Source organism: Hetaerina americana, unplaced genomic scaffold (genome assembly GCF_022747635.1).
Source record: "Hetaerina americana unplaced genomic scaffold, ioHetAmer1.1.p SCAF_3, whole genome shotgun sequence".
Taxonomy (NCBI): domain Eukaryota; kingdom Metazoa; phylum Arthropoda; class Insecta; order Odonata; family Calopterygidae; genus Hetaerina; species Hetaerina americana.
Window position 1 is genome coordinate 106,306,774 of NW_027286874.1, and position 72,089 is coordinate 106,378,862.

Consider the following 72,089-nt stretch of genomic DNA (forward strand, 5'->3'; position numbering starts at 1 on the left):
CTAGCAGCTCGTCTTGATAAAAGAGAAGCATTTCAAAATTATATACCATGGCGCATGTAGCTGTTGATAGCATTAATTCCATCATTTGGAATACTTACTTATTTTTTTGGTTAAAAACAATTTAGCAGAACCTAAAATTTGATGTAGTTTGCCTTGTGTGAAATCCCCTTCGACTACATACCCAAGGGGTGACTTGCAGGTAGAAGGGGTTCGTCATGTAGAAGCAGACCCTCTTTCCTCCTTTCACTTCACTTATGGTTTAAATGCGTGAGTTCATCTTCTGTTTTTTTCTTTTTATTAATTACAGTGGTTTAAAAATTAGAAGGATACTAAGTGTAATAATACTTAGGTCAATTTGTAGCATATAGTCAAAAGAAGAGGGTTTAAATTTGTTTTCAGATTGAAAAATATTAAAATCTTCTGCTTCTACTGAATTATCTTAGTGCACTCTTACGTTCTACAAAACTTTCCAAAGCAGCGCTTAGGCTAATTATGTCTCAACTTTGAAGTTACTCTTACATCATATCATTTAAGACATTTCCGCTTGAATACCAACAAATGGCCCCACTCCGCCCCTGTGTTCCACCAAATCCATTTCTTCATCGTGGCCTTTCAACCCCATCCATTAGAAATCCGTCCAAGTCTGAATCTGAGGTATTTGGTGTCATATCATCCGTTAGTGATAACTATCACAAGGTACCAACTATGTATAAAGTTGGAGATCATTTGCTATTTGCAGTCATCTAAATGATTTTTGCCAAAAAATCTCATAACTCCTCTCAAGGGCTTGACTACTACACTGGTAATTTAAATTTATTTCACCCAACCTCCTCTACATTTGCACGCAAAAAAATTTTTGTTTGCATTTGACAGAATCAAAATTCATCTGAAATAAGAGTTTACAAATTCTTATAATTTGTATACAAAATACATTTTTCGTCATCGACAACTGCCGAAAGTACTTTTTATTTAAATAAAGAAATTATATAATTCCTGATGTTCATAGTTGAAAAAGTTCATGTCAATTTGCGAATTAATTCTAACGCAAACCGGTATGGAAAATGATTTCGCATTAAAACCCAAACCCTTCATAAATTTTTTAACCTGTATCACGTATTTTTAAATCTTGAAGATTAGAATAACACAGGACACTTGAGTTGGTTTTCGCAAAGACGCAGGATGTACAGATACACGCCCGATTAACAAACTCCCTTCTCAGCGTTTGATGGAGTGACTCTTGACAATGGAACTTCCAAGGAGCCCGCCTTGGCCTGATGATGCGTTAACTTCCCACGCCAACGACCCACGTTCGGTTCCCAGGAAGGGACTGGTTTAGATCCAAGCTTACTCAATGATGAGATAAAAAGGGCATTAAGGTAAATTCCAAGAAACTGCGGGAGATACCGCAACAGTAACTTTTAACGAAGTCATCCGCTAATATGCATTTAAATGCAACAATTTCAGAGTTTAAGAGGACACCTCGATAGCTTAACTGGCTAAAGAACTAGGCCGGACATCGAGGAATCCCGGTTCGAATCCCGGTCAAGGCGAATGATTTGTACACTCTGAAATTATTGCACAGTATTAAGGTAATTTGAATCAAATAAGGCCATGGGGGGTAAGGACAGCATTCCCGCGGAACTACTAAAAAGTATAGGAAAAAGTGGGAAGAGGAGTTTTTATGGACTAATTTGTAGCATTTATCAGCGGAGGAGTTTGTCCGGAAGACTTCCTCAGATCAGCGTTAATTCCTATTCCGAAAAAGGGAAACGTAGCCATATGTGTGGACTCCAGAACGATAAGAGTGATTTCGCAATCAGAAAAAGTGGTTCACAGGATCATGAATAAGGGGCTAGCAAAATGATGCCGATTAATGAATCATCCAAACAAATGTAATCACATAAAAAATAATTATTTCGAGTGCTTTAAAAGATTCGACTGAAAAAAAACCTGGACTGAATGAGGAAGCAATGCAAAAGTCCAAATTTACCGAATCCTCGAATCATGACAATGATAGCACATTCACAGAAATTGAATAACCAGAGAACTTAGGGATGATTAGGGTGTTTAAAACTGTTCAGGGATTTTTCTGATTGGGTGATTTATTTCAATGTATGCATAAAATTTAGTTTTCTACTCATGTGAGACGTATTTACATGTAGGATTTTCATGGAATAAATGGCGCGAAACGATGAATGTGTCGTGCTTTGGAGGAATGGAGGTACAAGTGAATACAGCAGCGACATATGTACATGGAAGAGCGGGGGAATAAGGAAGCCACGGAAGACGACGAGACGATAAAAGGGAAATATGCCTCAGAATGGAAGACACTCTGAGACGCGATATTGTTACTGAAGGCTGTGATTGAAGGAAAGAGAGAGAGAGAGAGCAGGAATTACCGAGGAAGGTCAAGGTTGAATTACGAAAACAGGTTGATGAAAGGTATCAGCGTAAGGAAATATGGTGGAATAAAAATACGTCTTCGTAATGGGCTAGCTAAAAGAGGAACAAATCCTCGAATCGATAAACCAAGATTATGATTTATCTGAAAACTATTTGAGCATCCATAAGAGTTTTGATCAAATGGTAATTAAGAAATATACTATATTTTGTGTTTTCTCACGCGCACATATTAATTTGAAGTAACATGCTAAAGTATTAAGGAAAATAGATATGCATTGTAGTGTCAAAAATTAATCAATACCATGAGTTATATTAGCAGGTTTGTGGATGGGCATCAACATTTCCAACGAACAATGTTTCGCACAATCAATAAATGTAGTACATCTTTTACATGGTTATCACTTTCATTTTTTTGTAATTTTCTATGATATTAATTAACCGAAATCATGTATCGTTAACACTGCAAATTTGCTCAAAAAATTATATAATTTAATGGGACGAGGTGTGTTTAAAATATCATTATGATATCAATGGAAAATGTTTCTACGTATACTTTAGGGTGACTTAAGTAGGATAATTTATTGCCAATAAGTATGTAGTCGGTGTTATTCATGAGCACACAGTTCTAGCGTCGATACCTTCTATGTGACCGATTTAGAATACGAACTTATAGTACCGAGGCAGAATATTAAATAAAATCCTGTTTGCCTTTAAAGTTAAGTAGTGATCCCATGGATTATTAGGACGACGACATGCTTTTCATTAAAAGACAAAGCACTATCGAGAAAAATCTCCATTTCCAACTTTCATAAGATTCCTAGCGACTTAAGGGGGAGTGTGTGCGATTGGGAGAACAGATGAGGGGAGGTCAGCGAGAGTCTACGATGAAGAGGGAAAATAAATCCAGGCCGAAGGAGGTAATCCTCCCAACTCAAATACGAGCGACCCAGTAGAGTATATTACCCCCCATGGCCTTACAGAACATGGGAAGGTTTTTTGCCCGACCTCGTATTGGGAACGAATGATGGCCACTTATATTTTCGGACGAGAGGTCATGAAATCGGTCGGGGAGAGGAGGGAGAAGGAGGAGAAGGAAAGGCACACCGCCCGCGCACACCGCCCCCCGCTCGCACTGCCGCCGAATGGGGGTGTGTTGTGTTCTCGGCGGTGGCGTAGGTGGAGAAGCAGCATCACGACGGAGGGAGGGTGGGGAGGGAGAGGTGTTTGCGAGGGTAGTAGGGAGGGAGGGATCCTTAGTCCTCCGTCGCCACCTTCATTATCGAACGGCTTCCATCGCAAGGGCACGCGAAGGATTACGTGGGTTTTTATCGCTCTCGCCGCACGGAATGAGGGAATTGGGTCAAATGATCAAATGAAGAAACGGGGCGTCGTATCTTCCTCCTTCTTCCCTCCCACCCTCCCACCCTCTCTCTCTCTCCTGCCAACTGAAAATCCAGGCCGAAATCATGCGAGAGCATCGCCGGCGACGACCACCCGTCCGTCCGTCCGTCCGTCCGTCCGTCCCTCTCCGACCGTAATGGGTGTCAAAGGGGGGGCGGGTGATTTATAGGCGACTGAGAAAGGGTTTCAACGCGCTCAGGTACCTACTTCCACTCTTTTTCCTCACCCTCTGCATTACAATGGACTCCCCAACCTCCCTGAATTTAAACATTTCCTATCTCACTGAACTCTTTGTGATCATTCCGAAGCGAGGAATCCCTATCGGGTCTATCCAAATGGATGAAGAATGTTCCTGTACAAGGTGTGGAGAAAATAAAATAATATTTTGTCAAAAAAATTACTCTCGAATCGAAAGTTTATCAAAACGCGGCTATAGTATCATTTAATGACCTTTACTCAGTGGTTAATGAAAAAAACTCTGTCGATATCTCGGTAATATCGAGGGAAGCAAGTTAATAATGAAATCATTAGTAATTGTGAACTTCGGTGCATTCGGCATTGTTATCGCCATTGGACGAAACGGAGGGAGGTCAAATTAGGAGTATTATTAAATGTCGTATGTTAGAAGATCGAATATGCATTAAAAAATGGTTGACTGCATATTTAATAGAGAAAGATTTAAGTGTTTTTGTCAGGCGAGGTGCGATGGGTAGGCATATTTATATCTGCGTTTATCAAAAGCCTATCTTTACCGATAGACTACTTTTATTGATAGGCAATGCTGAATACACATACCAGAACTAAATCATTTTGTCCAACAATTCTGCTGCAAAAAATATTGGGTTACTGAATAATATAACGTTTAAAGCGTACTATTTGAAAAAGGGTCGGAAAAGGAACACATTGTTTTTTAATGAATCCTCGCAACCCGGATAACAAACTAAATATTGTCGCTCAAATCATTCCTTGCAAAAGAAAAGTTAGACATGGGTGGAGGTACTTTTTTTTACGTAGACGAAGGATCCGTGCGAAATCTAGCATGTTTGATTTTTCCTTCGCCTGGATGTCGTCTTGTTCTCTTTTCCCAAGCCACGCCTCCACTTAGCAACTCCTCGCTTCGCCCTCCACCCAACAGGGCTGTAAAATGGGGGAGGAGATTGGCAAAGATGTAGCCACTCTTCCGGGAGAGGAGATGAATAGCAAAGGCATCCGTCTCTCCTTTCTCCGTGGTTACCGAAAGGAGTGGAACCTAAGATGATACAGTTTTGTATGCGTATATGGTGGTGGACCTCCTACGAGGAGGTTGCCAGGAGTCGTTGCTCAGAAACTGTTCCGGTGGGTGGAGTTAACCTCAAGCAGTCCTTCCAGAAAGAAGGGCGATCCCTCTGGTGTTTGTTTGTGTTTGTGTGTGTGTGTGTGTGGACATATCGCATGTCGTGATTCTACTGTTTGTGGGAATGAGAAAGGAAGCTGACTAGAAGTAAACTTCACGTAAAAAAAACCATCAATCTCTTTTTTATTTAACATTAACATTTCTTTTCCTTCGTAATTACATTGTTTCCGAATATGCATATATATATATATGTATATATATGTGTAATTTCGTCGACGTTTCACGAAAGTGTTGAATAATAAATTGGACAGTAACAAACAATATAAGAACACATAAAAAGATCACTCACACGTTGTTTCTTGATCATTTCGACGGAGCAGAATTCCGTTGAAATGATCAAGAAACAACGTGTGAGTGATCTATTTATGTGTTTCTATATTGTTTGTATATATATATATATATATATATATATATATATATATATATATATATATATATATATATATATACATACCTTCTTTCCCCAGAGGAAGGTGGTTTGGCCACCGAAAATTTGGACTACGTGTCAATTTCATTCTTATGTGTTTCTTTGTGTTCTGTTGTTAGCTAGCGCTATCTCGTTTCCACATTTTAATATATATATATATATATATATGTGTGTGTGTGTGTGTGTACATAATTTTTAATTTTAGGTGAAGTCTCAGCGTACGTATATTCTACATTTTTATAAATATAAATAAATAAATATATATATACATACGAGGGTCATCCGGAAAGTAGTACCCGTTCGTGCCGCATGAAGTGCTGACGACGCGAGTAGCCGCTGGACGAGGTCAGATAGCTTCAGTGGCTTGTCTGCCTTCTCTGAGCCAAGTTGCGTGACGCTAGCATTGCCTGTGTTGTTTCTGTGATTGTTTACAATGTTTAAAAAAATTGAGAACGCCGCCAGTTGTGAAGTGAGGGCAGTGATTAAATTCCTCAATGCAAGAAACGTTCGCCCATGTGATATTCATCGCCAATTAAAGGAGGTGTATGGAGACAATGTAATGGACGAGTCGTCTGTTCGGCGGTGGTGTCGCAACTTCAACATGGGGAGGGGGAACACACACGACGATGAGCGTTCGGAGAGACCGTCTGTCATTACAGACCAACTGGTGAGCTCAGTTGACGAATTCGTGAGGAACGATCGGCGCGTCACAATTGATGACATCTGTGAGCATTTTCCCAATGTTTCTCGAACAATTGTTCATGAAATTGTTAAACACCATCTGCATTATGCAAAAATTTGTGCAAGATGGGTCCCTCGCGTATCTCAATGAGCTGGCGGCGAAGGACTATGCAGCAGGAATACAGAAACTTGTCACACGTTATGACAAATACCTTAATTTGCTTGGAGATTATGTTGAGAAGTAGTTTAAAGTATCCTCTTTCAAATAAAATTTTTATGTTTGTTAATATTTACTTTTGTGTCTTTATTTCACGAACGGGTACTACTTTCCGGATGACCCTCGTATATATATAAAGTGGGTCGCGGTAGTCCAGTGGGTAGAGCGTTGGGCTGCTGACCAGAGGGTCCCGGGTTCGATTCCCGGGCAAGGCACTCTGGGCACCTGCAGCTCCACCCAAGCTGTAGTGATTTTTCGGGTACCAGGTCTTCCTGGGAAACCATAACTGGCACAGGGAAAGGAACTGACCTCCCTACCCTGATGTGTGAATTTTCATACCCCGTATAGGGCTTAGTACTGGGTGATCTCTACCATCACCTACTAAACCGACCTTCGGGTTGATTACTGTGTTTATGGTTTATTTATATATATATACATATATATATATTTATATATATATACATATACATATATATACATACATGTATATGTATATATATATATATATATATATATATATATATATATATATATATATATATATATATATATATATATATATATATATATATATATATATATTCATTATGTGCGCCTGTATATATATATATATATATATACAGGCGCACATGTACACACACACCAATAATACCTTATCAAGATCAATGTCAATCATGGAACATACTTCTTTCCATTGAAAAGAATGCAGTAAGAGTGCCGGTGAGGCTCAAAAATTTGTAAACCTCCGATTTACTCAAAGCAAAGCATTAATCACACGTCAAAGTAATATCTATCGCAAACATGGCCTAATTAGCTCAATCAACTAAGCCTCTCCATCACTTCTAGTGCCAATGGTAACGACAGGCTATAAATGTGTAACTTTTTAAAAGTCGAATCTTCAAATGAATGGGTACGAGAAAGGTTACCCAAAGGTTGCACAAAGATCCTATCGTCAATGCGATTCTTCCTCAGCCAAAGGATAAAATTAACTTGTCGTACCATCAACGAGTTTAATCTTTGAAAGGAAAGGAAGCTTGGAGAGTGTAAAAATATTATGTTTCATAAAAAGCCCCCTGTCATCGTTGGCTCCCATCGAGCGCGTCGAGGTGACGTCACGCGCCTTGGGTTAGGAAGGGGGGGGAGGGGGAAGGTTGGTTCGCCGGAACGTTCCTAGAGTAGGGAGGGAGGGATTTAGGAGAGGAGCTAGATGACGTCGCGGTAGGTGAGTGAGACAACTAGAAAAAAATCTCCGGCGCTTTCCTCCTGTCCTATTTAACTGGCCTTGACACACTGAAGACGCTAATAACAGGTGGACCAATCAGCTAGGGATTTAGGCAAATTGTTGCAATGCTCTGCGTAAAAACCTTCAGTTCATTTTGTCGTTTGGGAATTCCTCTTAGTTATTTTGCGTAACTTATTCACTGCAAAGGAAGTTTACGGAAATGTATACGAACACTATATATATATATGCATATTAATAGCTATCGCGTATTCTATCACTATTGTCACGAGTTAGAACACATAGCATTACGAATTCTCCTGTGACGGAAACTCTTCTAATTCCATGTCGCACTCGGAAATACCGAAATTTAAAACACTTCAATTCGGCAGCTATTCTCTCCAAACCTATATTCACGACATTTTGAACTGGAGTACAGCGAGTATTGTGATATATTCTTAAAGCCTTCAGAAATGAGACGTGTTTCCACTTGGAATTAGCTTTTACCTGTAATTGCTTTTTTCGGACTCTGATTTCCTTGCTAGTTAGTTCCTTTACCAATTTATCCAAGCTACTAACTTTCAGCACCGCATCATATAGCAACTGTATTCACGCATTCATTATGGTTTTGGAGAAAAATTTAATTCGATTCCAGGTAATGCTTTATATTTTCACCAGTGAATCGTTAAAAATCTTCCTTAGAGTAAAGCCTTCAGTAATTAGATACCACAAACATTCCCAAGATCGAGTTTTATTTAGAATGGAACTCTTGTTTCCGTCACTTGAACCAATCAGGAAATCGCCCCAATTTTGTCCACGAATCACGTAAGCATTATCAGCATATTCCAAGTGGCAAGCCTCAATAGGTACCCCTTATGAGAAACGAGCGAATGTCAGTTCAGGCTTGAGACCGGATGTTGTGAGTCGAATGTTAGCGTCGCGGAAGGGCAATTCACCTTTCGAACCCATTCCTAATCACCCCCCCCTCCCCATTTCATCAGTGTGATCGATATGCACTCTATCCGACCGGAGGAGCCAATCGAAGCTCGCGATCGAAAAATTTCGAGTTCGATTCGTGCTTCGTGGATCGTCAGCGTGACGTGACGTCCCGTCCAAAATAATATTGCACAATCAGCATATTCTGGGGAAGCCTTTACGTAGACAACTGCGCGGAATACCAAGGCAATACAGAAACGCACAAGACTCTCCCAGAAGTATGTTTTGACACGCCGGACAGTTAGTTAGTTGGCCGTCAATCCTTCCAGCACGAGCCTGTTAAGCGAAACGTTTCAGTTGTAATATCGATTCCTTCAAACTTGTTTGGGAATACGAGATTCTTCTTCTTTTTTCTAACTCTTGTAGTTAATTTAATACGTAAAAAAATACTTTGAATTGTTTCTCTTGAACACGTTCTGCATTTTAGCTCTTTCATACCTTATAGAGATCTGCTTCTTCCTCGGTGAGAAATAATTCAATCAATCGTCGTTGAAAAGTATTTTCGTATGGATTAAAAAAAACCACGTTTTTCTCTTATTCCATATTCTCATATTTGACAGTGGCTTTTGTACATCCAGTTAAGTGAGCACTGGGCTACTGGCCTTGGAGTACTGGGTTTGATCCCGTTGTGACTCCTCTGCGCACATTACAGCTTCCCACAAGATGTGTGCGTTGTCGGACAGCAGTCATTCCTTGGAAACCTCAGGTAGCACAGGGATGGAAAGTGCCCTCCCGCACGTGAACGCGAACATGACGATAGATTCGACACACACTGTGTTCGATAGTGGATACGCCGATATATGTGCAATAGATATTGATAAGTACAAGTATTTGCATGCGTGTAGAATGAAAAGATTTTTGCATGAATGTTTATGACACTGTGGGAATAGTTTTGCATGCATGTAATGATTTTGCATCTGGTTTTGTTCCTTTTTACGGGTGGTGACCTGACACACCCCCCGCCCATGCGCCCTTGCGGCGGCTTGCGAGCTATTATGTAGATGTAGATAAGTTTGATTCGATACGTTTATAGACGACGTTTTTTCGATTCACCCGACGTGGAGACCTATATTGATTGCTCTATATACCACTCGGGTAACTGCCGGTTCATTCGTATGTATCGTCGTTTCTTGGAGATTTTCTTGCACAATAAAAGTCGGTATTGTAAAACGAATCTCGCCCATCGCTACGAGGGAGCGATGGACAAGAGTGGGCAAGTAGGGACCAGTTGTGGGTGTGAAAATGTGCGTGTGTGTGTGTAATGGAAGGGCGGCCGAAAGTGGGCAAGGCATCTCCGCCACGCCGATTGGCATCGGGAAATGGTCTTGGCATTCAGAAACCTCAAAGTGCAAGAAGCTCAATGAGTGGGGGGAGGGGGGAACCTTGGGGGAACTCGCCTCTTTTGTCGCCGCCGCTGAGAAAGGTTGCGGCCCGATGCTTGACTGGCCATGGGGCTCCTATCTCTTACCTCAATATTGGTGAAAACTCGAGTCTAATGTGGGTCAGATTACGGAGTCGACACCAGAGTGGTGAAAAAATTGTGTTCGGCCAGGAACAGGGGAGATCGGGGGCGAGGCGGGGGAGATGGCGGGGTGAGGGATTGGGGGGGGGGGGGAAGGGCGAAGAGGGAAAAAGGGGTGGGGGGCACAATAGACGAAACATCTTTGATTTATATTTGAAATAGCTTGTACAATGCCACCGCCCGCCCGACCCAACCTGCCAAATATCAACAACCCTAATGGAAATGAGGGAATGCTATGGGGATTTGCACACACGCATCCCTGTAATGGAAGACGGGGTGATTTTTCCCCCGTTCCAAAGTCCCTCCGACTTAGGGGCCACAACAATAGCGATGATAATAATATTAGAACCGACCTCGAGAGCCCAAGGGCCCTCAAATCTCCCCACCCTCCCACACACGCCTCTCTCCAAAGCCGCTCAAAATGAAAAATAGACCGAACTTTTGAGTGGGAACGTTCGTTCTCCTTGTATTTTTCTCCTATCCACAATTATATTGATTCGGAGGGAAAAAAGAAATGGTTTGGCCTCGTGAGGCAACCTAAGGTGAAGGAGAAGAGAGGGAAAGGGTGGGTGGGTGATTGTGTGGGGGGGCGAGAGGGGGAGGCGGAGGAGAACACCTTCCTTCCCCCCCTCCTTTAACCCGGACAGGGCGAACGACGCAACCCGGAGGCATTGCATCACTCGGCTCGGGGGTGTTATGAGGGGGAGAGGGGGGGGGGGGGTTGGTTGGTTAAGAGGGGTGCGATGCAAAAACGCGGCGGAGGCGATGGCTCACTCGCAAGGATCGCAAACAGCTGCGGAGGAACCATTCGGACAAGAAAGGCACACTTACACTCCAAAACCGACCTGCAGCTCATTGAAAATGGAAAAGAGAAAACTTACACGACGACCATGAATTAATGCGCTCCAAAATCATATTATTAACATAATTATCGCACCCACACACGTTCAAATAAATTTCGATAAACAATTTACGACGGACTTAAAATCCACGAAAAAAGAAGAAGAGAGAAGTTGGAATATTTTTCTTCGCATGATTCATCGTCCCATTTGAATATGAGAGACTAGGATATGGAGAGAGAGAGAGTAAGAGACATGTAGTAATAAAACTGAAAAATTTATAAAACAAGATGCCTAAATGCGAAGAGAGATAAAAGTGAACATAGAAGGGAACCAGTTTAATTAATACTACCTGGTAAGGGATCAGGGGTAGTAATAAATGTCATATGACCTCGAACAGATGAAAAAAAAAAAACATTTTAGTCTCGGGCAATAAGTGCGGACGAATATGGGTGGCAATGTCATGAAGGCCGAAGATGGATTTAAGAGACAATGCATTGAGCAAATGAATAAAGAGGGAGGGGATGGAAGATTAAGAATGGAGAGAGAGAGGGAGGGAGGGAGGGAGGGAGGGAGAACAGGTAAAGTACCGACGGCACGTATTGCGTTTGCTACCGTGATTGCGCTAGACACCAATTCAAATGAATTCGCCCAACCGAATGCTCCTCAACGGGTCGTGATTGGCCCAATGCGGCTGGCATTAGCAATTCTATTCCTCGCCTTCGATCTCAAATCTTGAGGGTTGCTCAATCATTTAGGAGTGCGAGGCAGAAAACATCCAGCCTTACATTATTTCTGAGAAAAAAAAACATCTGATTGCGTGAATATGACCAAGAGGTGATGTCGCCAATGAAACATGTTTTTTTTTGCCGACCTCTGCGGCGGGGGGGGGGGGTTAACGTCCTCGTCTTCCAAGCAAAGGGTCGCGGGCTCGATTCCCGCCTGGGTGGGTTTTCCTCCACCTAGGGATTGGGTGTTTGTGATCGTCTATATTGTTTTAACTGTTAATAGTCGGATGTAAAAGGCCAAAGAGTACTGTTTTCGGACTAAGGCTTTATAAATAAATAAAGGCATTGAAAACTATTCAGAAAATATTGCTTATCTATTGTGGCGTACGAGTATATGAAAAGATCCGAGTTTTTGAGGACAAATCTAAATAACTTCCGGGGCAACAGTCGCTGCTCACCTCTGCGATTCGCAATAGGAAAGCCATAAAAATTCGAACGGTTATTTTCATTTTTTTGTTTATTATTTTTGTCAAGTGGTTGACCACTCGCCCAATTCACTGGATCTGACCCCCTGGGACTTTTTTTCTGTTTCCTATTCTTAAATGTTTCGCAACCTTAATGTTTCTCTTTGAAGGGCAGAGATTTCCATCGGACGAAGAGGTTATCGCATACGAAAATGGCTATTTTGCGGTGAAGGCGCCAACTACTATTTAGAAGGGTTAGATAAGTTAAAGCATCGCTTGGAAAAGTGTATCGATTTTGAAGGAGGCTGTAGTGAAAAATAAAAATCTGAAGAAAGAAGCCTTGTTGCTAGGTCGGAAACTTTTCTAACTACCCCTTGACTCCGACGAAATCATCTATATATGTATGTGTGTATATATATATATATATATATATATATATATATATATATAAACCATAAACACAGTAATCAACCGGAAGGTCGGTTTGGTAAGTGATGGTAAAGTTCACCCAGTACTAAGCCCGACTGCACACATCAGGGTAGGGGGGCCAGTTTTCTTTCTCGGTTCTTTCCCTGTGCCGGGTATGGTTTCCCAGAAAGATCTGGTACCCGAAAAATCACAAAGCTTGGGTGGAGCTGCAGGTGCCCAGAGTGCCTTGCCCGGGACTCGAACTCGGTCATTAGAACGGCGCTTTACCCCCTGGACTACCGCGACCCACGTAAATATATACATACATATATATGCATATATATATGTATGTATACCCATGGATTATATATATACATATACACACATATTAGGACAAGGGATGGGAACAAATATTAAGGACGAGCACAAGAGAGTTGAGGAAGAAGACATTAAGCAGATCACAAGTACAAAAATATTTCCTTGACCGGGACTTGAACATCGACTCTTCGACTTTCTGGGCCGATGCTCTAATCACTTGAGCTATCGAATTTACGTGGTTAATGCAACCAAGGGCCCCGATTCTTTAGTCAGAAGATGGCGTTAGGGAGCTGTTTCACGTACCAAAGGAGAAAGGATAGTAGGTAAAGCAATCATACAACGTCATAAAGGATAGGAACAGTGCGTTTTGTGGTACACATAGCCGGGAGAGTATTTAGTTAGAGCAAGTCGAAAGATCCGGTGTTCAAGTCCCGGTCAAGGAAATATTTTCGCCCTTATGATCTGCTCGATTCCGCCTTCCCAACCTCTATTTCGTTCGTCCTTAATATATGTTCCTGTCCCCATCAAGGTTATATCATTTATCTCTGATAATGCTTTCCCAGAAAACTCGAAAGTTGAATGTGGACGACACCTTTTCTTTATCAGAGAGTCAACCTCGGCATCGAAGCCACTTGAGGCTTTTAAGTGCTTTCTGTCGCATATTTTCAATGAAGACTTCATTTGTGACTCACATTTTGAAGATATGTCGGTTAGGAAAAAATGCGAGGTACATAGCGACTGAAAGATACAGCAATCAAACTCTACAAAATGTTCTTTTTTAACCACAAGCTATGATTAAAACTTACTCATAACATATCTCCTTTGACGCATCTTAAGGCCGATCGAAGCATAGCGCCGATCAGAGCGGAGAGGAGAACTCATCTATCGAAAACATTTTGTACATTCGTGACTGGCAGTAAGCACTTGGAGTGTGTAAAAGGAAATTGTCCACACGCTCTCGTTCTTCAGAACTGACCGTTACGTTTCAAATTCTCTAAAATCGATGCATAAACAGCCTATGGTCAATGCCATCAGGGTATTCAGTCGGAAGGTTGGTTTTGTTCAGTGGTGAGAAGGCTGAGCCCGAACTGAATTTTACGGCGGTAATTGTGAGTCATTGAAGTTTTTAAAAATTTCGGACTTTTAATTTCTGACTTGGAAACTTCATTTTATCTCGTCACTTTAAAGTATTTGAAATTAGAATGACCCTTCACTAATACTTTAGGAATAATAGCAATCATACTCCCTTATATGTATTCTCGTACTCAAAGAGTCCATGCTACAATTTCAAATTGTTAAAATCATTCGCCTTGACCAGGGTTATTTCGCCTTCATGGAGATGGTTGAGTCCGTGCGAATTTTGAAAATAGCAGAACTTTGTACGAAGCAAATTTGTATGAAAATGTATGTTGGTAATGGGAACCAGTTTTCATACCCTTTTTATTAAAAGTCCCTTAATTCGCCTTTCAAGGAAAGAATAAATACCAAGGAGGGTACAAATGCGGAAATATCGAAATCGCCATATAATGGTTGGAATTTTTCAAAACTTAAACCAAGTTACTGATCAAAATATATTGGTAATTTGGCTTGCTTTTTTCATTTTAAAACACATGCAGTAAACACATATGGTACATAATGACATATTTGCCAATTTTCACCAAAATTCACATCCATAAATTGATTCAGTTATCTTAATAAGACGTTTGAACCTCACACGTGAGATCGGAAATGTTAAGTGTGGGGAGGAGAGGGAATTTCCTTCCATTCGGCATGAAATCCTTACCATGTGCAATTGGGTGAGGAAATGAGTAAAATTTCTGTGAAATGCATGCATTGGGTTAATATTTAAAATCAGTGACGACAATGGAGTGAATGGTCGTCGTCTCTGAATCGAGTTTCGCTCTCAATCAGATAACGAAATACGAGTTCTCTCCTTTAATTGTTCCAAGCATATGGAATCTAATTTCACCCTCATGAAGTTAGTTGCCATTAAAATTACCTTTTGATTTTCTCACTACTTAGGATATACTATATGTAAACCGTGTTAATGCCTTGCTCTTCGCCCACATTCGCCCGCTTTTGTTATTGTAACTCTCCCTCCGATGAATGGTGAAACTCCATTAAGATAAAATTTTAAAAGGAGAGAGGGCTCTTGGGTAGTCAATGGGGAATATATTAGATTCAGGCCACGGTTGAAGAAGTGGGCGAATCTCAATACTTCAGCAATACCGCGAACTTGTAAAATATATCTGGAAAACCCAAATCACTTTGGTTTAAAGAACACAGATAACGCCTGAGTACGGTCTCAAGGAGTCGAGTACAATAGGATATATTTTCCTAAAAAGGTTATGCATGGGTCGATAAAAAAGCCAACGTGTTACGGATAATATTGTATATAATATTATAGATTAGCTATGCGTCGAATTCAGACTTTCTTGCTCATGCAAGTGGATGAATAATGTCAATTTTTTAAAAAATGCCCGCATTACTTGTGTAATCAGTTGAAAATCTTGCAATAGATGTTAAAGGGAATTGATTTGAATGACTTGTTTCAAATAATCTCCCGGAAAGTAATTCATATGACGTGGATATATTTCCGACTCGAATATAAACGCTCACGTCCTTTGAGGTTGGTTTGAGCGATGAAGCAGCCGAACAAGTCCCCTCGCTACGACGGCACATACTTAAAAAATGCTGATGCTTATCTAGGAGAATGAGGAAAATTGGGCCAGGAAGTCTCTCTCGTAGTTTGATAGCCTCAATTTCAGGTCTGGCCTTTGAAATGACGCCGTTCCCCGTTTAAAAACGACCACCCAATATATAATATGTTACGCTGAAGAGCTTCTGCTAAAAACCATAGTTGACCATTTGGCTGCAAGCCAGCCAGGACGTGAAAGATGGGGCTTCCCCCCCCCCCCAAACCTTTGTTTTCAAAACAGATTAAAATTTTAGCTTCGACATTTCTCAGCACTCAAAGGAAAACAAATGCGGCCTTGCGTAATATTTACATGCGGGCATTTTTCTTGGAATATCAATGTTATTTCGACGTTTAAGTCTTCATCTACATCTACATAATGCCCCGCAAGCCGCCGTGGGGGCGTGTGGCGGAGGGTGCTAGGTCACCAACCGTAAAACAGAATAAAACCGCATGCAAAACCAAATCATGTTACCTCTACACAAATATTGGTTTGACCATGCACTCGATGAATTTTAGTCACACGAAAGAAAGTACTCACATGCAAAAATATTCAATAACAGAGTACGTATATTCCAATCATGCGGTAGAACTGCTAAAATGATGGGTCTATTAAATAAAAATAATAATAATACTCAGGATGAAAAATTCAGGATATAGACAAATACATGCACCACCAATTATAAGTATCTCATACGCGATTGCTGTCTTATCTGTTTTGTTCTCTAATGGTACGAGATTTTAAATCTATCCTCTCTACAATAAATTTCGCTGATTTTACGTTGGTTATCAGATCTACCATGGTGAGTCGTGGCCTGTAATATGTCTCTAACATCCTCAGATAAGTAGCCTGCATAAAACTTACGAAGTTAATTTAACCTTTATTTAAGCCTACGATCAACTATTGGATCCCATTCTAATTCTTCCAATAGTGTCGTGACACTACTTCCTTGTTCGTAACAACTTTTCACAAACCTAGCTGCTCTACTTGTCTTGTTTAAATTCACAACAGAATTTAATACGTAGGATGTGGAGAGTTGACTTGAATATTTCATATAATTTAATATCACACAGCATGCAACTTTAGGATTTAAGGTATTAAGGAGCCCTACCCAATATTTAGCGGCTAAGTTGTGAAGTAATTATTCAGTTAAATTGTAATTTCAGTGAACTCGCTATTGTCGCGCTAATTTATGCAGCAATTTCAAACGAAATCCCGCCGTCATCCCCGCTTCCTTCGACCAGTCAGCAGACCATGACTCTGCAGTCTCCTTTACAAACCTTTCACATCACGCTAATGGAAACGAAAGAATGTCTCCATCGATTTTGACAATTAAGCCAGAGCGCGTGGCCCACATAAATGATTCTTCACGGCTGTCGCATAAAAAAAGAAAGGGGATCGAATCCATGAATCGAATTATCACTCGGACGTCCCTGCATAAAATCCATGCCAGACACAGATTCGCCAATAAAAATAATGCTCCCTGACATTTCACGCATCAGTCGGATTCGACCTTGACTGAATCCCGTTAGCTCTCCAGCCAACGTTCATACATACATTTGGATCCGATATTGAGAATATAAGCCATATCAGGCGATCCCTGAATGAGCAGAATAATTCATCAGTCATCAGTTCAGTCAGTCATCAGACAGCCAACGATGGCCTGGCTTTGAATATTTGCCGCCTTCGATTTACTAAGACGATTCATTCGTCTTACTTTGAAACTGTGTCGATAGTCAAATGATTCACTCGTAAAATATTATTGAATATTAATCCAATGAAATATTATGAAAGGTAATTACACCCCCTTTTTAATTCCAACGTGTCTTTAAAAAAAATAAATAATCTAAGGTGTGATATGATCCACATAGTGAATATGATCCACTAATTACCTTAAAATGTATTATTACCCTTCTATTCAATGCTCATTGTACTCTGAAAACTTCGCGATGGCACATGAATATATGCGTGAATATTTCGTTAATGCCCAATACCCTTTAATCTCCACGAAAAACCCCTTTCCACTCAGTTAATATTTAGACGGCGTTACCATTAAACAGTCAGAAATAACCATTACCTTGACTTGATAATTTTAAATGGGAAGATTGAAGAATTTAAATTACACGTGAGCGTTAACGGTATGAGCAATATTCAGTTACTCCGTGTGGCCGCTACTGTTTATTTTCGAAGGGCAAAAGGGAACTGCTATGGAAACTGAGGTCAAACATTACTTCATGTCACTTCTATGTCGAGTCGTTGAGGAAGGAATCGATCGCTTCGTCCTTGGGAGGAAGTGGCGGTTGGGAGTGTGAGGGTCGGGATGCGGGGCGGAGGGGGGTGGAAGAAAGGGGGGATGGGGAGGGTGGAAGAAAGGAGGTGGGGGAACAAGAGGACGGTCCACCATAGGGGAAGACGGGATTGGGGGGGGGGAATAGGTGAGGCAGGTAAGCATTTATTTATTTCACTCTTGGGGCATTTTCACGGCTTGTCTCATTCTTTCCCCGGCCCATAGCTGAAAGCAGAATCATCGCTCGGCCTTTTCCGCGTCAATTATGAAAGAAATGCTAATTGCCTCGAGGTGAAGGAAGGACGGAAGGGGAGGGGGGAAGGGGAGGCGGTTTGGGCGGGGGAGGGGGAAGGGGTTGGTGGCTCCCTTGGTGACAGCAGAGACATCCTTCGACGCCATTGTGAAACAGAGAGGTCACACCAAGGCCGACCCCCCCCCTATAATAAGGCCCTACTGAGGGGGAGAGAGAGAGTGTGAGGGCCTAGGTCGCCATTATTTCCATTGGAAATAAAATCGAACGGCGTTTGAAAGAGAGGAGAGAAAAACGAAAGAAAGAAAGGAGGGGGGTGGGGGGGAAAGGGGAAAGAGATGGATTTCTGTCAACCCCCACCCCTCGCATCGAGGCCATCGATACGAACTGTATCCTGTGACCCTCGCGTGGGTATTTATATCACCCCTTAACCTGTTTACCCTCGCGGGGAGGAGGAAAAGCGTTCTAAGGACTTGTTGATGCTCATCGATCGACGGATATAGTAACTAGAGAAAATGAAAATTGAATCGTTGCAGGGCGCATGTGATGTTTTCCGAATTACGGGGGAGGATGTGAAGAGGAGGGGGAGGGATTGGGAGAAAAATAAAGGGGAAAAGCATTAAATAACTTTCTTAAGTCGAGGAAAAATAACCAATGGTCTGTCTCTCCAATCTCTTGCGGCATCCAAAACCATCCGCCGCGACCTTCTTCCTTATTTCACCGTCGCCCCCCTCCTCCCCTCCGGCCTCTCCCCCCCCCCCTCCCTCCCTCCCTCCAAGCGGCCTCGTCCGATCCTCTCTCCCTCCCCCGCCCCAAACACCCTTTCTCCATCAAGGCCATCGAATGGTTTACCCAAGCGTGGGCGGGAGCTAATTTGGCCGCCCCGGATACAGGTTTATATCTCCTTTCCTTTGAGAATCGACATCAGTCCTCACTTAGTGGATACTTTCATTTAGACAACTTGGAAACCAGTGGGGGGGGTGGATAAGGTGAGTATTATCCCTCGTTGGGACAACCAAGGTGACTGAATTTTATCCACTCCCGGCGAGCATTAGCTAAATTACTGGAGGGAATTATCTGATTGATCGATAGGCTATTTTATTAGATGCATTAAAGAAAGTCGGTGGAGCATAGCTAAAAATTCATCTTACTTCTCCCGTTCCACTCAATGCGGTACATTTTGGCCATCCAGACAAATAAATTTGGCGTTTTGTGGACGTGGTCACACATTCACCATACTTTTAATTCATTTGAAGGGGAGCACTGACTGTGTTCTCTCATTTCCCAAGAATTTCTATCACAAGATGCTTCCCCAGGAGGAGAGTTTATAAAAATTTGATTTAAAGCTTGCTTAAAACATTGGGGGATGAGAGTCATGCTTTAAGATGATTTTGGCGACAATTGTCAAAATTCAATTGATATCTTCTTCTTCTGCTTATGCAAAGCCAAAGCAAATCTTAGAAAAATTACAACCCTTTTTTTTCCATCGCTTAAATATCACACTTACTCTGGGAAAGGAACTTATTCATAATCCATGGGTTATTTGGGAATGACAGCATCTATGGGAGACCTGCTAACCTGGATTTCGCACGGCCATCACTCTTTCGGAGGCCAAGGCTTGGTCGAAAAATGAATGGTTCGATAGCTAAGAGGGTCTTCGGCAAGGCCTCGCCAAAAGGGAGAGGAAAGAATCGTGTCTTCCTTCGGCTCTCTCGCAAATTCCTCCCAAGTATCCGTTCGTGTCCCGCTGTCAACCCAACCGAATTTATAGTCTCCTGGACCCCGAGCATTGTCCGGCCGCCCGCCTATCCCCCCGTACACAGCCTCCCAAAGACACGACACGGCCTCCTTCGCGTCTCACGGCGACGGAACCCGTAAAGAGACGGATTCCATTTCCACTATCGAATGAACCGATCGTCGCCGGCCACTTGGGCGGTGGTTTTAGGGGGGGGGGGAAGGAGAATGTGTGTGACCCTCTTCGAAGGGTCGTTCGTCTTGGGGACATTTCCGCCTCGCCCCGCACGGCGACAAGTTCGAACCTCGCCTTGGGCAACGACGGCGCGGAAACAAACTCGTTGACGCTACATCAAGGCTTCGGAAAAGAAGAAAAACTCAGTCCGAGACGTAAAAACCAAACGGTCAGGGTCGTAATCAAGCAGCGAAGTTGTGAAGGGATGGGTGGGGGTAGATGGCAGCTGAATTCACCTTCCCACTTGCTCCTTTGCGTAAAAAAGGCGCCCGCCTTCTTAACGCATTCCAAGAACGAAATATGTCACGTTATTACTGCATAGCCTGGTTTGGAAGTCACTGGGAGCACATAAATTATTGAATACACGACCTAAAATCTTACGTGAATGAAAATTGTCTGAGTTCAACGCTGCTCTAGATGGATTAATTAATTCTGACTCCGTATCGATACCATGGCGAGAAATTAAGGGTAATTGATTGCCAACAGAGTGATTGATAGAATACAATGTCCCACTCTAAAATTGGTGACTACGGTAGTTATGACAATATTGGCACGGTAATTGGAAAGTTATATTTAATCAAATCTTTCCATACGATCACGCCATTAATCACCTCAATGGCCTTTGACTTAACTCCTCCCATGCCATACACCTTTTTCGAGGATTAAGGAGTGTTATCCAGATGATCATGAACTATATCATTGCTGATTACGCACTCTCGGCCCAAGCCAACAGAAAAATACCAGAAGTATGGCCTCAATCAAGAAAGAGAGAATCAATTGTTCCCGGCTCAACCTTGTGGAAATTCATTTTAATAAAATTAAGAATATAAAGTAATTTTCCACTGTCCTTTATTAGCGCACAGCCGATTTCAACGCTCAAGCGTCATCATCAGGTCAGACCTGATGATGACGCTTGAGCGTTGAAACCGGTTGCACGCTAATAAAGGACAGTGGAAAGATACATTGTATTCTTAATTTTATTAAAGAGAGAATCACTTTACCCTCGCATTGAATTCAGAGGCAAGACTGCCATAAAAGTTCAAAGGTAATTTGGCAGATCGAAAAACATTTATCGCTAGGAATACTTTTTTTAAAATATTAATTTCTGTGGCACAAATTGGAACCATCGGAGTACAAAACAACTCGCTAAACTCGAGATACTGATAAATCAAATTTCATCATTTCTATGATGTGATGAAATGACCAACATCCCTGCCACGCGCCCTTGTGGATGTGTGTGTAAATCCATATACGAAAATGCAAATGTAAAGTTTGCGCTAAAACTTCAGAGAAATGGAAAAAAAATCATTGCAAAAGGAACTCACAGAAATAATGTTTACGTTTTTTGTTACGACCTCGAATCGGATTTTGAGGATAGTGTCTCGGGAGTCACGGTGTGAAAATGATTGATTTCCGTTAAAACACAAAAAAAAACAAAATGAAACAAATAAATTTTCTCGCTGGGCCGTTTCGGCTGCGACAGAGTGTGTCATTGCCAAGGTTTGATAATGACACACTGACTCTCATATTGGTTCGCATTGCGTTGAGAAAATTGTTTCGCAGACTGGGTGGACATTTGCATTCTTTTTTCCTTTTATCATTACGTAAATTGGAATTTTTTTTTTCGTTCCTGCGCTCCGAATTTTGAGGGTGCCGATTTAAAAAAAGCTTCAGTCGCCAGCGTCAGAAACGAATCGATGTTGGCGAAGAGCATTTTCCAACGTTCCTCACATCCGATCGATATTTCAAGATCGACTCCGAGTGTATTTATCTTCTCCGTCTCGTCCCAACCGTCTCCGTCTCCCTCGCAGTGCCGAGGATCGATTGGTTATCGCCTCAAAGCGGGACAAGATTATAAACGTTAGCCTTCCGCCTCTGACCTCTTAACACCAATACGTACGGTTCAGGACGCTCTTAATAATGAAAAGGAGACTCGTGGAAGTGGACGAGAGAAGTACGCTACAAGGTTTGAAATTGAATTGAGGGCGTCCTAAGTAGTCAGCCGCTAAAAAGTTCCTTTGCACCTCAATCCATCGTGCCCTGTTGATCTATATGAAACGAATAGATTATTATTGCCTATTCAAAGCATGGGCCACTGAATTAATGACATCCAATCGCTCTCATCTCATAATATGTATAACTACTGAAGGTAATGGGATATTAACAAAAGCCCACATCGAGGAAACCTAGACGTTGATATTATAGCAAATGAAGTGGTGAGTGATCAAGGACCAGGTTTTAGGAAGGATCGGATTTTGATATGAGACTCCTCCCGTCGTTAACTCTGCTGTTAAGTTAAGTTTTTCCTGATACAAATATATACATTTATTATGCTTGAAGATTCTCACTTTCAAAAAGGAAAGCTTGGAATAGGCAGAGAAAAGTAAAATGAGTAGTTAATAATTATATATATATATATGTATATACTATATGTATATATCTGTATATATATAGTATGTATTTATGCACTATATGTGTAGTATGTGTGTATGTATATATAGTATTTAATTATACTATATATACTTACACACAAATACAGTTACCATGTTTATACACCAATAGATACAAGGTATACATTCAAAACATGGATAGGAAAACATTTTATTTGTACTCCTATGCTTTGACCTTGCATATTTATGTATATATATATATATATATATATATATAGATATATAATATATATGTATATAATATATATATATATATATATATATATATATATATATATATATATATATATATATATATATTCTGATGATGACGTACGTCTATTCAGATTCTGATGATGAAGGCCGTGCCGTCGAAGCGTCAAAACTAAATATGTGAGTGTCCTTTCTCTGTGTTCCTGTGTTTTAACGTACAAGTGAAGCCGAATATCATCCTCTAAACACCATTTGGAGGGAGTTAATAAGACAACTGTAGTTGAAGAAAAAGAGAGAGTAATAACCTGATATGCCTGAGAACCGAGATCTTGAGTGTGGACGTCAGATAAACGAAAGAGAATGATGTTCTTATACGTGAGGATATAATGTGGAGGACAACCGCTAGAGAAAAGAAAATTGAAAGTGAAAGATAATTATAAAATTGGTACATAACTCAGAAACGATACAGATGTAATTTATTCAAAGGATAATCGAAAAATAAAGCACGATAATTATTCTAGACGTAAAAGGCAGGCAGCCGCATTCAAACAAGGTAGTAAATGGATATCATTCATCCAAATGAATTACATTCACGGATCGCAGTGTTTCACAGGAATAAGACCAAACACTAAATGAATGCCTCACGTTGTAAACGATGGACGTCGAGTCCTCAAATCCGAGCAAAGGAGAATGGACGGAGAAAGAGTTAGTATGAGCAACAGAAGAGAGCTGTAACCCACAAATCCCAATACACACAGCGATGGGTAAAGCTCTTCGAGAGAACACTGTCACGTTGACTAAGCATCCTTCTACTCCCACGCACAATAAGGACACCGTCATTGAAATCATGATTACAAACGAGCGCCTTCTAAGTTTTCAATCTTGAACACACATAATTAATAAATTTCAATTCAATGATATCAGGCTCAGCCTTGTGAAATCGCATCTTGAGAAACACTGCTACTCCTCTGAATTAAATCTAAACGGACATTTTTTGAAAGTCATTGGCAACTTCATCAAATCAAAAGGTTATGAAATTATTATGAAGGAACTATTGGATGAATTGGGACATGAATGAATTAGATTTCATCACTGAATTTCTCAAAAGAGAAATATCATGGACATAAAGAGAGGGAAGTGTATTTGAAAAAAAGGCGCTTAGTATACTGAAGTGGTGCATTGCCTTCAAGAGCCTAGATGGCAAAAACCCAAACAGGATTATCATTGCTGATTGATAATGAACGCAGAAATACCATTTTATCCAAATACCACTTTCAAATAATCCTTAGATTAAACGCAAAACCGCAGAGGAAAAATTGCGAGATTTTTTCATATTTAATGTCATAGTATTTGACGAGGGTTACACTTGTGGACAGGGCGTTCGGGTTATGACCCAAGGGTCCCTGGCTCAAATTCGGGTGGTGCCTCGAGATGTCCACATTTTTGCGGACACCATTCCCTGGTGCTGTTTCCTGCGTACTGGGACAACTAAAGCGGTGCAGAGAAACCGACTGGTCCTCCTTTGTTCACTGAACGATAGTATTTCACAAGCCATGGGGCTCAAAACGATATAAACCGAACTCTCGACTCCCATCCGTGAATTAAGACTATTGCCTGGGAGTTCTTCAAATGAAAAGAAAACCTTTGCTGGGGCTAATATCACAGCAATGACATCAATGCTTATTCTGCGTTGTTCATTCCGGGTGGTTAGCGGTGGAGATCGCGAGGGACCTTCAGAAATATTCAAGGATACGTTTCTACGAGGGTAGCCTGAAAACTAATGTACACATGCTTGTAGACCTAAAACAGAATAAGTTTCAGAAGCACTCCTGGTGGCAAATGTGGCAGTAACATTCCCCCTCAACACGCTTGCGCAGGTTTGAGGTCGTTACATCCATTCAGTGTATTTGGAGAAGCGGAAGTATGGAGACGTGTTCTATTGCTATGTCAATGCAAGTTAAACAGCGTGCTGTTATGGGATTGTTAACTGTTGAATAAGTGACTCATACTGAGATCCATCGTCGTTTAAAGGCTGTTTATGGTGATTTTGCAGTTTATAGGTCTACTGTATGACGATGGGTAGTAAAATTTCGTGGTTGCGATCCTGGAAGAGCATTGTTGATGAAACACGCAGCGAACGTCCGATCACTTCCACAGAGGATAAACATCGCAATCTCGTCCAATATTTGATTCAAAATGACCGGCGATTCACTCAAAAGCGTATCGCAAACCATATTGGCCGAGTCTGTCGTGTAAAAGTCAGCCTGGTCCCAATAATCTTGCAACATGACAACGCTCGTCCACACACTTCGCGCGCAACTGGAGAGGCTCTGCGAAACATGAAATTTGCAACCTATTCTACACCCTCCTTATTCCCACCCGATCTTGCGCCTTGCAATTTTTATTTTTTCCTCGATTCAAGAAACACCTTAAGGGTAATCAATACACCTCGGACGATGAGGTGAAGGCAGCTGTCAAGTCCTCGATTCGAGAAAAGTCAGAAGAGTTTTCTAATGACGGAATGAAAAAAGCTATAGCACGTTGGGAGAAATGTGTCAGCCTTAACGTTGACTGTATTGAAAAATAAACGTATGATTTTTAAACCCATACCTGTAGATCGAAGAAAATGAAATACATAGATCGTAGATGGGCGGGTATGAAACCAAAGGCTCCTTTTTTAATCGTATTTCTCCAACAAAAAAGTACATTTTTCCAAATAATACCCCGCGAACCACCAAAAAGGTATGTGGCAGGGCGTGCAAGCACCATGTGGGAAAGTTGAGTGATTAGGGAGAATATGGGAGAGGAAAGGAAAAATACTCGCTGGAAAGACTAGTTTCAAAACAAGTTCTTTATTCTCCCAAAAAACTATATTGCCCACGAGATGGCGCATATCTGGGTGTCCCAGGTATTTAAACCCCCCCGGACTGAACCAAGCCCACTGAATGCATCCAAAAGCTGCCTACATATCCCATCCCACCCCCTTGTCCATTTCCTATTGGCCCCTTACCTCTCCTTCCCCCACCCTTCCCCCGAACATGTCCTCTCCGCTTTTCCCCGAAAACGCCATTCTGATGACGACGGTCGAGCCGTCGAAACTGCATATGTGGGTGTCCTTTCTTTGTGTTTCTTTGTTAAAAAAATATACATCTGTGTTTGTGTGTATATATATGTACATGTGTGTATATATACCTGTATGTGTGAGGACAAGTATATATGTATATATACACACACACACACACACACATATATATATATATATATATATATATATATATATATATATATATATATATATATATATATGTGTGTGTGTGTGTGTGTGTGTTTGTGTATTTACACACACACATACACATTAAATAAGAAGACGCCCTCAGTTAACAAATTCGATCCCCAGAGGATGGATATTTCATTGCGAACTCGGAATGAAAGAGGGACAAGAGTGGCGGAGGGTGGAAAGAGGAGAGTCGGGAAGTGGAAGGCGTACGGAGCTCGCGGTAACAATCGCCGACACATTTAGAACGCGGAAACGTCAAGAATAGCGAGCGAGTGGGAGGGAGGGCGTGGGAGGGGAGGGAAAGTAGGAAAGGGGAAAATCTCACTCCCCATCTCCTACTTGAGAGAAGGCCGCGAAGCATGGATCGGAGGGCTGGTGACCGCTTTTGTCATTTATACGTGGAAAGTGGCGATGAAATACGCGGATGATGGAAGCCTCATATCGGTGTAAGTAATTTAAAAGGCCATTTCGCCAAATATCTGTTGATTCTCGTTGCTTCACGTAACTAAGGAGTTATTGATGAATATATTTACGATACCACGAGGACCAGAGCTATGCATTTAATTCGAAATGGATACCACTTTAGCTGGGATTCCATAATTTATCAAATTCCATGAATTATAATGGAATAGGCGCCATTGCATGTATGCGTGTATATATATATATATACATATATATATATATATATATATATATATATATATATATATATATATATATATATATATACATGCACGTCACTGAAATAGGACACTTAATTTTCAGAATGTTTAAGCTTTCTGAAATGTGGGTGTCCTTGTACGTGTTATCTCTTGTATTTTTTTGTTCTATTGTGCCGTCCAAATGTTATACTGCTCTCGAAGTGCTTCTACACAATCGATATATACAATGTATGATACATATTCATAGCCACATAACACATAAGCACACACACACACCAGGACGAAAATTCGTCAATTGCGAACTCTCCTCATTCACATGGATATACTTAGAGTGTATCCTTTCCTTATATGTATATCGATGTGAAAGAAAAAAAATAAATATATATATATGTGTGTGTATGTGTGTAGGTCGCGATAGTCCAGGGGGTAGAGCGTTGGACTATTGACGGGAGGGTCCCGGGTTCGATTCCCGGGCAATTTTCTGGGCACCTGCAGCTCCACCCAAACTATGTGATTTGTTGGGTACTAGATCTTCCTGGGAAACCATAACTGGCACAAGGAAGGAACTGCCCCCTACCCTTATGCGTGAATTTCGCCTTAGTGCTAGGTGAAGTCATCACCTATCAAAACGACCTTCGGGTTGATTATTGTGTTTATGGGATAAATGCGATCATTTGCATTTAACACATAACATGGTTATAGGTAATTGAAATAGAAGAATGATTAAGAGGGAGAATCTTTCAGGCCAAAGAGATTCGTTAATATTCCGAGAGAATCCAGTACTTTTGAAACAAGTACATTTCATCAAGGAATAAAAGACGATAGATTTACAATGCGAGGTAAAGATCGAAAAGAGAATGCTGTTTATATGTATTTTTTTCTCGAGAGCAAGAAGAGAAAGAAACGGCCGCGACCCAAATCAACAAGGGAATAAATAGTAAATGATAGGGTAGCGTAGGCCTCAGAGGGTTTATTTTTATTTTCTTTCTTTCTCTTTCAGTCACTGCGAGCGCTACCATATCCTCAGGCCTATTATTTGTTTTATAAGGGTATCAGTCTTCTCATTTCTTTTCATGTTTTTTTCCCTTACGCAGTAAACTTACGTTTATTTTTGTCAAATATACTAGCAACTTTTAGAAATGGCAAGTTTGTATCTTTGTCCGTACGATCTCCGGACTAAATCTGGTGGACTCTCCTCAATGCATTTAAAACTAGTAATTCATCATCACCTAATGTAAAACCAAAGGTTTTGTTTTATAGCAACCATTCATGTGCAGTGAATGACTGAAACTCACCCGTTTTTTTAAGTCCTTCTTGTTGATTTGGCACCCCCTGCCATGAATCTTGTCGGATCGCAGACCATCATGCTTTAGACAATGAAAACTGTGTACGAGAAAGTGCAAGCATATATCACGAAGGCTAATGTGACCGGAATCTCTGTCTACTCGATTTTTATACCGCTTTCATTGATATTTCTAATTTTAAACGGCTCTGAACACTAAGTAATTGATTTTCCATCAATTGCTCATCAATTGCACACAATGGAACAATTTAACTGGTCAATGTAACATTTTTACTGCTATGTATATAGTTACTCCAATCATTTACATCAACCACAAGTGTCTACTTCATACTGACTACATGCTTACCAATCATTGGGTCTGTCCCACAAAGTAAGTGAAACGATTTTTCCCCAGGCGAAGCGGACGCCTGCAGTGGGACGATTTGCGGCGGGAAGAATTGCGAGAGGTCTTGGAAAAGCAACACGACCCGCGTCAGTTGTCTGCGGGTCGTTACAAGTTGCAAATCGCTACTAGACTGAACCACTATTCGAGGGTCGCGTCACAAATTCACGTTGTTACTTTCCATGGAGCAATGACATGCGATGAAATTTAGTGTTGAAGTCAGGAAATCGGGTTCGGAGACCATAATCATGGTAAAGGATGCTCACGGAGATGGAGAAATGTCCGAAGTGATGGTTTCCTCCTGAACAGGATGTTCTCAGAGGCTAGAGAAGAGGTTGACGATGAGGAATGCCCTGGAAATCCATCAACAACACAGTGAGATGAAAACGTGCAAAAATGGAACACACGTCCAATTCTGATTGACCACCAAGTTACTGGATGTTATCAGAGGAGTGCATTATTCAGAAAGCGACAGTGTATTGTATTCTTACAGATGAGCACTTAGTCATGAGAAAGGTGTGCCAAGATGGTCCACAAGGTGCTGTCGAAAGACTTCTTGTGTAGAAATCTTGCCTTGAACCTCTTAGACTTCTTAGAAAGTGATCCGAAATTTTTGGAATAGGTAGTTTTACTGGTGATGAGACATGGGTCTTTGGGTATGATTCAAGTACAACCCCTTTGACTACCATTTTGGACCACTGGACCAAAGAGGCCGTGACGAGGTGCCTGAACGAGATTCCTGTCATCGCCTTCCAGGAAACGTACCAGAAGCGTGGCAGAGGCGCTGACTTCGGAGTGTGTTGATGCACAATGGGGCTGTTTTGAAGAGTTTTAGTGATTTTTACTTTGATCTACTTATATAGTATTTTGGGACAGACCATTTATACCTTTTTATTCATATTAAATATATCTTTTATGTTGACTACATAAATGTATATAAATATATAAGGAATACGTGTGAGTTTCTTTATATACACACAATCACATATTTCTATACATATGTGTATATATATATATATATATATATATACACTTACATATGTATAGAAATATGTATATATATATATGTATTTTTATACATATGTATAGAAATATATGCGTGTGTGTATATAAAGAAACTCACACGTATTCCTTATATATTTATATACATTTATGTAGTCAACATAAAAGATATATTTAATATGAATAAAAAGGTATAAATGGTCTGTCCCAAAATATAAGTAGATCAAAGTAAAAATCACTAAAATCAACACACTCCGAAGTCAGCGCCTCTGCCACGCTTCTGGTACGTATATATATATATATACGTACTGGTACGTATATATATATATATATGTATATATATATATACGTACCAGAAGCGTGGCATATACTTATTTATATATTATATATATTTTACAGGATATATATATATATATATATATATATATATATATATATATATTTGTACGTATGTATATATATTTGTACGTTTCTATATATCCCGGTCTAGGAAATATTTTTGCATTCGTGATCTGCTGGATTCCGCCTTTCCTATCTCTCCTGTGTTCGTCCTTCCGTCAATGTGTGTTCCTATCACATTTCCTTATAAATGAGTATAGTTTCTATATAAATGAGTATTTGTTCGCCGTTTGGCGGGATTTCGTGTTTGAATGTATACATATATATATGTATATATGTATATACTACCTTGATCAATAATTTCCCGGAATTTATTCAGAAAATTAAAAATACAAGTTTATTCATCTAAATCTATATTGTCCCCTTCAAAGTAATCCCCATCGACTGCAACACACTTATGCCAGCGCTTGATCCAATCCTCGAAACATTTTTTATATTCGGTTTTCGGTATGTCCATCAGTGCTTCCTGCGATTTTTCCATTACTTCCTCTCGGCTGCTAAAACGCGTTCCCCGTAATGGTTTTTTAACTCGATTGAACAGAAAGAAGTCACAGGGAGCCAAATCAGGTGAATTCGGTGGCTGTTGGATGGTATTTGTTGCATTTTTCGTCAAAAAATTACGAATAATGATAGCACTGTGCGACGGTGGTGCAAAATCCACGAGTTTTCTGCCCACATTTCTGGTCTCTTTCGGCGAATTGCTTCACGCAAACGTCTCATAACGCCCAAATAATACTCTTTGTTTACTGTCTGGCCTTCTGGCAAAAATTCATGATGCACTACACCGTTGTAATCCATGAAAACCGTCAGCATTGCCTTCTTTTTTGACTGAAAACGACGTGGTTTTTTTGGTCTCGGCTCATTTGGTGAACGCCATTCACTTGCCTGATGTCTGGATTGCGTGTCGTACTCATAAACCCACGTCTCGTCTCCAGTAATGATCCTTTTGATGAATGTGGGATCGGATTCAGCCTCGCAAATCATGTCTTTTGCGACGTCAACACGGTCTCTTTTTTGCATGAAATTGAGGTCTTTTGCTGCTACACGACGGAAACCCAAATCATTAACCACAATGTCTTGGGCGGATCCATAGGCAATGTTCAAGTCCTCCGCTATTTCTCTGATGGTTAATTTGCGGTTATTGACCAACATTTCTTTTACTTTATCAATTTTTTCACCGACTTTCGATGTCGATGGTCTGCCACTGCGTTCATCATCTTCGATTGACTCACGACCACTTCTGAACCGCTCGTGCCACTGGTAAACGACCGTTTTTTTTAGAGAATCGTTGCCGAAACACTTTTCCAACATTTCCAACGTCCGTGCGCCACTAAATCCGTTTTTTACGCAAAATTTAATACAAGTTCGTTGTTGCAAATTTAAATCCATTTCTGAAATTGTAAAAAATCGCCAACACACACAGAGATAGATGTACTCTTGGCTACGTAACTTTTGCAAATGTCAAGTTATGACACTAAGATTTAAAGGGAATATCAACAACAGATGTACCAATTTAACAAAAAAAACAGAACTCAAATCGGAACGATGGGAGCGCCACACGGTGGTTATTCCGGGAACTTTTTGATCAAGGTAGTATATATATATATATATATATATATATATATATATATATGTATATATATATATGTGTATATATATATATATACACATACATATTTAAGTATCCATTCTCGGAAGGAATGGATGTAGATATGCGTGATTGGCGCACTTCACCCGCTAAGGCAAATGCAACATCAACTGTTATCAATTATTTGTTTCCTTCTATTTTTTCCAAAATCCGAGAGAGAGTTACGACTGCTAGGTGGATATTCGTATACACAAAAAACAACTGGAACTGTTACCGCATGTTATGCGAGGCGGTTGTGTGTCTTTCGTGAGTTTAGTTTATCTCCAATTTTTATATTCTCTCTCATTCCTCTACTCGGGCCACTGAGACTGGCAAATTGCCTATCGCACTTCTCAGACATTCGCCATTGAGAAGAAGTCTTTAACAGTCCGGAAATTCGATGCGTGATTTTTCTCGCATTTTGCCCTTTTCCGTGTATTAATCTTAAGTCCGCTCTCACTCGGTGGCGTCCTATTCGTGTCGTAAAAGTGACTCTTTGCCTATCGGTGAAAGCAGTGAGGCCGGCGAAACGTTTATCAAAATGCGTTCCATTCTCATGTGTGTCATCAGTCATCAGTGTTTGGTCGGCTGCCGAGTTATTATCAATTCTTTGTTTTTCCTGCGTCACCTATTATCTCCAGGGTTTTTTGAGTGGAAGTTGAAATGGCACGCTCGCATCGCCGTGGGAAGCACATGGCAGTCCGAGTTTCGTGTTCCCAGGTTCGTCCAGTTCCCCTCTCACCTCCGTCCAGCACACAAAAAGAGTAGTCATAAGGGGTCCGCCAAAAGGGGAAAGAGAGGGGGGAGTGTGCGGGCGGGGGGGGGGGCGCCCCCTTCAACCCTAATTTACTCGGCAGGAAATCGCTCCGAGGTCTGCATCCGGACTAGGAGAGGCGGAAGGGGAGTCGAGGTCACAGAGCCTTGCCTGTTAGTTAGTGACCTCCCCGCGAGGACAACCGGACGATTCACATAAGCGCAGCGCTTCGGCAGATACATGACTTCATCGCCGTTCGTAATCGCGGCTGCATTCCTTTGTCCGTGGGATGGAATTACGCGGGGGGGGGGGATTACTGGGATAAGTACCCACTTGGCATTAACTTCTGAACGCGTTTGCGGTAAAATTCCGGCATCAAAAGATTCATACAAGCCGCAGGCTATTAATCCATGTGGGTGGGAACGCTGCCGGATGCTGGATGGTCCATTTTGGGTATGTATCAATAATAATCATACTACGCATACTACGTGTCATTTCAGTGCTGTTCAAAGGCTTTGAGAGAAATATGTCTTCGTTTCTTACCAACTGGTATATATTTTTCGATCGACGATATGAAATTAAATGCGCTGAGGAGCTTCTAAAAAGTGTTTTCATCGTCATGGAAACAATGGAAACTTTTAATATATGATGGCATCAAACAAATTTATTTAGAATAAAATTTTTATATAATATATATTAATTACATTTATGAAATATAGCATTGAGTTTATATTCCATTTAATCGATCGTCACCAGTATTTCAATCCTAGGATTGGTTTACTGCAGCCCTCCATTCTTCCCCATTTAGGGTTAATCCCCTCGCCCTCTGAAAGGTTCCCTGTTTTACGTCCTTCTTAATTTATCATATGTATTTGTCTCTTGGCCTTCCTCGCGGGATCTCTCCTTCAATTTTTTCTTATATTATATTCCTAATCAATCCATTGCGCCTCAAGATATGTCCAACCCATCTAGCTCTTTCTTACCGTAGAGCTATATTTCATGGGTGGTCTGAGAAGTTTCCGATTCGGAAAATTTCAGAAAAAATGTCTTAGGTGGGAAACTTTTCAGCCCACCCTCGGATATATGGTCCTATCCTCTTCTACTCTTTTATCCTACTACTATCATACTTCCTCGTTCCTCTCTTCGTCTGTCCATTTAACCTTCAGCATTCTCCTCCAGCACCATGTTTCAAAGGTTTTTATTCTTCTCTGGTCCACTTTTCCAATGTTCCAAGTCTGCGATCCGTAGAGTGCCACGCTCCACACGAACGTCTTGACAAACTCCTTCCTTATTTGCAATGATATCTTCTTTGATATATTATTATATTAAATATAGTTATCATATGAATACCGTTTTATTAAACTCTTTATTTTATAAAATTATTGTACTGTCTGGGTATCCATATTCGGTACTGGAGAAAAAAATTGCTTCCTTTCTACAACACATGTAGTTTGTGTGTATTTCACACCACCTTAGGGGCTTCGAGATGATATGTATGCTATCTATCCTCTTTTGCCATACCTTCGAGTTGGCCATTGAGGTTGGTTTTATGGTTCAATAGTGAAGGAAAAAGGTGGCTCACGAGGGGGAAACATTAAGCATATCAGTGTAGGTAGATTATGTAACTACGGTTAAAATGAATTTTAACATGAGCACCGTTATTTGATTTCACCTCTCCGTTTGCATTGCCCTTGATTAAAAATGCATTTTCTACTTGTGAGATAATATTAAAAAATATTAGATACATGTCTATTATTCTTTCAAAAAAATTTAATAAATTAAATCACATGAATAATGTATAATAGTTATTTAACTGTAAATAGTCTATAGTATCCATACTGAAGTGGGTCGCGATAGTCCAGGGGTTAGAGCGTTGGACTGCTGACCGGAGGGTCCAGAATGTAATGTTATTCTGGCGAAATGTGAAGGCTAAGATAGACAATACTGGAGGCATGAAGTGGAGGAGAGAGACTTAATCAGCAGAGGGGTTTTAGATGAGGCTGGGCGGAGCTTTTATATATAAAGCGTTTGTCATGATGACTCTGAAAATTAATCGTAGAGGCAAGATAATAGGCGTTCATTGTGTAGGCTTTTGAGGCGTGCGATTTGAGGAAGAAAAAAGTGAACAAGAAAAACACAATAAGAGGACCTGGGCATGGTAGGGGAAGTGAGAGGGTCGTTGGTACTGGAGAAAGAAAGGATGGGCAAGTTGGGAAGACGGTAAGAAGGAAGGCGGGACTTGCTTACGTGACTTTTAAGAATGAGTAATTTTAAACTAGACTTTAAAGTATTTGTTAGCGTCGGGTGGCGTGAGCATAAAAGTGTACCATTTCTTATTCAAGTAATTGATGAAAACCTACTTTGATCGGTTGTGCTGATGTTTTACGTCTACGCAACCTATCAAAGTGTATTGTTATTGTAGATCGGATCACCAAAGTAAAATCAGTGAGACTTATTGTACAGAACGGATGGATTTAAAATGCCGTTTATTCCTCGAAGCATTAGAGATCGTAATAGATATGATAGGAATCGCGTAGGAAATAATTAGAGTCAGTAGTGTGCGTATATACACTTGTATTTATCAATGTGGATCACGGTAGTCCAGGGTCCCTGAACTACTGGACTACTGAACGGAGGGCCGGGTTCGATTCCAGGGCAAGCCTCTCAGGGCACCTGCAGCTCCACCCAAGCTAAAGTAATTTTTCGGGTACCAGGTCTTCCTGGGAAACCACAACCGGCACAGGGAAAGGAACTGGCCCCCCTACCCTGTGTGAATTTCACACGCCGTATAGGGCTTAGTACTGGGTGATCTCTGCCGTCACCTATCAAACCGACCTTCGGGTTGCTTACTGTGTTTATGGTTTTTTTTATATTTGTCTTTATCTCTCACTTTATTCTTTGTAATGATTATACCCATTTTTTTAGCAGTCCTAAGGCATAATTTTAATAAACGTACATTTTTATGGAATATTGTTGCATGCGAGTACTTTCTTTCGGGTGATTGAAATTTTTCGAGTGCATGATCATGCTAATTCTTGTGGATAGATGACATGATTGAGATGGTGCGTATATGCATAGCTTGTATTGACCTAACACCCCCCGCCACACGCCCACCACTCCCTCCACAAGGCCTAACGGTGGCTTGCGGTGTATAGTGTAGATGTAGATAGATGTATTTGTACATCTAAAGAAGTATTTTCTCAAAGAATTGAAATTTTCCATTCCCCTCGAGAAACTGTTGATTTTTTTCGTTCACGCGCCGAGATCATGCGCAACCCGCCCGTCACGCTAGCCCCGCCCCTCCACGAGAGTGACAGGCAGGCAATCAACCCACTCCCCACCGGCGAAAGATTTCAAAGTGCGTACACTTATCTCTGTAGAGCTGAGATAGTCGAAAGAAGATGATTTTAATTAAACATATATGAAAAGAGTCATACAAATTTCAGCCATCGTTTATTAATCGTATACTCAGAATCGTTAACTATCATAACTTCTGAGACATCTACGCAACCTACAAGTCGTAGCAAGGGAGTGTGGCGTGGGATGAGAAGGCAGCAAACATATACAAGAGAGCACTGAGACCGGTTTTGCGGCAAAGCTTAGCGTTTCCTCCACCAACTACTCCAAGTGTTTAAATCCCTTTCCGACCATTAAGAGCGGCGCGGGAAATTCAATTGCATTACTTTTGGAACGCATCCTGTACGAGGTTTTATCAGAAAGTAACTAACGTTTCGGCCTAGCGTGGCGGTGGCTAACAGGGCTAGAGCCAACATCTTCCTGTCTAAACGTCCCTACACACGCAGTACGCATCCTGCAGTGGTGGTAGCGTGCTGACTGTGGTTTTCCTACTTTGCTCTATGCGAAATGTTAAATATGTGCGGGGCAATCAAAAAATTCTCGCGAGTTGTGAAGTGCGATCTGTGATTAAATTTTTACTGGCAAAAAAACCACAAGCCACAATTGAAATTCATGGGCAACTCTGTGAAGTGCGTATGGAGACGGAATAATGAATGAAGGTGGAGTGAGGCAGTGGTGCATTCTGAGTTTAATAATGGCCACAGCACCAATTTCACAGGACGAGGACACCTCAGAGTGGTCGAGCTTGCCCTGCGACAAATTAACTGACGGTAAAAAAGAACCAAAAAAAATCGCTAAAATCGCCCATTTACGATCACAGATCTCTCATTAGACGTGACTTGCAACTCAGCGCTTTGGTAGTGACGCAAAATTACAAACTGGTGTAAATTAGAGGTTAAAATGTATGGCGGCAAATTTCTTCAGAGATGGTATTAAAAAGCTTGTGCATCGTTAGGATAAATGCCTCAATATGAATGCGACTATTTACAAAGATAGCTTGTGCCTTTCGAAATTAATTAATAAAATTTTATTTTAGTATCACTAAATTCATATTTTATTTCAAAACGTAAGTTACTTTCAAGAAGGCAGCCTTCGTATCTTCGTACAAAAGCGAGCTCATGCCTGCATGTGATTACATATATTTCCTCGTGTACACCAAACACTCGTGCGGCGCATTCAAACTTTTATACGCCATGCAATAATAAATGATTTTGTCGCATGGATTATTAATTTTTGCTCTTTAAGTAAATATTTTTGGGGGCTTGGGATCGATTCTTTTATGAATTCGTATCGTGCGAGCAAAGAATGAGTACTGCAACTGACGGGTGCCTATCTCTCCTATTATATTCCGGTGGATGAAGCTACATACCGGGTACGTACAATAAGTATCGGGACTGATTCCAAAAATCAAAATCTATTGCATTTATCATTACAATTACTTAATAATGTTCAAAATACATTCCTCTTGCAGCGATGCACTTAGTTCGGCGCGTCTGCCACTCGTCAAAATCCCGCTGGAAGTCGGTTTCCGGAATACTGTTGATAGCCATGTTGTCGCCGCTTGAACCGCCTTGATGGAGTCGAACAGATATCCTTTGAACTCCTTTCGCTCTATCCTTTGAGGTAATAACGTAGTCAAGAAAATCTTCATCCTCCTGGACGCAGTCCAAAATTTCTTGCGAAATTTCCACCTGCGACCGTTTTTGTTCCTCGCTCAAGACTATCGGCACCAGCTTCGCCCACACTTTCCTCATCGTAAGATCCTCTGTTACAATGTTGTGGACGTTTCCGACTAAGGAAGGGCGGTTTCCTCACTGATTAGGGCGATGGTTAAACGCCTGTCAGAGACCAAAACGTTTTTCACTTCGGCCACCCGAGCATCGGTTCGAGCGGTCGTCGGGCGTCCGACGCGGTGCTCATTTTCGACGTTGCCTTCCTTAAACATTTTGTGCCACTCAAAAACTCTTGTGCGGCTTAAGGTAACATCCCCATAAGCCTGTTTAATGAGTTCAAGGGTCTCCGATGCGGATTTCCCGAGTTTAACGCAAAACTTCACAGCGTAGCGTTGCTCGACGGTGAGCTCCATGCTGGCGCGACGACAGCACAAACTATCACACGTCACAAAAATCCACCTCCTGTCTCAACTCATCATGCCCGGAGGCGACTGGACTAAAGTGCGCCTGAGTTGTGGTGGACCTCTCTACCGAACCGACCGGTCGGACCCCCATCCACCGCTCCGTTGAGGCAACAGCCAACCACTCACAATACCTATTGTACGAACCATGTGTATAACTTGAGATCATTATAACTCTCTCGGAGTCACAATCAAACTAGATATATATATATATATATATATATATATATATATATATATATATATATATATGCATATATATGCATATATATATATATATATATATATATATATATATATGCATATATATATATATGCATATATGCATATATATATATATGCATATATATGCATATATATATATATATATATGCATATATGCATATATATATATATATGCATATATGCATATATATGCATATATATATATATATATATATATATATATATATATATATATATATATATATATATGCATATAATTAACTTGAAAGCATATTATGCACGCCTACATTGTGAACGCATGACTTTGTCCATTCTATTGTACATTCGTTGCCTGTGCCTTGTGTTCGTGGGGCTGTATGGACATCAATATTTACATAACATCATAACACGTTTACTTGATGCCATTATTTCCGACCCAGAACCTTCAATGGAGGGGTGACGTCAATGTTATATTCTCTGAGAGAGTGACGACTTACGTCCGTTACGTAATCCAAGGGAGGAATGGAGAAGTCCCTCCCCTCCCACCCCAACCTGCCTCCCGCTCAGGGTACGTTATGTAGCGGAATCAGAGGAGTCCTCAGAGTTGGGTCAAAACAACGTGACGTCACCATTGCCGTTTCGATGAAGATCCATACCTCCACCCACGAAAACACCAACGTCAAACACTACCAAGAAATTTCGAAGAATAACGTCGAAGTGAAAACATCAAGGCGAAACAATAACCCTTAGTTGATTTTAGCTTAGTCTCTCCATTATTATCCAGGGTTCAGGATCGCACAACGTCAATCACCACATTCAATTTTTTAATATACGAGGGCGATTCGAAAAGTAAGGTCTCCTATATTTTTTTTCATGAAAAATCTTATTTATTATCAACTTTGCGTACGTCGTTGGAAAGGTTGAGCATTTAGCTATTTTTCTACATAGTCGCCTTAATGATCAATCACTTTTTGCCTCCTTGTAAGCAGCTTTTTAATACCGGCGTCGTACCTTTCTCCCACCGCGTCGGGAAGCTAACTGACGACTGCTTCTCCGATATAAGTTCATCGTCATTTAGCGGAAGTGTACGATGGGAAGTATATGGGCATCAAATACGTGCGGAAGTGGTGCAGGGAGTTTTTTAATGCCCGGGGAAACGTCCACGATGAGCAGCGGTCGGGGCGGCCGATTTTGCCGGAATAAACGGTGGCTCCAATTGACGAACTGGTGCGCAATAACCGGAGAATTACCATTCATGAGATTAAGAAAGGCCTGAATGAAGAGAGTAGCTACTTCTCCGTACAGAATGTTGTGTCGGAGGTCCTCGGTTACAACAAGGTGTCTCACTAAAAGAGTGTGTTCATGCATCATGACAATGCACGTCCACATGTGTCACATCAAACGACCACCCCACTCAATGAATTCGGCTGGGATATCATCGACCACCCTCCTAACAGCCCGGGCGTTGCCCCCAGCGACTAAAACTTGTTTCCCGCTCTCAGTAAACACCTTGGAGGACAGAAATTCAAGTCAGACGAGGAGGTGTAAGAAGCAGTCGTCAGTTGGCTTCGTGACGCGGCGGGAGAAAGGTACGACGCCGGTATTAAAAAGCTGCTTAAAAGGATTCAAAAAGTGATTGATCGTCAAGGCGACTATGTAGAAAAATAGCTAAATGCTCAACCATTCCAACGATGTACACAAAGTTGAGAATGAATTTGATTTTTCATGAAAAAAACAGGAGACCTTACTTCTCGAATCGCCCTCGTATTTATATAATAGTTTGCATTACATAAGGAGAATGAGAATTACAACTCTCAGTGTGCGTCAAAGGTTTTAGTTAAGCCTTTAAGAAATTTGGCCTTTTTCAGCCGACCTCCGTTGCATTGAGATGTGAATGGAAACTCTGAAGAGAATCCTAATGCATTTTTCTCATGAATAATAAATAGGCCTGTTTTGAATTACATCCGAATTGTTTTAGAATTTGCAGTAGGTTAGGGTAGTAAAGGCTTTTAAAATATGATTTCGGGCGTAGGTTAGCACTGAACGCAAACCACTGGCTTTAACTTCTCACGCTTTACTTACTGCTATAATATAAATAGGAGTATACGCTTGAGTTGTGATTTGGAATACAGACATGTTTACGAGAACATTGCTGAGCGGATAGAATACACAGATTTCCAGCGCATTCCATTTTTGAGCAATGCATTTACTAAGGATGATCTATTTCGAATTTTCACCAAATTTGGCTCACTTTAATGCAAATTATTATTCGGAAAACGGGCAAAGAGTACAAATATTAAATTTAACTTACAGCTGTGTAAAATATTTGAGAATTATTGGTCATCATGGCGTGGATGAGCACACTAAACCACTCGTTTTTCGTAAATCTGGGCGCCTAAAGATATAGTATCTGGACATTTAAAATTAAATGTAAGAACATGCTCTTTAGTATTTCACAGACAACCATATTGAAGTAAATCAACTGAGGGCTCTTTAGGGCTAATTGAACGAGAATTGAGGCAAATGAATTCATGGGGTGGCATTCGTCATCATTATCAAGTGATTTATTTACTCAATCAAATTATAATTTCCATTAAAATCCTTTAAATATACTACACATTTCAATGCCAATACCCTATACTTATACAAAACCCTAGGAGTGGACAATGAATCCTATGCAAATTGATCGCATTGTCTTTGCATGCATGGTTATCGGTAAACTCATCATTAATTGAATCAATGAAACTTCCTGACATTTTTAAGACGTAAGTGGGCACATATACACAAATTCAGTGAAATATTATAAAATTTTATAAAATGAACAAGAGAGCAATATGCTCAAAAGGATTACATTATTCATGTCATCAATGTGGTGCTAAATACCACGAAAACGAAAAACATGAGAATAGAGTACGAAAACGTGTCGGGTATCCAGAAATAACTAGGTAGGGAGCCAGGCAAACAGTTTTAGAAAAGTGCAGGACATACGAGTTTGCTTGTGACACCAAAGGAATAATTATAATTATAAATATATATATATATAAACATATATATATGTGTGTGTATGTATGTATACATATATATGTTAATATACATATTATATATACATATTTATGTACATAGTGGTGGTAGTCCAGTGAGTTGAACGTTGGACTGCTGACCGGAGGGTCCCGGGTTCGATTCCCGGGCAAGGCACTGTGGGCACCTGCAGCTCCACCCAAGCTATATGATTTTTCGGGTTCCAGGTCTTCCTGGGAAACCATAACCGGCACAGGGAAAGGAACTGTCCCCCCTTCCCTTATGTGTGAATATTCACACGCCGTATGGGGCTTAGTACTGGGTGAACTCTACCATCACCTACCAAACCGACCATCGGGTTGATCACTGTGTTTATGAATTTTTTTATAAATATATATATACATATAATGCATACAATTTAGCACTAGTGGACACAGAGAGCAACACAGAAACAGACAAAAAAGAAAAGAAACTCACGAGGTTTCGAATTTTTGGTGGTCACAGCCACCTTCCTCAAGCAATGATAGAACTCAGTATATATATATACGTGTATATATATATATATACACACATATATATATATAATATACATGTACATGCATAGATATATTTATAAACACACACGTACACATATTAATTTTTGTGTAAGTACATATTTATTTCTTAATGGCTGATGACATAACATCCCCTATTACACACCCTTTCGGCAGCTTTCACGAAAGTTTCCAGGTCTAGATGCTTGAAGAAAGGGAAACCAACTGAACTCTTAGATCTCCTAGACAGACCTGGCATTGCGTGGTCTTAGGCATCATTATTAATAAATATATTCAGATTAATAAATCTAGGCCTCCACGTTGACTATTAACTGGAACAATGGTGTCTATTACGTTGGTACCAAGAGAATGAATGCCAAAGGTTTTACGCCACGTGTGCTTGGATGCTCGTGAGGACGAATGCGGCAGAGAGAAAGGTTTATAGAGTCAAGGGGGTGGACGACATTAGAAGGTTAGTCTGTCCGGAAACCGCTATAAAGGAGTGCCAGCCATCTATGATCAAGGACTCAAATGCGATTTTCTTAAGTAAAGGTTGATCATGTGTGAAAGACGCATAATATTGCTTTCAAATCTACACAATCATTTAAAATTAAGTGCTCTCTTGAATAGTAAACGTTACGCTATCTAAAATGACATTTCGCTAGGGGTTAATTCCAGTTACCACAAGTTAGAATCTCTCATCATTAGGCAGCCACACAGTTCATATCAATCCCAACAATACCACTGCAGTCAATATGGGAGTGTGGCAGGGGGTGTCAGAATGCAGGACACGAAAAAAAGGAAGAGGGCGATTTTGAAGATGTTTTTTTTATTGTTGCAAAGCACACATTTCTCTAATTCCAAAGAAACTCTGTTTAGTCATAAGTCAATCTTGAGTGAGTATAAGAATCCCTTTAATACCAGTATTTTCGGTTGTATGTCTCGTCTATTCAATCATAATTGTGGATATTCCGATAGTAAAACTGTAGTCTTGCCCGTCCTCAGTCACGAAACGGGGTCGAAATGGTTCCAACCATCGCCATTGTCGGTGGCGGAGATCTGCACTCACCAAACGCGCTGTTGGCCGCCGTAAAGGGCGTGCGGCGGCGGGGGCGTAATTGGGTGGCTGTCAATTAAGGAAATTGTGTGTGAACTTAATCAGATGAGTCAGCAGCAGGGATGAAGGGGACAGTACAGAAATATCTAACGTATACGTGTGTGTGTGTATACATATACAGAAACGGTGAGTCAAGTTTCCAAATAATGCCATTAAATGATTTTTTAATTGAAATCTATTCGTATCAAATATCAATGGATACGCATTTAGTTAATTTTATAACTCCTCTCAGCAATGCCCTAAATTAGTAGTATACGTGGTCTGTGCAATAAATGCGCGAACTGGTGCAATATGTTGGCCATGACGTGAACTATGACCCCGCCCACTTGTGACGCTAGTTGCCTGAGACCCAATGAGCCGCCTGTACTTGGCGTATCGTCGAGCTGTGCGTATGGTGCCAGTTATGTTAGTTTCTGTTATCCTCGTTTTTACTGTTTGTCGAAAATGGAAATTGACGAAATCACGGAGCAACGAATAAACATCAAGTTTTTCGGTGAAGTGCGGTAAAAGTTATCAAGAAATTACTGACATATTGACAGCTGATTATTGTGATAATGCTCTGAAGGAAACATCCGTTTTCAAGTGGATGGAGCATGTTAAAGATGGCCGACAAGATGCCACTGACGATGGAAGGCCGGGGGACGACCTTCAACCACCTGTGTTGACGACAACATTGATCGTGTGTAGTCCCTTGTCCTTACCGATCGTCGAAAAACTGTCCGAGCGATAGCTGATGAACTGAATTTAGGAAAATCAACAGTGCACATTACTATTTCAACCGATCATGATGGATGGATCCTTCACCATGACAATTCACCTGCACATTCAGTATTGATTGTTCGCCAGTTTCTGGCGAATTCAAATTCTATCACCTTGATCCTTGAAAATTCTCCTTATTCGCCACATATCGCCCCCTGTGACTTTTTCCAATTCCCCCAGAATGCAAAAATGTGCTGGTATCACTGGGAAGATGTGGAGGACACAATAAAGCAAGAAACGACGAGAAAACTAAAAAGCCTAACTGTCGGGGAGGACTTCCAAGGGTGCTTAATAAACAGTGTATGAAAAGAAGAAGATGGAATAAGTGCATAGCCTACGAATGGAGAGTACTTTGGAGAATGGGACAAAATGAATGTAGACTAAATTATGCAAAATAAAGTTTTTGTGGCCTTAGCTCGCGTATTTATTGGACAGACCTCGTATTTCAATCGCACAAGGGCAACGTTTAACGATGACGAATCAATTTTAAATTAATTCATGCCCAGTCAACGAAAAGATTATTTTCCATCCTAATAGCTTAACGTAGTCGAATCCGAGGCATGCTAAAACCACCCTGGAAGACCCAAAGGGCACCGGATTGCTCCCCCGCGCCATTTCAACTTCATATTTTTTCGGCACCCATCGCCACGAGCACCGCCTTCGGCCCTTGGAATTAAGTTTCCGGCGAGAGTCCTTTTGGATGCCTCGCAACGGAAAGGGCGATCGAATTTCCCAGCGACAGTGGGGGACGACAAACGCTGGGCGCACCGGGAGAGAGTCAAGGAAACGGGAGACCCAAGGGTGCGGGGGGAGGGAGGGAGGAAGAGGATTGCAATGGGGATGAAGGGAGGGGGGAGGGCAGTGGAAAGGGCCGGTGGGGTGGCTCTGAAGGGGCGGCAGGGAGGGAAGGCGAGCAGGTGTGCACGGCCAACAGCGGATGCCGTTAAGGAATCACTTATGGGTCGCATGGGAAGGGCGATAAAACGATTCACGTTGTATTCCTTCGCCGCAAGCCCCTGCCTCTTTAGAGAGGGGGCCCTGTCGCCGCGTTGCTAAGTACTTGTCAGGTGTCAGTATAACCCAAATACTTGATCAAAATCCCAGCATCAATTTCACGCACTTCATCTGGGTTAATAGTGAGAGTTGGGACAGCAAGAAGTGTGGCCTTGGTAATCTAGAGTAATAGCAAGCTAGAACAATGGCTTAGCACCAAAGAGTACAGCAATTAATCCGAGGGTGGTATGAAAGGAGAGGGCAGAGCTTACCTCGCAATAAAGGCAAGGCGAGTGAAATTCCCTCCTCAAAGTAGAGGGTTCATTTCCTTACCCATTAACCGCCTACTATCTCCTAGAAAGGTCTGTCAAGTCACTGAAAAATGACACAGCTTGGTGGAGTCTTTGGGCTTACGGAGTCGTCGTCAGGATTCGAACTTGGTTCCTTCAACAATTTAGATGAGTGTTCTCTAGAATACAACGGCAACTAATTACCGCGAGACCCAATTCCAATCAAAGAAACGTTGCCATCTGTTTAATATTTCGTTCAGTTCATATCTGTTCAGCAATTCGTATAGTCTACCGCTTATTCCATGTAACTAACATTTTTAAAGCTACTATTTTAGCTTTTATTTTTTTCAAATTCAATTTTAATTTATGCGTATGGCCGTTTTTTCAATGAATTTTTTTGTAATTAAATCTGATATCAAAATTTAAGTTTTTTTTTTACAATTAGCGTACGGTCTGCAAAGTTTCTTGACAATCCATTAAATATCATTATCGCCTGCATAATAATCAGGAGGGAATATATATTTTTTAAATGTTTTAAAACATTTTTCAAGAGTTTTGGACACGTCTGTTAATTGCTATGCTAAATGTATAATTTAGCCTCAATATAAATTTAATGGCAAATTTGGTGATGTAACATGATTTTTATCTTAAACAGTTCCTTTTAACGGAATAATTATGGCATTATTGCTTTAAATCGTTAGGAAGATATATAGTTCTTTGATTCCAAAGTCCTCAAGCCAAGCTCAAAGTCAGAGGTACTCAAGCTGCGACCGCAAAGAGGTGAAGCCTACGTACACTCGACGTATTTCATTCCGCCGACATTCAAATCATGACAGACACAGGCTTTCAAGGGAAAATGTTTGCCTGAAGATTCCGAGGTGAATACATTACTCTCTCGCCGCGCCATCGACGCTTCGACTGCCCTCCCGGGGAACAATAAGCAGGCGTGCCGGGCCACGCCTAAGCCGTGTCCCCCTTCCAGTTGCAAGCGGGACACGGCCTATGCGCTCGTCCCGACGTCACCGCGGGTTTGCCCGAACGGCAATCAATGGTGCTCCGACGAGGATCCAAGGCTCCGTTCTAGTACCGGAAATGGACGTTATTATGTCGTTAGTTGGTTTGAACCCGAGCCCGAGAGAAGTATTTAATCTTCCAAGGTCCATAGCTCAATGTAAAATGGATGCATTACCTCTCCCAACCACATAAACGAATACTTTGTCAGGAATGCAATCCAAAAGCCGGTCGAGGTAGTCAGGTGTGCAGCGTGCTGGACTGGTAATCCTAAGGTCGCTAATTCGAACCACGCTTCGGGCATGGACGTTCTATTTTCTTTCCTAGGATTGCCTCACCATGATTTATCGGATCGACACTATGACACTGTTCAATAAGTACGCGAACTGAGGCCACCCAAAAACTTTATTTTGCAAAAGTTAGTCTACATCGATTTTGTCCCCTTCTTCAAAGTACTCTCCATTCGTTGCTATGCCATCCAAATTCGACCTTCTTTTCATACACTGTTTAAAGCACCCTTGGAATTCCTCCCCGGCAGTTAGGCTTTTTAGTTGTCTCGTCGTTTCTTGCTTTATTGTGTCCTCCACATCTTCCCAGTGATGACCCTTCATCCAATTCTTGCATTTTGGGAAAAGGAAAAAGTCGCAGGGGGATAGTAAGTATCTGGCGAATAAGGAGGATGATCAAGGATGGTGATTGAATTTTTGCCAGAAACTGGCAAACAATCAATGCTAAATGTGCAGGTGTATTGTCATGGTGAAGGATCCATCCATCATGTTTGGTTTGGCACTGTTAATTTTCCTATATTCAGTTCATCAAATATCATTCGGTCAGCTTTTCGACGATCGGTAAGGACAAGGGACCGCACACGATCAATGCTGTCGTCAACACAGGTGATTGAAGGTCGTTCCAGGTTTGCATCACCCATTTTGCCTTGTCGGCCGTCTTTGAAACGCTTAACCCACTTGAAGAAAACGGATGTTTTCTTCTGAGCATTATCACCGTAAACAGCTGTCAATATTTCAGTAAATTTTGGACACCTTTTACCGAACTGCACCAAAAACCTTGCTGTTGATTCGTTGCTCCATGATTTCGTCAATATCCATTTTCGACAAACAGTAAAAACAAGGCAACAGAAACTAACATAAATGGCACCATGCGCACAGCTCGACGATCTGCCAAGCACAGACGGCTCATTGGGTCTCAGGCAACTAGCGCCGCTATAATGGGTGGGGCTATAGTCACTGTAATGACTGCACCAGTTCGCATATGTATTTGACAGACCACGTATAACACAACACATGGTGCGTCTACGACCGAAATTAAATAACCCAGATATTACAAAAACAGGACGAAAACAGCCCCCATGAACGCATCTGCATGAAGCCGAATAATATCAACACTTTCTCGATCCAAGGTCCACTTTCAAGGGTGGCGTAATTATTGTTTCCATCCGTTGGAAAACATTTTTGGTAATTCGTACCTTGTGGAACATTTTATTTCCTTTTTCGTCATATTCATTATCTGCAGTCAGCAGAGAAAATAGCGAGACATTAGAACACGTAAGAGCACAATGCCCTGAGCCACTCCATTTGCTGCCTCCCTAAGTGCATCCGCTGTTTCCGAAGACTCTTCTCTCTGAAGAATATCGTCTAACAAGGGGGATAATTCATCTTCCGTGCTCACGGCGGGCGTCCGTCTGAATTTGAAAAAAATGCAACAAAGATATAATTATCCCTTATCGCTCGTGGAAAAAATGACATCTTAAATCCATATGTTCTACGCTTAATCTCTCTATTTCAAATAAAAATAAGAACGCAAAATACAAGTAAGAAAAATAATCTTTTTTAAACAAAACTACTGTTGATTGGAAGCAGCTGCCTGGAGGTTTGTTTGAGCAATTTCCTTCCAATTTTTAGGAGTTTGAAGAATAAGTGTAAAGCAGCCACTGGGTGATAAAATTCATTGATAAGTCATTATTATACTATTGTAATTATTATAAATATTGTTCTGTGCGTGATGTGGACGGCGTGAGAAGTTGTATTGCAAGAGTGAACGATGTGTGATAACGGTTTACGGTTTGAACGGTGCATGAAATTGAAGAGTACGTGATTATGGACGGAGTGTGGCGATGGACGGAGCGTTGTGGGTACGGAGTGAACCCTAACCCATGGGTGATGGTAAAGGTGCGGTTGGTGATCTTAAAATGCCATTGTATACTAGAGCATTTTGTCTCATATCTGTTCTTCTAGTGTATGTAGGCATGTGCATTGTGATAGCGACCGTTGACCAGACTTGATCGTTGCCACCAGGACAATTGCCTAATTGCATTGATATAAATTCCTGAATAAATAATATTTGGACATGATCTCTCCTACCGTAGTACGATGGGGATGATAATACATTTTCAACATCGCTGCTAAAGAGACTTCCAACCAATTTATGGAAGAGGTTCAATCTGTAGAATTATTGAATATGTCAATTATTTTATAAGGTAACTTATTTTATTCTCTATCTTTTGAAGTATCGATTCACATTATATTTGGCTTAAACTTTACAAATGACTGCACGCGATATTGAACTGCAAACGATGTGGACGGCATGAGAAGTTGAATTGTGGGTGTACAGAATGACGATACATGATTTTGAACGAGGTTTATTGTTGGACTATGTTGTTTATAGGTTGGTTTTGGCTTATGTGATATGCCATATATATATAATTATATATATATATATATATATACACATTCAAACACGAAATCCCGCCAAACGGCGAATGAATACTCATATATACAGAAACAGATATAAGGAAAAGGGATAGGAACACACATAAAGGACGAACACAATAGAGGTGGGGAAGGCGGAATCGAACGGATCACAAGAGTAAAAATATTTCCTTGACCGGGACTCGAACCTCGGATCTTTCCACTTGCCGGGCGGATGCTCTTAACCACTTGAGCTATCGAGGAAACGTAAAACGGAAAGATCCGAGGTTCGAGTCCCGGTCAAGGAAATATTTTTACTCTTGTGATCCGTTCGATTCCGCCTTCCCCACCTCTATTGTGTTCGTCCTTTATGTGTGTTCCTATCCATTTTCCTTATACCTGTTTCTGTATATAGGAGTATATATATATATATATATATATATATATATATATATATATATATATATATATATATATATATGGCTTAGTTTGAACCATCGTATGGTTAAGAATCTTTTTTTGAAATGGGATTTTTTTTGTGACAGAGTTTGGCGTTGAGATCACTCCTACTTAATTTTTTTTAATTTGGGTTATATTTTATATGCAACAGTTAAAATTATTTTATTTGAGAATTTGTTGTTCATGAGTGTGAATGTGTGTTTCAATGCGATAATGATTTGCGTTTTAATGTATTATGTTATTAATTCAAGGAATGTTTGATTGCGATGTTAAGGATTACTGTACCACCTGAAACCTTCCTTCTGCGAATGCATACTTGTAGTAATTATAATGATATCACGTCGATACTCGTCGCTAAACGATATCGTCGGCTTCATGTCGTCAGCATCACATGCAACCCGCATATTAGAGTAAGGTTTTGAAGAGTTCACTTTCCTCACAAATTTATGGATTTCTTAAGCAAGTTCTCCAAGGTATTACATTTCCCCTGACTTCCTTGAATTACCTCATCTAGGGTAGGTACGTAAGCAAACACGTCGACAGATCAACTGAAATGATAACGATTACAATCGAATTTCTACGGTAACCTGCGCGATCGATTCGATTCTCGAACCTCAGGCCATGATGAGTATAATAAAACAACAAACCCGAATTTCTTTCGAATTGACAAGTGTTCTAAGAAAAGCCTGCAAATATATTTAGGCCATAGACCAATGGTTCTATTTCCTACCTTCCGTCCTCCTGCCGAACATTCCGTATTATTTGCCTCTCCAAGATGACGTAACGAAGTCGATATAATGAAATCTTTAAGATAATTATTCATATCGATACATACACATCTACATACTGCCCCGCAAGCCGCCGCAAGGGCGTGTGGCGGAGGGTGTCAGGTCTCCTCCCTTAAAAGAGAACAAAACCACATTTAAAACCAACACATACATACATGCAAACCCATACCCATAGTGGCGCATACATTTATGCAAAAATCCTTTATTTCTACATGCATACAAATAAATATACTATCATCTAACAAATAGTTGCACCTTATGATGTTGTAAGAAATTTATCCGATAACGTGCTAGCTAGAATTTGAAAAGCAAGAAGGCGAAATTCCACTACCACATGGACATGCAACATACAACTGTCCCATCCCCAAGGACACAGGAAGGGAATAGCCGATAATATCATTAAGCATAATTTTCAGGAACAAATATCGGCCTATCAGGAGTAAATAAAAATGGTCGAATATCGGATATCGTCGATATAATGAATGCTTTCAATAAGGACGACATTTTCACCATGACAACGCAGTCTTGGTGTTATATTTAACACAACCAATATTCTATGCGCAAGATGTTTTTTCGACATTATTTAATTTAATCTTATGGTAAATACTTGTCGATACACGAAGAATTTACCGATATACCTTCCACATAAAGTCGAATCCTATTGTAATAGCCACCACGAAATTAAATTATCAAACCGTGATGTCATAACGCCGTCACTTCGATGTGTTCTTTTGCGTAGTAGTCGGTCGACGACTCTGAAAATCAGCTTAGCATAGTCATCCTCGTTCACCGTGCGTACCTCCGCGGACCCTTGTCCAACGCCCCTCAACCCCCACCCCTCGCCGGCCCTCGTTTACGAAGGGATGACGCGACGGTGCGATTTTAAGTGCGATAGGTCGCCGCTGATTCCAGCCAGAGGAGATCGTACTAGGCCGGGGGGGGGTTCGAGAATTTCTATGCGTGGGAGACGCCGACGCGTGGATTTCGACGTGTTCTCTCCCTGCGAGTCCCCTGTGTTCCACAGACACCCCCCCCCCTTGCCTTCGCGGCCACCCGAGCGAGGGAGCTAGTCGCGGGCGGTTTGATGGAGGGGGCGGGAGACGGAAGGGCGTCGTCTTCGGCCGGCCCTTGCTCTCTCGTCCACCCCTAGTCCCGTCACCACGCAGGGGGAGGCCGAATAATGGGGGCGCAGAGCGTGGGGGGGGGGGGAAGGGGGAAGAGAGAAAGAGGGAGGAAGTGGCGGTGAGCGGGCAATTTACCATTTTCGGGTCAAGGCCTGTCACGGAGGGGGGAGGAGGTGCTTTTTTGGGTTAATGCGAGGGGCGGGGAAGATGGCGCCGGAGGAGGGGGTGGGAGGGCGAAGGTCGTTTGCGGTGTGGCCACGAGAGGGCGCGCGCACACACACATACACACACAGAGCCTTCTCGGCGTGCAGAGCAAGGTGCATGGCCCCATGACCGATGGTGCCCCCAACCATCCTCTCTCCCTTCCTGCACCCCCTCCCCTCCCATCCGATCCAGCGTGCTCTCCGTCCGAAAACAAAAAAGAGTCGAGCAGTTCTTCGCAGCGTACGTGCGTCGTCAAGCGATCCATCAATCACGGGAAACGATTTGGAACGATTTGCGTGTTCATTTGTCCGTGCTCACGCGCCCGGAGCGAAATTACGGACTCCCTCGCGGCTCTTCCGCTTCCCCTTCGCCCCCACCCGCTCCCCCCCGTCCTCTCCTCCAACCCTCCTCCTGCTGATTTGCCCGACCCACCTTTCGACCCCGCACGACAATGCGCCATCCCCCGTTAGAACCACGCGCGCCTAGGGTGACCACCGCTAATACACACGCATATACATATAAATATAAATAAATAAATATATATATATAACACATTGAAGGAAAGATTCTGCGAGGAAAGCCAAGAGACAATTACTCGTACATAGGTCGAATTAAGAAGGACGTAAAATAGTATATTTATATATTTTTATGTATGTATGTATGTATATATATATATATATATATATATATATATATATATATATATATATATATATATAAACCATAAACACAGTAAGCAACCCGAAGGTCGGTCTGGTCTGTGATGGTAGAGCTCACCCCGTGCTAAGCCCCACGGCGTGTGAAATTCACGCATCAGGGTCGGGGGGCCAGTTCCTTTCCCTGTGCCGGTTATGGTTTCCCAGGAAGACCTGGTACCCGAAATATCAGATAGTTTGGGTGGAGCTGCAGGTGCCCAGAGTGCCTTGCCCGGGAATTGAACCCGGGACCCTCCGGTCAGCTGTCCAACGCTCTACCCACTAGACTACCGCGACCCATATATTTTATATATGGGAATACATGTGAATGAGTATATGTTCGCCGTATGACGGATTTTCGTGTTTGGATGTGTATTTAGCCAATGTGGCCTGTTTCTTTATTCTGGCTAGGCGTGCCACGAAACGCACGTTTACTATCCTTTTATGACGTTGCATAATAGCTTTCCTCTTGCGTCCTCTATTTCTCCTTTGGCGGGAGAAAAATCTCCCTAACGCCATCTCGTGGCCAAAGAATCAGGGGACTTCGTTGCATAAACCCACCACAGATTTCAGCGTAAATTATGTTTCCTCGATAGCTCAAGTGGTTAGAGCATCGGCCCGGAAAGTCGAAAGTATTTCGCAGGCAATGCGAAATATCTCCGCTTAACTCGTGCCGAGGGTCCCGACTTGGCAGCAGCAGGCTGATTCCTATTCCCAAAAGATGAATCCTCCCTCAATGGGCGCCACCATAGGACTTTTTAAGTGTCGTCACAGACACCTGGACGTGTACCTTTAAGGACCCTCCGGAATACGCGAACCAGAGAACCTTCGAGTCGTGGAAAATATGTGTCGACGCTCAAGTAAAGTACCTTGACGAATTATTTTTGAGGCATTGCAGCAATATCTGAAAAGAATATTTTTTTTCCGAAAATTTCCCCGATACCTTTTATGCAAACAATATACCGATAGTAAAGGAGCTAAAAGGTACGACGGAAGAGATGAAATGTCATGCGGGGGAGGAGAGTGGATAAGGGATAGACAGATAGGGTGAACGGGAGGGAAGATAGGTATATGCCCAGAGGGTGAAAAGATGAACGGTTCGCGTGGATTTCTTGGAGAGATATATGTTTTAAATAATTATTTTGGCCCTAGTCGTCTTAGTAAGTATGATAATAGCTAGCCTTTGACTACTGAGCTACTCATTTACATACCTACTAATGAAAATGGAATTTATTTTCCTTCTTTTCATCCTCTATCGTGCTCGGTTTGTCACTTTCTTGAGCTGAAAAACGCCACTAATTGGTTATTGCTATCGAAAAGGACCGCAAAACGAATTAATATCCTTCCGAATCTATTATCAATATCGGTCAGGACCACCGCCAAGCAGCGGTAGCAACGCTGACAGCGCCCAGCTAGAAGTCATAAAAGTTTTACCAATCTTCATTTGAAACTAAGTGATAAAATGTTTTATAACCTGAAGCTAACAACAAATTAGAAATACTCCAATTATAATATTTTTACAATCCGATTTGAAGGATTGAGTGGTGACAATCGAACACAAACGAATAATCGCTATTATACCCAATCGAACCCGGCCGTGCAGGCAAATGAAGGCGTATGGCAGGGGAGGCTCGGGGAGATGGTGGAGAATAACTGAAGATTGACCTCACTTACCGACCACTAAGTATAATAGTTAACTCCAGTGTACACTCGTCACTTTATTTTGAATTTTTTCCCTGGGGCTAAACTAAAGTTATCGGCATAATACGCAGTCCTTTTGTTTTCTGAATATATTTCGATACCACGCATTACACGATTGTATCACTCTGCAGTTCTACGTATAATTGTAGCGCTCGTACCCTTCCGAAACTAGACCTTTGGGCGAAGACGATGAGCGCGCGTAAATTGCATGCTTTTGAGATTTGGGATTGGATAAGGAAATTAAATGGATGTCGTGGAAGACAAAAGAACAGGAATGAAAAAAAAGTGGGTGGGGAAGGGGAAGCTGCCCGGGGGAATGGGAACGAACAGTCGGGGGAAGAGGGATATTAGGAGGTAATGAGAAGCTGAAGGCCGTGAAAGAGGGAGAGAATGTTAGGGAATAATGAAGAAGGCAGAAAGACGTGATGAAAAGGCAGGGGAAAGTAAGGGGACTTAAAAAATAATGACATTGTAATGCAAAATGAAATTAATGCTCTACAGTGCTTTAGTGCTAAGTGAGAGTGCTAACACGCTAACGAATTTTAGCAATGTTTTAGATAAAATTAAAAAAAATAGAGTACGGCGTACTGCCAAATACTGCTTTTAATGAATAATAACAAGAATAAAGAAATATTGTACGTTCAAGTATTAATATTTATTAATCATATCATTATGAGAAAAACAAAATTTGCACATTTCCACCGGCTTATATATATATATACATATATATATATATATATATATATATGTATATATGTATGTATATATATATGTATATATGTATATATATATATATATATATATATATATATATATATATATATATATATATATATGTATATGTATATATGTATATATATAATTATCTTCGAAATGGAACGCTCCTCGGCGACGCACAAATATATAAAAACACAGATGTAGATTTTTAGACCATAGAGACACAAAGAAAGGACACTAACAATATGTTATTTGACGTTTTGACGGCCCGGCCGTCGTCTTCAGAATATATATATATATATATATATATATATATATATATATATATAGGTATATGTATATATATATATTTTTTTTTTTAATATATGTATATATTTCTATATATATACGAGGGTCATCCGGAAAGTAGTACCCGTCCGTGAAATAAAGACACAAAAGTAAATATTAACAAACATAAAAAATTTTATTTGAAAGAGGATACTTTAAACTACTTCTCAACATAATCTCCAAGCAAATTAAGGCATTTGTCATAACGTGTGACAAGTTTCTGTATTCCTGCTGCATAGTCCTTCGCCGCCAGCTCATTGAGATACGCGAGGGACCCATCTTGCACAAATTTTTGCATAATGCAGATGGTGTTTAACAATTTCATGAACAATTGTTCGAGAAACATTGGGAAAATGCTCACAGATGTCATCAATTGTGACGCGCCGATCGTTCCTCACGAATTCGTCAACTGAGCTCACCAGTTGGTCTGTAATGACAGACGGTCTCTCCGAACGCTCATCGTCGTGTGTGTTCCCCCTCCCCATGTTGAAGTTGCGACACCACCGCCGAACAGACGACTCGTCCATTACATTGTCTCCATACACCTCCTTTAATTGGCGATGAATATCACATGGGCGAACGTTTCTTGCATTGAGGAATTTAATCACTGCCCTCACTTCACAACTGGCGGCGTTCTCAATTTTTTTAAACATTGTAAACAATCACAGAAACAACACAGGCAATGCTAGCGTCACACAACTTGGCTCAGAGAAGGCAGACAAGCCACTGAAGCTATCTGACCTCGTCCAGCGGCTACTCGCGTCGTCAGCACTTCATGCGGCACGAACGGGTACTACTTTCCGGATGACCCTCGTATATATATATTCCACATATAAACCTGTACCTGAAAAGAGCAAATGTTTTTCTCATGACGAACCTCCACTGCATCTAGCCTTAATCTGTTTAATATAATTATTACAGATTTCCTTTCGATGGTAGGTTGACTTTTCTTGTCATACATGCATAATTATCACTCCGCACATGCTTAATATATAAAAAAAGCCATAAACACAGTAATCAATCCGAAGGTCGGTTTGGTTGGTGATGATAGAGTTCACCCAATGCCCCCTAGGTTTCTTAGGTTTCGATGCATTATGACCTCCTTGTCAACCTTCAGCTGTTAACTGGGCGGCGGTAAGCCAGGCACATCCGAGGGGTTTAGAAATTCAGATGGATAGTTAATGACTTCGTCTCCGTTTGTTGCAAAGTTAATAGATTTTAATTAAGTGCAAAGTGCCAACGATTTGATTCTGAATTACGAAGTTTAAGTCATCCACATCTTTGTTCTTGGCCACCAAAATTGCTCGCTCACTCAACCATTTGTGATATTTGTAGTTATTAATGATATTCGAGAACACTTTGCTGATGAGCTTATCTTTAGATGAAAAGAAATTGCAAAAAATTCGAGGGGAGTAAATCAATCCGCTCGATTCGTCGACAGGAACACGGCCATTACTGATAGTCGATATCGGCAGAGGCATCGTTCAGCAATGCAACTCTCACGTTTGTTGTCAGTTTAAGTTTCTTCACATAGCGCCACAGATTTGATGATTTAAGGCAAGTATTTCTTTCATCGGCAGCAGTCGATCTTGGAATGAATGGCAGTGTTTGGCCGAAATCGCCAGACAGTAAGATCATTGCGCCACCAAAGCATCTCGAGTCATTGCGCAGATATTTCAATGTCCGATCAAGTGCTTCCAATGCGCGTTTTTGCGCCATCATGCATTCGTCTCATATGATGATTTTAGATGCTAATAAATTTTGGCCATTGCGGACTATTTCAAAATGTTACATGTCACTTGTTCAGAATTTTGAAGGTTTAACGGCAGTTTTAATGCTGAATGAGCCGTACGGCATCCTAGCCGTATGCCAGAAGAAGCAACTGCTACCGCAATATCTGATCTCGTACGAATAGTGTTCAAAAGCAATGATACTCGTATGATGGTCTTCCCAGTTCCACCAGGGGCACCCAGGAAAAATAGGCCACCATTTCCATCAACAATTGCTTTCATGAATGTATCATATTCTTCCTTCTGTGGGGGGTTCAGCAGGGGTACATTCGTTTCGACTGATTGGTTCAATGCAATTAGCTCTTATTCTCCAATATGTGACTCTTTTGGCTGCTTCTTCTTCTATTCTATGCATGCGATACGAGAATGAAGTACATAGAGCGAACCCCAGGCTCAAGAAGCGAGCAGGCAAGACTAAGGCTTTCAGAAAGTTACACAACACTCTAGTTACCTGAGGATTTATTATGGATCCATATTGCATTGGAAAATTGAACCATCAGGATAAAACGAGAGAGAAAGATCCAACTCCTGCCGATTCAAGTGCTAATTCTTCCCTCAAACGATACATAATGACGATAAAACCAAATGTTGTCACCCTTACGCTATAACCCCAAAAAGAAAATTTTAAATCTTCACTCAAGCAAGTCAATTCCTGAAGACTGTAGATGGAAATGTACGTGTTTAAGTGTATTTGAGTATATGTATATTAACCGATATATATTCATATTTATGCAAAAATGGGTGCTGCCCTAGCACTTATAGCCACGCGCACTTGGGACGGGTGGCGGGATAGCTTGCAGATAAAGGTAAGACCTTTACTGTCTTACATTTTTCTTTATTTATCCTACGATGTCGGATTCCTCTCGAGTCTCTGTTCCTTCTATTTTCCAATGTGCCTTAGCAAATCCATTACGCGATTATTACTCTGCTAAATCCATCCGGTCTTTCTCCTTGCATCTTGCGCTCCTACTCCCACCCCCTCTACACATGCCTTGCTTGCTTTCATTTGATGATCAGCATCAGCCAGCAGCGACGTGTTCCGTTTTTCTGAGTATTTGCCTCCACGATCTTCTTTCCCACTGTCCCATGTCTCTGTCCATCGGAGAGTCTCGACATAAAAAACACTATTGGGAAAGGATCCCAACCCAATCCTCAAAGAATCACAGATTTAATAATACAATTTACAATTACAATACAGACAATTCATTTTGAAAAAGTAATTTCGGAAGAAGTCAAACAGTTAAGAACGTGAAATGTCAACTGAAAATCACCTCCTGCCACACACCTTAGCAGTTGTTTGGAGGGTACTATGTACAGGGTGTAAGGAAAATGGCAATTCTAATTACATCTCTTTAATCAAACAAATACATTGCATGCAATTCAACCCAAGCGAAGAGAACACTACGCGAAATCAAACATTCCATCATTACGCTCATTCTTCAATTTGCATTCACAGTCTCTGTCAAATCTAGTTCTAAAGATACATCGTAATGTATCGTAATGGGGAGTATAAATGCCTCTAAATCTATCTAAGGACAAAAGAACTCTGATCTGATTCACGTAAGAGATGTATCCTCTAGTTTAACCTTCGGTCTGTAAATGATTTACGCCCTCGTCCTTAAATCATTCTAATCACGCAACGTCACTAAGTTCATAATCGGGCCTGATTGAAAATCTGGCTCCTTTTTATTTGACCGGATCCCAAACTGAAATCAGTCACGCACTTCTTGGTATCCAAATGCTATCTGCGGATGTAAACTTAACAATGAGTGAGGTCCAACCAGCCGAAGGTAAAATTACTCTTTCACATCCGCATTGTACACTCTTAATTTCCATTTAATAAGCAGTATTAATTTTGTCAGATTGAGGACATGCTTTCCGTTCGTGTTTCGTCCAACGGAAAGACTTTTCGGCTGTCGTAAGTCTTTCCGCGCTCACTCAAGGCGAATTACAAAGGACCTGAGTCACTATATCCGTCCCCGGAAGAGTGGACAGGTAATAAATTTAAAAAAAAACAGTGCTCAAGCTGAATGTTGGCTTAATAGGCGAGGGTGGAGCTCTCTTTGCTCAAGGGTCACGCGTGTTACCATGGCAAGGATGGGCGGGGGGCCACCTGTGGTTTCTTCTGAAAACTCAAAGAGCTTGGGTGAACACGGGAGTGTCTACAGACGTCAGCCGGACTCGACCCGGACCCTTCAGTCGGTAATTGAGCCCTCCATACGCTAGGCTACTGCGCTGTTTAATTTTGGCATCGATAAACACAAATACAACACAAAAAAACTTCCGATTAATCTCTTATTTAAATATAATGTTGAGAAAACCCGCACAAGCAATTCCCATTGCAACATATCGGAAATTGAACACAAAAATGAAAAGGGGAGGTATTATTTCGCGTTTATCACTTTGAATTATTTTCGAATGTGTTTGAGACCCTACATATATGGACCTAATTTTGGAACTGAAGTAAAAAAAAACGTATCTTCCCACTTTCCTGGCACATGAGAATGACGCCGATGCACTAAAATCAGTTGTACCAATTTCCCCGTGGTTAAACCTGAAAACATCGGATGTACCAATTTTGGATATAAAAATAAAGATGAGAAAAGCTACCCATACCGTGAAGAACCGTTATGAACGAAAATAGCGACACATGATATATTATTATTATATAGGTCTCTGGAAGTTTGGACTTGGGAAACATTGGATACACGAAGTTCAAATGCAAGACTTACAGAAATCCAATTCAATGCAGTTCAATATTGACAGAGAAGGAATAGCTTTAGGGAGTATATCGTATATTGGTTGTCAAGACCAGAGCGAGCAGAATCCTAAGAATAATTTAAGCAGTCTTAAAGAAGGCCAGTTTCATCGGCCGATTTGAAAGGAAATATAATGAAAGGTTTTTAAAGAGAGAGAGAGGTATTACTTCGATTTTAGTAGGTCATATTTAAGACAAGTATTTGAAATCTACATGATAAAACTTTAATTTAAAAATCTGAGAATAAATGCGCAAGATTTGCCGCAAATTTTTACGAAAGTAGAATAAGCATTTACTAAAGCGGTTATATTTCAGCAATTAGGTTGGGAGCCCCTTGATGCTCGAATATACCGGGCAAGAAGACTTGGGCTTTAAGCAAGGTACTGGGCACAAACGTTTGCTTGAAACACAGAGGCAATTATGGCGGTAACAAATTATATCGGAAGATTCGAACACGGTGATAAAACAAGAGATATAGACACCGTCACCGATGGATTCAAATATTCAACCATCCGTCGCACTATGGCGGAATCATCGCGATATCGATCCAAAGTACCCCAAGGTATTTACCTAAAGAACGAAATAAATAATTCATTGAAACTCTAATATTATTGCGTGATGTACACGTGCTTGTATGTCCGAGAGCATATCCGTGTCTTAGCAGTTGTTAGTTATATTCAAATCCACGTATGAACTGATATTTATTTATTAATGTTCTGTGCCTTAACACATCCCTCCATACACCCTTGGGGCGACTTGCAGGGTATTGTGTGGAGGCAGATGCAGGTGGATTAAAGAATTATTTTCACCAGAATAACACCAGTAGGGAAAGGACACACAATAATTTCGCATTCTCGATTATAAAACTACTTAAAACACAAATTATCACCAATTAAAGTAACTTCTATTATTTGTTGCCCCTACATACGCCCCTGCCACGCCCCCATCTCATAATGGTGGCTCGATGGCGAAGATTTATACGAAAATTAAAAAAAACAACAACATGCACATATGAGCAAATAATTGAGAAAAAACATTCCACGTGGCAGGACGAAATGAAAATTAAATTTTTCGCCAGCGAAAAGAAGCAATGAGGCAAAAAATAGAGCGTCGACGTTACCATGATTTCCTCTTATTACTTTTCAATCATAATTTGCACGCTATTGAATATATTTTCACTACATTATAAGGTACGTATGTACGTACGTTAATTGATAGTATATTAATTTGCATGCGTGTAAGTTTAGAAGGTTTTTGCACTAATATATACACCACCGTGGGAGTAGGTTTGCATTAATAATGAATAGGTTGTTTTTTTTTTAATATTTGCTTTATTCTCTTCTACGGGGAACTAACACCCCCCGCCACACGCTTTTGCGGCGGCTTGCGAGATATTATGTTGATATGTAGATGTACATCCTTTCCCTCCCCATACGAGGAGTCGAACCCATGGTCTTTCGAGTATTCGCCCCGAAGTCGCCCGCCGCGACCCTCTTCCAACCCACGCAGTAATGTAATAAGACAGCTCCGCCTTGTCAGACGACGAACAGAGTCAGCAGGAAGAAGACCAACACGAAGGAAAATAAAACCAAACCGTGGTTGGCTCCACCGTATTTAGTGCTCATTGACTCCCCCCCCGCGACCCCCACCGAGAACCCCCCCCCCACCCGCGTGAGGAGGCCAGGGCACCAACGGGGAGACCCGTGGCACCAACCCAATTCTTCCCGCGAACAGTTTATATCCGACTCATAAATATACATTCGTTTTATACATCATTCCCGATGGGCAAAGAATCGCTTCTATGCTCTCCTCGGCGGGTGTGTGCGGGGGAGGGGGTGGGGGGGTGAAAGTAGGGCGGTGTACTCCTTTTTGCTTTATGATTTATGGTAATCCTTGCATTGGATTCACGCCGGTGAGAGCTGGCCACTCGACAGCCAGCCGTGGAGGGAGGCCGGGGCGTCGTACAACGAGGGAGGACGGGTGGGCTGCAGAGGGGAGCGGTAGAACGGGGGGCGGCCTTCGGAATTGGGTTTCGGGCGCTGATTCCCCGACGCCCGTGCCCTCTTCTCTCTTCTTACCAGCAAGTAATTCACACGGAAAAACCAAACCACGGGGAGACGAAACACGTCATCGTACCAACCCGCGGCATGTGTGTACATCTCCCCGCAGTTTTTACGAGGGAGGGCTGAAAACGGATGCACACATGCTTGTATGTCACAAACAAAATGACTTTCAGAAGCACTTCTGGTGGCAAGTGGAAGTAACATTCCCTCTCAACACGCATGCGCAGGTTTGAGGTCGTTACATTCATCCAGTGTATTTTGAGAAGCGGAAGTAAGGAGGCATGTTCCAGTGCTATGGCAACGCAAGTCAAACAGCATGCTGTTATCGAATTTTCGCCTTCACCTCATCGTCCGAGATATAATGATTACCCTTGAGGTGTCTCTTGAGTTGAGGAATGAAATTAAAAATCGCAAGGCGCAAGATCGGGTGGGAATAAGGAGGGTGTGGAATCGGTTCAAATTTCAGGTTTCGCAGAGCCTCTCCAGTTGCGCGGCGCGAGATGTGTGGACGAGCGTTGTCATGTTGCAAGATTATTCAAGGCGCAAGATGGGGGGAATAAGGAGGGTTTTGTTTGTTCTCTTCTATGATACGGCGCGACGGTACCCATCGTGCTCAGATTTCACGGTATCCAAATTGTTCAATAATGAAGCCGACACGTTCCTTGGGTATTCCAATATGGTTTGCGATACGCTTTTGAGTGATTCGCCGGTCATTTTGAATCAAACCGTCGACGAGTTCGCGATGTTTATCGTTTTTGACAGTGTTTATAATTGGGGATCGGGATAGTTTAATGGCTTACATACTGGCCCTTTCCACCGTTAGGGCCCGGGTTCGAATCCTGGAGACGGAAGATATTTTTCATTGGTATCTCGATCCTTACTTGAGGTGCTTTGTGGAGGGCACTTTGAGGGAGTACTGTCGGATAGGATGTTAAGCTGCGGACCCCTTGGCGCCTTTCGCAAAGAGTAAGCTAATGCCGACGCCGGCTTTCTCTCCACCCTTCATCCTTTCCTGTCTATCCCTTATGGCGCAAGTGACTTCAGATGTCGGTCGCCTCCCCTAAATCTCCCGTACTACTACTTCATTTTCCCTCCAACCATGTCTGGTGCTCTAACAACCACCGCCACATATTTTATTATTATTATTAAAAAATACACATGTGCTGATAGACATTGTCAGGTGGCACACAAGTCCCAAATAATCGCAAAAGATAATACATAAAACCAGACAAACACAAATTTCTTTAACAAAACAAGTGAATCCCCATCCCATTTACAACCATTAATCAGCAAGAAAAAAAAGGATAAATTAAAAAAAATTAAGCTATTACATATAATACCATACACCACACATCAATCAAATTATTACATATATGCCTTACATCTATTTTTAAAAGTATACACTCTGTTAGGAAAGGGCTCGCTTTATAAAATAAATATCATATATAAAATATCGCTTTATCAGCTTGCGGGGTATTGTGTAACTCTAGGTGTACCGCAATAAAACATGGGATAGTAATACATTTTCAAAATAATTGCAAAATGGACCAGCTTCAAGTGAATACAAGAGATTTCATCTATAATTTAACCTTCCATCCATAACTTCTAGCCAACCAATTTGCTTTAATAATTTAGATATGCTCCTAAGTTTATGAAGTTTCAAAAACTGGCTTCTCTTCGCTGAACTCAGTCTAATTCGGCTACCAAATCAATGATAGGAATATGCCTTATATTATAAACGAATAATAAATAATATGCTGTGTGCTATAAATGAGGCCAAAATAATGAAAGGTAAAAACTCGCTCGCTCTTTTACCCTCTCATCATAATACCCCACCACTATGGAACAATTTCAGAGTGTAAAAATCATTCGCCTTGACTGAGATTCGAACTCGGATCCCTCGATGTCCGGCCGAGTGCTTTAGCCAGTTAAGCTATGATATAAATTATTTTATTTGGTTCAGATTGTTACAGAGTTTGTTTACACCATGCATAATATCAGGTTACGGATTATGTGTATAAAATGTTTTTTCTTTATATGAGTATATACATGTATACATACGTGCATACATAGTATATAAACTATAAACATGTACACATGCACATACATACACACACACATACATATATACACGCACACACACACACACACATAAACATATGCATAGATACGTATGCGCGTACATTTGATCATTAAGCGTGTGGAAACATAGAAAGGAAGGCAAAGGTCTCGAGGTGTCCTCGTAAATTTTGAAGTTTTTAAAGTTTAAGAGGACGCCTCGATAGCTTGACTGGCTAAAGCACTCGCCGGAAATCGAGGGATCCGGGTTCGCATCCCGGTCAAGGCGAACGATTTTCACACTCAGGGATTGTTGCATTGTAATGTGCCCTTAGCGGATGACTCTGTTAAAAGTTACTACCGCGGCATTTTCTCTCGCAGAGAGCCCCATTTAATATATCGTAATTTAATTATATTGTAATTCTCATGTTTGCTTTTCTCCCGCACGAGAGGTCGTGAGTAATGTGGTCTTGGCGATCCCCCGCAGTCAGCGAATGGTGTGTGCAGGGATGGGTGCGGCAAGGGGGGAGGGAGGAATGGTAGGCGTTTCCGAGGATCCATCGAGGGTTCCGATCCATTCAGCCTCTTTCTCGAGCACCTCGTAAACGACGCCACCCCCTCTCCCCCCTCCCGAGTGTCCCGAACAGCATGGGCGCGACCCGAGGCGGCCGCGAATGGCTGACTGCCTCCGACACACACAAACCCAGGCGCAAGCACACGCCCGTGCCGCCTCCCCGCGATTCACATCCGTCATCGTGTCCCACATCCGAGCAACGACCGCGTATTTGTCACCGCGATCTTTTGTTTACACACTCGAATGTCGCGTCCCGGCCTAACATAAAATGGCCGAGGCTATTTTTATTTCTTTTCGTCCTTCCCTCAAAGAGGCGCGCGCGTAAACCGAAAACAATTAGGTTTCACAATAATCAAGCCATATCCAATTGTGCTTTTGTGATTATTTTTTTTTACATTTCCGCTCGGATAATATGCCCTTGGGTCCATCAATTAGTGTAAACTAAGGGAATACAATTTTCTGATATCCAGTGATATCCCCGGTTTCCTTTACTTTACGTGAATGTACGAGGCATGCCCATAAAGTAAGGGCCGTTTGGTCACAGGAAAAAATATACTCAAATGAAACACATTTTATTGGCACTTTTAGTTAGCTACAAACCTACTTCACTTCTCTACATAATCGCCGTTCGCTTCTAAGCATTTTTCTTACCACTGCACCAGCTTCTTTAACCCCTCTGCATAGAAGCTCGCCGCCTGAGAGTTGAACCAATTGACAACGCCGTTCTTGAGTTCCTCTTCGGTTCCATAAGGTTGTCCACCGAGCCACTGTTTCAAATGCAAGAAGAGGAAGCAGTCCCTAGGTGCAAGGTCAGGACTGTTCGGTGGGTGGTCAAAGAGTTCCTAACGAAAATCCTGAATTTTCCTATTGGTTTGGCAGCAGTGTTTCGGCACCCACCTTGCACACAATTTGTGGAATCCGAGGTTTTCCGTGACAATATTCTGGACAGTAGTGAGTCCAAGTTGAGGAAATTGTTCAGCCAGGCCATTAACCGTCCATGGACGATCACATCGCAGTTTTTGTTCCACTTGCGAAACAATTTCATCGGTCAGAATACTGGGCCTGCCACTTCGCTCTTCGTCATGGACATTTGTTCGTCCATTTTTAAAATCACGGCGCCGTTGTCTAACCTTTCCTTCACTCATAACTGTAGGTCCATGAACTAGGCATAACTCCCGATGAATTTCAGCAGCCGACAACCCTTTTGCATACAAGAATCGTATGACAGAACAACGCACTTCACAGCTGGCGAGATGAACGATTGTCGCGGACATTGTTGTTCGCATGCACGGACAAGCAAACGACTCAAGAAATAAAACAAATGCTGCTATAGCTTCTCAATGAATCAGTAGATGGCGTTGCAGGAGTACAACTGTGTTCTGAAGCGCCAGTATTTAAATATCAGCAAACGGTCCTTACTCTATGGATATGCCTCGTATATTCCTGGGGATAGAATATAAACTTGAACAGACATGAAATTTGCCTATGGTATCAAAACGTTAATGAAATGGTGATAAAATGTGGGAATTATTCTGAAGGTACAATCAGGATATAACCCTAAAATCATCAGGATGTTGGTAAGTATCACTAGTAAAATGTACACAATTTTATTTGTTTTGATTGTTTGGTAGTATTTCATAAGGGACAAACTTTGGGTGAGTCGGGACTGAACTTATCAAATGTCTTCTTCTCTCTCTGGTATCTCGAAGGAGTCTCGCAGATAAACAGAATGTCCCAAATGAGTGAAGTGGAGTTCTTCTCAAGGATTCGATGACAACTTAAAATAGTAAATACCTGAAAAATCATTCGTATTTTAACCAATTAATATTTCTAAATTTTTCGCAGTTTCAACATGAGCCACCCTCGCGTAAGAGATAATTATAACAAAAATAAAAGCAAAAAAATGCCACAATAATCCTTTAACAAAAAGAGAAAAGAGGCAGCATGGACAAAGAAGCAAAGATAACAAAAGCCAGTTCAAAATAGAGGAAATATGTTGACTAGCAATCACGATTAGCAGTGATGGAAGAAGCAGGATAGGTGTCATGTGTGGTATACAGTATATATCCTATGCAGTAATGGTACTTCGCCAAAAGTATCTGCGCTGATAGCCGTAGCATATAGCATAGATAAAACTAGAAATACCTTTTAAGCTACGGTTTCATATAAAGAAATACCTGTGGCACACCTCCTGTGGAAGTGTTGCTGATGGATGCTGAGCGGAGAAAAGGAGATTGAAAACAAAGAAAATGTATACACATCTTACGGCCGCACCCAGTGGGTAGTCTGGGAAGCGTGTGGCAGGGGATGTTAAGTCAGCCTTCAGCAACTAATCAAACGAGTTCGAGGTTAGCGCTTGGCATCTACGTTCGTCGGCCATAGTTTTTTATTTGCTTAGCTTTGTTCTTGTCGTGATCGAAAATCGTAAGAGGAAATAAAAAAACCCCTGAATATTATCCATCTCACTTATCTTATCCGAATGTTCAAATAATCTGATTTGATGGGAAGTCTTGATCATTTCTTCGGTGTCGTGAATTGAATCGAGTGACCTGTACCTTTATTATAACCTTAGTTTCGCCTATTCCCATCGTGATCAGAGGAGCTCCCATTCTGTTTATTGTATTAACCGCGTTACCGTCTCTTTCTTATTGTAAAATGTCTTCACAAACCTTGCGCTCCTTCTTTGCACTTTTTCCATCCCATTTATCAACTCCTTCTCCGCCGAGGACCAAAATATTGTCTTGCTAGTGCAATGTAAAACCTCTCTCCCTCACAAACACTTATTATATTTACAGTAACTCGTCGAATGAATTCATTTTACTTCGAGGCTCAACAAATTTCCCTGACAAATCCGCTCCAAAATGAATTTAAATTTTCGTCAATAGATTCGCATAATAATTTACTTTTGAAAATACGCTGGTCATCACGCACTTTTTTTTTATTTTTCGAAAAATGATGCCACGAATGAAAAATGAAGACCAAGTAGAAAGATTGAAATAACCCTTGAAGAATTAATGCAAAGGACCGAGGGAAATGCTCGTATTTGTTGCAAATATTGCGAAGAAGAATAGGTGTGGAATTTCTTCGTTCTCATTCACAGAAGGCAACAACTCCTGAAGGCAAACACAGACACGGAGTGGAGGGAGGGGTGGTGGTAAAAAAGAGTGGCGAGATGCCGAGAAAGGCCCGGAGTGAAACCCTTTAAATTACGAGGGTTGCTAATTGGGGGAAATCGGAACAAAGCTTGGAAAACTCTCCTCGGGTGAGCGCAAAGGGTGTGACACAGACGCCCTTGAAAAGGGGAAATTAAATTCTTGGGTGGTGATTTACGGAGAAATATAATTAATTTCAAGCCGAGCAGCACCTCAAATTAGGAAACACACAAGTCGCATTCGAACAGACACGCAATCTGCCTTCTGGACGTGTTTTTATGCTCGTTTACCAAAAAAAAACAATTCTTCGCCTGGACCTGGAACTCGGGAAAAACGCACACTCTCTCTGATTAAGGGTACACTGCTGGGGTTTCTGGGGGTTCGTGAGGGTAAAGCTCTAATTAGTGAATAGGATAAATTATGAGGAAATGAATTTCGCGACAAGATTCAAATTAAATATTAAATTGGATTGGCTTATTGGATTATTTGCCGTTTTTCCTTCTTAAATATATTCCTCATAGTAAAAAAATACGTATTTTTGGAAAAGTTACAACTAAAAAACTAAAACAAGCATTAAACAGATTGTAATTTGACATTAGAATCCAAAATAGTATAAAATATCACAAAAATCGAGCTAGGAAAAAGTACGAGCTCATTTTCTCAATGTATCAATAACTTCACGAATTCGACGCGACCTTTTCGAGCACATACTATATGGCGTTAAAAACCCTTTACGCCCCCACAAGTGTTCGGTTAGGTTAGTTTTTATTATTTAGGTCAGTATACTGAATTTCCACGTAGTCGGTTGGATTTCCCAATCACGTGGTAATCCCCAAAAATAATCGGAATGAATCTGGGGAAAAAAATTCATTGCACTACAAAGTACAAATTGCTAAAATTCTTCATAATTGCACTCTAATGCATCGACGCACCCTAATGTCAGTGCCTCCACCAGTTGTGGCATGCTTCCAGATAGGCAGCAACAGGACCCTCGTTCATGCACCTCGTCATGGCCTCTTTGGCATAATCCAGTGGTCCAAAATGGTACTCAAAGGGGTTATACTTGAGTCGTACTCAAAGAGCTATGCCTCGTCACCAGTAAATCCACCCATTCTAAAAAAATCGGGGCGCTTTCACATTGGTCCAAGAGGTTCAAGGCAAGATTGTCATACAAGCAGTCTTCCGACAGCACCTTGGGGACCATCCTGGCACACCTTTCTCATGGTTAAATCTTCCTTAGGAATGCAATACACTGTGGTTTTCTGAATATTGCACTCTTCTGCTAACATCCTGAAACTTGGGCGGTCAATCAGAATTGATCATTTATCTCAATTTTTGAACAATTTCATCACAATGTGTTGTTGATGGATGTCCAGTGGATTCCTCATCGCCAAACTCCAGAATATCCTGTCCAAGCTGAATACCATTACTTGGGATATTTTTCCATCTTCATAAGCATCCATGGTCATGGTCTTAGAAGCCAATTATCCAAGCTTAATGCACAGTTTTATCGCATATCATTGCTCCATGAAAACTGGCATCGTAAAAATATGACGCGACCCTCGAACAGGGGTCCAATCAATCAGCTATCCGCTCCTTGTAAATGCCCACAGTTAACTAACGTGGGTCGCGTTTCTTTCCCAAAGTCTCTCATTAACTTTTCCACCAGAAATAACCCCACTACAGCCATCTGCATAGGTGGCAAAAAATCATTATACTTATTTGTGGTTGCGGACCCTCTGGATCGTTTGCAGCGAAGAGGAGCTAGATTCGTGAAATTTTGCCCTTATAAATTTAGTTGCGTATCCCTTGAAATTAAATTTAAAATACTTCGCCTTTCCACATAAATTTTTTTAATGTTTTTTTTTGTCTTTTATGCCTTATTTTTATGTGGAAAGTCGAAGTAATTTAAATTTAATTTTAGTATGAAGAATTCCCATCTGAAACTGTTTAATTTAGCGTATCCCTATTGTCAAATAAAATCATTCGTGGAACGAATGTCAAATTAAATATTAAATCTCTTGCAAAACTTGAAATCAAGTATTTTCAGCGATGATGTTGAAACTTATTTACCTGCAAGCTTCATCTTACTTCGGTCGGAAAGGTGAAAACAGATTATTTGAGAGATCAACTTATAAGTCTTGAAAATGAAAATATAGTAACTCTATGATTACACTGAAAATTTATAACGAGACGACCCGGGTTTCGAAGTTAAACGACATGAGCAGGTGGTCACGTGATAAATGTTTAGTGTAATCACAAAGTTACTATTTTTTCATTTCCAATAATAATCGATACCATAAAGTTACGCTGGAAACCATCAACTTTAAATTCAAAAGATTTAAATATAAATGTCTCCACTAGGGATCAGAATAACTACAAAATGGCTAAGTCAATGAAAAAGTATTTAAAGAAAACCAGTATATTGCCAATATTTTATTGTTCTTCCTGTTGCTGACACCTCGTCCCGCGTGGGTGGAGAAGTATTTTACTTTTAAATACAATATATCTGCTTTAATAGTTATGCATTTCATTGTAGATTGTTTAACATCTAAATCATCTAGAAATAACTAACATTCGAGCAACATTTAGTAATATCTATGTCGCTCGTCTATTATGGCATCATACCCTTGCGACACACCCTAGCGGTGGCTTTCAGGGTACATTTGTCGACGTCATTAAACGAGGCCGGAAGAGTTAATTTCATGCTTATTTCACTTAATCATCGAGTTCCCAATAAAAGGAGAAGTTGGCTGGAGGAGAGGGGAGGATTTGAGGAAACCAAACTCGGGATCAACGACTCGTCAATGCCAATGACTCCGCCTAACTTCAATCGAGACCCATTCCATTCGCATTCACCATGCGGAAGAGTTCTTAATTTCGCCCGGCCATTTCGGAGGGGAACCCACCAAGAGTGAGTGACCCGTGCGGAAGGCGGGAGCTTCGGGGTCCGCGGAGGAGCGGGGGAGAGGGGAATAGGGAGGGCAGGCAGCAGCCAGCTGTTCTCGTCTCTCTCCCACCTGTGGGGAAGGGCTGGCTGCGTGCGGGGGCCGCAGGGAGGAGGAAGGGCAGTTGGAGAATGGGCGGCGGCGGGGCAGAGCAGGGGAGGGCGGGGAGCAGGGGGGGGGCGCAGCGGTCGGATGGGTGCGGCGTACCCTTTTCCACCCGCCACCCACCCGCCTCTCCCCGCCAAGCAACGCCCGTGTGGGGTCCTTGAAAGCGAGTCTTCCTTCCTCTTTGGTGGTGCACGGAGTGAGACAGGTGCAGGTGGGGTGGGAAGGGGGGGGGGGGGGAGGGGAGGGAAGTTGGAAAAGGAGGCGAAAGGTGAGGGAGAAGAGATTATGGGGGGGAGAGAGGTGTGGTGCCTGCGTGATGGAGACTTGAGAAGGTCTTTTTTGAGGGGGAAGGGGTTGACGCAGTGGTCCAGAAGGCCCCTGGGGGGGTGGGGTGGGAGGGAACTTCGCAGACGGAGACTTGAGACGGTGAACTATTTGCTAAGGTGGACTTGGAAGGAAATCCTTTTCGCTCTCAACCTGAACGTGCTTTCTTGTCAAAAAGATCGTAAGTGCATTCATTTAAATGCTACTCTAGTTTGTCATGATAGGGATCATAACTCACAAGCTAAGACCGCATGGGGATGATTCAATCAACCCAATCAATCAAGAAAGAATTATCATATAGCAACTTTACATTCATAAGTGGGACGGCAATATTTCCGGGAAATTGATTTCAGAGCCGATTGATACACTAGGAATAATTTTTTCCTCGCGTACAAATTAAATGCCACAACAATAGGAAAAAATATACGAGGGTAGGCCGAAAGCTAATGCACACATGCTTGTAGAACACTAACAAAAGGACCTTCAGAAGGACTCCTGGTGGCATGTGGAAGTAACATTCCTCCTCAACATGCATGCGCATGTTTGAGATCGTTACATTCATCCAGTGTATTTTGAGAAGCGAACGTACGGGGGCGTGTTTTAGTGTTATGTCAACGCGAGTTAAGCGGCGTTTTGCTGTCGAAATTTTGCCTTCACCTTATCGTCCGAGGTGTCATGATTACCCTTGAGGGTTTTCTTGAGTTGAGGAAAAAAAACAAAATACGCAAGACGAGAGATCGGGGGAGTGAGGAGGGTTTTCTTTGTTCTCGTCCGTGAGACGGCGTGTCACCCATCGTGCACAGATTTTACGGTATCCCAATTCTTCAAAAATGAAGCCGACACGCTCCTTGGATATTCCAATATGGTTTGCGATACGCTTTTGAGTGATTCGCCGGACATTATGAATCAAATCTTCGACGAGTTTGAGATGTTTATCGTCTGTGGCAGTGATCGGACGTCCACTGCGTGTTTCATCAACAATTATGGCTTTCCCAGGCTCACAATCACGAAATTTTACTACCCATCGATTTACAGTAGACCTCTCAACTGCATTGTCACCGTAAAAAGCCTTTAAACGACGATGAATCTTAGTAAATTTCAAAATAAAATGGCTTAACATGAATCTACTGGCGCGCATTCGAAGAATCCGCAGGGGGGGGGATTTGGTGGGAAATGGCGATTCTTACGAAACTGCACACCCTCGCCACCCTGTCATTGCTGTGAGGGGAGGTTTTGGGGTGGTAGAGGCCAGGAAACACATTTGCTCGAAGAACATACAGTTTGGCCTGGAAGATATTATCAACCCATAAGCCTCGGAAACAACATCAAATACCTAACTGAATTTTGGAGTGAGATTGGAAAAAATGTTCAACAAACTGAAACTCACCCCTTCGTTGGGCATAACTAAAGACAGTCCTTCGCAAGGGTAAAGGCAAAATCGATACATTTGCTGTGGATTTATTGATCATCTATAGTGCGAATCTACCATTATTACGGTGAAATACATCGGCGTGGTAAAACGGGAGCGTCGGGCATGCACCCGGGTGCCATTGGTGCACTAGTAAGAACCACGGATGTGCTCACGTGGTGTCTCCCGCCCACGCCCCCCTCCCCCCCCCTCCCCCTTTCCCCCCCTCCCCCTCGCAACCCGACCGTCTTCCCACAGGTCGCTGATCTGGAGCGTTTTAGGGGAAGGCGGAAGGCTGGGAGGAGGGGAAGGGGAAAGTGGATTTTGGGAACGAGGAAACTCAACCCTTTTTTAATCTTTTTTTTCCGAGGCTTCCCCCCCCCCTTTCCTCATCTGCCGCTCCGCCTGCTCAGGGCAATACTATACCTCCCCACCCACACCCCCGTCCTCTCCCCCTCTCCCCGCCACGGTCGCTAGCTTTCGGGCGAAGCGACGCCCGGGAGT